Source organism: Magallana gigas, chromosome 9, assembly GCF_963853765.1.
Source record: "Magallana gigas chromosome 9, xbMagGiga1.1, whole genome shotgun sequence".
NCBI lineage: Eukaryota > Metazoa > Mollusca > Bivalvia > Ostreida > Ostreidae > Magallana > Magallana gigas.
Window position 1 is genome coordinate 7271119 of NC_088861.1, and position 60948 is coordinate 7332066.

General features: G+C 32.6%; 2 protein-coding genes and 1 pseudogene across 2 annotated transcripts; 2 read left to right on the forward strand and 1 right to left on the reverse strand.

Annotated features, from left to right (window-relative positions):
• The first annotated feature begins 1997 nt into the window (after positions 1-1997).
• LOC136269592 (uncharacterized) lies at positions 1998-10543 on the forward strand. The gene is made up of 3 exons (XM_066072305.1): positions 1998-2760; positions 3939-4067; positions 7929-10543. Exons 1-3 carry the CDS (start codon positions 2391-2393, stop codon positions 8324-8326), a joined length of 897 nt encoding a protein of 298 aa, XP_065928377.1. The 5' UTR covers positions 1998-2390; the 3' UTR covers positions 8327-10543.
• Positions 10544-24691: 14148 nt separating this feature from the next.
• Positions 24692-52451, forward strand: LOC136271792 (uncharacterized). Its single transcript, XM_066072300.1, has 3 exons — positions 24692-25452; positions 26409-26537; positions 50710-52451. The coding sequence occupies exons 1-3, from the start codon at positions 24693-24695 to the stop codon at positions 51105-51107; spliced, it is 1287 nt and encodes a 428-aa protein (XP_065928372.1). The 5' UTR covers position 24692; the 3' UTR covers positions 51108-52451.
• Positions 45662-47519, reverse strand: LOC136271367 (uncharacterized; annotated as a pseudogene).
• Positions 52452-60948: the final 8497 nt, after the last annotated feature.

A 60948-nucleotide genomic window follows, 5' to 3' on the forward strand; every position in this document is an offset into this window, starting at 1 on the left:
CTGGGAAAAACCAAAATATGAAACTAAATGGGAAAATGAACTTAACCTTGATGTAGACAGATTTTGGTGGAAATTACATAACCGTGCAATTTTTAAGATATCCACAGATGTACAAATTTAATGGTTTCAATACAGAGTTGTTCACAGAATTTTAACTACAAATGTATTTTTGAAAAAAATTGGAATTGTGCAATCTGATTTATGCTCTTTTTGTGACCTTTATCCTGAAAACTTGTCCCATATATTCTGGGAGTGTACTTATGTTGAAGAACTATGGAATTCTTTTTTTGAGTGGATTAATGATCAAACTAATACGATGATTGATGCCAATATTGTTGATATTTTGTTTGGTAAACTGTCAAAGCACAAAAATATAATCAATCTTTTGATCATCTTAGTAAAACGCCATATTTATAAGAAAAGAAATAACAAAATGTTACCTTCTTTCGAAGGCTTAAAGAGAGAAATACTGTATTATAGAAATTTAGAACATTATATGTATAAAAAAAATAACAATGAAGACAATTTTTATAAACGATGGGATATTTTCTCTTCCCTTCAATAAGTGTCCTCTGTTTTAATTTACACTTGGGATACTCTATTTTTTCCAACTTCCGCTTTCTTTTTTTCTTTTTTTAAACTTGAACAATCTTAGTATATATAGTTACTCTGTGTACACATCCATAAACACTGGATGAATGTGTGTGTATATGCAAAAAATGTCCTATGTACAGCTTTTTTCACAATAATACTGTAAATTTGATGACTTCAGGGCCTCCCAACCCTGACATCAAATAAATGTTTAAGCTGTCTGGGACAATAAAATATTTAAATAAAAAATAAGAAAAAGATTTGACAGTTTTGTGAAATAGTTTTGGTGACAAATAAAATTTTCTACATAAAACAGATCTTAGTCATACGGTAGTTTTGCATAACAGGACCATTTTTATGTCCTCTTAAAAATGAATTAAATTAAAAATTCTAAAAATCAATAAGAATGGGTCGAATGTACTTTCCAAAGATAATTTTCGTTTACGTTACGATGATATTGATGGGTGTGTCATTGAATACCTACATTTAAGACAAGTAACTTTTGATTTGAAAACATTTAAATATTATGATTAAAGGGGCATAATCACGATTTTGGTCAAATTCTATTTTTCTGTTTTTATTATTTACAATGCTTTAGATATACATTGCTAATGATCAAATGAAATTTGAGAGTCAGTCATTAGTTTATCAGCAACATACAGAGCTCACAATTCTTTGTTATGTAAACAAGGTTCGTGCCCTGGTTTTGTTTACATGGGTTTAATATACTAATAAAAAATCTTTTTATAGCTGATTTGTCTATCTTCTTATTCATCTTAAACATAAATAAACAGTTCATAACGTGTAACATACTCATTTAAGGTCTAAAATTGGACTTTTCACTTCCACATTCAAAATTTAAACAAAAGCATTGTTTACATAGTAAAGAATTGTGAGCTCTGTAACTCGCATGTTACTCAACGAATGACACTCAAATTTTGATTGCATATGAAAAATGTCTTACTTAAACACAGAAAACATTAGATTCGGAAAATTAATTTTTGACCAAAATCGTGACCATGCCCCTTTAACACTCATTAATCAAAATCAAGAAAACAGCCATGCAATTGTGTCAGTTTTCGTGCAGTTTATATTAAATTATCTTCAGATTCAGATGACACGATGATAACGGTGTTTTCCAGAAACACATCAGTGTATCTTTTATACTCTTGTTTACATTTTGACGTCATTTTACTATTTTTCAGGAGAAAATTCAAACAAGTAGACATTTCATTAAATGTTGTGATTTGATGAATTAACAAAGACTGCCTTCTTAAAAGATATATATGTCAAGGTTTGAGATACACGAACCAGTTTAGTTTAGACGTAATTCTTTATTGATACAAGTCAAGGTTGCAGTAATATGTGGACACGTGACACTGTCTTAGAAATATTTGATTACTCAGTTTACTGTCGGTTATTCTACAATATAAATCCTTAAAATGAGGTTCGTTTGTATGTTAGCCATTTTTCTACGTTTTACAAGTGCCGATACCACTTCATCGTTAACAGATGGAGAAAATAAGACTTCAACATCATTGGAAGTCAAAGACCATGAATGGAACGACTTGAGCATCCTACGACAGATGGTGAACCAAGAGACGGTTATCCGCCTCGCTTTGGTCAAGAACGTCCATGCACTTGTTAGCGACGTTAGCCTAATGAAGAAAAGTTTTGCGGCAAGTGAAGCAACAATATAAGGATTACAGCAGACGATTGAAGCCTTGAGCACTCTGGTATACTCTCTTCAAAAGAAAAACAGCGAACTTAAGAACAGTAGCATAATCAGCCAGACCAGAATGATGGAGTTTGAAACAAGAATACAAACATTAAATGAAAGTGTTTCTTCTCTACATGACAAGTTAGACATCAATCAGATGGAATCAGACGAAAAAAGACGGGAAATGTTCAACAAAACCAACAGTGTCATTGGCGATATGAAAATAGTGCTAAGATATCTCTCGGTTACCTTGTTTGACTTCAAGGAACACACAGATTTGGAAACTGAGTCGAGAGACAAAAAATATGAAAATCTTGAACATCATTTCAATACCTCAGTTAATGATTTAAAAACTGAAACCTTTAAAACCAAGAGCGGATTAAGTAATATCACAGCACAAATTCAAAGTGTAGAAGATTCTCAAACGGAGATGAAAAGAGAACTTACAGGTAAGTAGATGTACTTCTTGAATGTATATACTTGATAGCATTCCAATAAAAAAGTGGCGTCTAGAATGCGTTATAAGATCAATAAAAGCTTAGTCTTAGTAAATGATGTCAGTAATAACATAGTATATTTTTTTTGAAATTTAATTTAAAAAAATTAAGGCATTTGAAATGAAAATGATTTTTGTTGCAACAATGTTGATATATTTTAAGTAAAACATTTACTTGTACCTATTTTCGTTCGTATTTACTGTAGATTCCTAATTAAACGCGAGGAATTATTATCAGCGTAAAACCGCGAGAAGCATCCTCCGCGGATTTAAAAATCTCGCCATTATTTCCTGAGAGTTGAAAACTATTAGAAATAACGAGAAAACTTCCACGTTCGCGATTTTATATTCTCGCGATTTGATAAAAACCAGCAGCATCGCGGAATTAAGTACTCGCGTAATATAAGGAATTTACAGTATGCGCTATAAAAGCGAGGAAGGCGTCCAATATTCAATTCTCTGCGATCTCTGAACTTTTTACTTGTTCATAAAAACGTAACACCGATATTTCAAATTTCTTAGATATACTTACTTATTTGTCAATTCATAAAACTTTAATGTGCCAAAAAATGTGTAAACCTTCTTGCGGGTCAATAAGTCACATTGATTATTAGAAAAAAAAGGCGCGAGCTTGTGAAATGTCTGTCTCAAACGTTAATATATCTTTAAAAAGCAATGTCAAATGATCTAAGGATTTAAACTTAAGTATCCTCGACACCCCGTCGACTACTTTTTATGACAGTACGTCACAACATGGCGATTTTAACCCATTTTGAAACAATTTATGTATCGCCAATTATTGGTGTCCACCTCTGTAGTGCAATGGATGGAGCTCCGCTCTATTGACCCACAGGTTCGAATACTGTAGCGGTAACATTTTAAAAGTTTGTTTTTTGTTTTTCTTTTTTTTTTTTTTTTTTTACCAAAAATTGATTTTTCTGTTATTTTCAAGTCAAACACATGCTAGAAATCCATATCCTTAGTAATTTTAAAGTTCGGGCCTCTATGCAGAACTTTTCTCAGAGGTGTGGAGGATATTAATGGCGAAGAGATGAAATCTTTAAAGAAGCCCTTCCCGGTTTCACTATTTTACTGGGCAAAAGTTTACAGTCCAATATTACATATTTTCAGTAACCCTTAATAGAACAGTCACCAAGTTTGAAACACAGTTTCAAACATCAGAGTATGAGCGTCTAAAACTTTCCTCCTCTGTGTCATCTCTGGAAGTTGCCCAGATGAACATGTCAAAATCAAGATGTGGTAAGTTAGAATAATATTTTAGATTGTTTATGCACTTGTAGTTATCTAAATATCTCTGTTACATGCTTTGAAATAAATGAAATTTTTAAAGGGAATTTTATATCAAGACAGTTTGATGTAAAATATTTACATCTACTGAGAATAATTCCCTCTGTTTCTTACGGAAAATTATAGTTAAATCATAGCATTATAGAAACAGACAGACTGAAATCTGCACACCCGTTTATCGATTGGTTGAAACCTACAGCGACCTAACGAAAAATCACAGACTGCACGAAATAATTATGGTGATGTCATACTCAAATTCCCATAGGAGACGATTTGGCCATTTCTTTAAGTTAACGTGCTTATGTACATTAACAGTAATTTATTGAATTTTTCTTACTTTTTAGAATCAGTTTATTGATTTGTTAAAAGAAAGACATAAATAAAAACAATAAAATGCTTTCTTTGATTATTGATGCGGGTTATAAAGGTAGCGATCATTGCAAAGAATTTTTTTCATAACCTGCTAACACTGTTTTTATTTTTTTCTGCAATGTCGCCACCTTCATATTCAGCAGGAATTAGTCACCAATGAAACCATTTTATTGTTTAAATAAAAGAAAACCTTTTTAAAATGTCAAATTCTTAATTAACGATCATAATTAAATGAGGTGATAACCCTTTTAAAAATTAGATGTCCTTCTTTTTAGCTCACCTGAGCTGAAAGCTCAAGTGAGCTATTCTGATCACATTTTGTCCGTCTGTCCGTCCGTCCGTCCGTCCGTCTGTAAACTTTTTACATTTTGAACTTCTTCTCTAAAACCGCTAATCCAATTTCAACCAAATTTGGCACAAATTATCCTTATGGGAGGGCGAATATAAATTGCAGATATAAAAGTCCGATCTGTATTCAAAGCGGAGAAAACCTTGAAACTGTAGAAAAAGGGGGTACATTTTTAAAAATCTTCTTCTCAAGAACTACCGAGGCAAATTCAGCGTAGTTTAGCATAAATTATCCTTATGGGAAGGAAAATATAAATTGCAAAAATTAAGTGCTAATTCTGTTTCAAATCTGAGTTATTACGAAAATAATAATAAAGGAAAGGCGTGTTTCAGCTTCGCGTTCGGCATCCGGTAAAATGGGTAGGCAAGACTTGGTCTGGGCAAACAATCTCATTAAAATTTCAGGATATTTGATGGACCAGTATATTTGTATTCGCTGTAAATATTGTGCAAAATAATGCGTATTTGGAATTGACGATTGTCGATCTGTCACGGCTTTTATTTTGCCACGGCCCGGGTTTGCATACCCATTTTACCAAGACTCGTATTCCATACTTCTAAAGCGAGGTTCGTTGTTGAAAGCAGCCATGACATTATACGAAAAAGGGTCGATCTGACTATGATGAATTTGCTTGTTGTGCAACAGTTTGCGTATGAAGGGAAATTTTTAAAACATGCAAAATATATTGGTGCCGATTTTGTGAAGTAAATGAGGCTAAATATTTCAATGCGTTGACAGTTTTCACACATGACGTTGGTGTTCGCTTGTTCTGATTTTCGTTTTCATTATTTATGCTTTGTAACCTGGGAACTATCGTCTGTATTTCGTGATTTTTACGTATCAAATCAAACAGAGACTTCGGTAAATCAAACAGTTAACTGTTTACCTGCGCAAATTAAGCAAAATCTGATGTATAAAAAAAGTACTGAAATACAATTCATTCTATCGGTAATTCGGCAGTATCTTTTGCGTAATGGTAGATTAATGCAATATGTTTTGTTGAGATGCTCGGCATTTTCTCGAGTTTATTCAGTTTAAATAGAGTTTGATATCGCTGACGGAAATATGTAGGTATATACATGTATATATATGATTCATTTCGAAAAAATAAATTGTGTTCCTTATTTGTTATAGTGCATGTTTCTTGTGTTTAATTGTTTACAATTTCTATTTACTAACCATATTTGCATATAAGCAAGATACAGAGATTTGCTCACAATTCTATGTTTGTATACAGATCTTAAAAACTAAAGATTAAAAAGGTAAAAAGTTTGTCAATATTTATTAAGAAAATTTTCATAGTCTGTTCTTCCATAAACCAACTTTAACAACTAATTGTATTGTAAACTTAACCTTTTTTCGTCATTATTACTCCTACTGTACATGTGATCCTGGACTGTGTTTATGAACATTTGTATAAACTGATTTTGAACCTCAAATACGAGTGAACTGGTCTTGAGTGAATAAAAGAATTGAAAATCTTAGACCATTCTTTTTTTTCCATTTTAAATGCTTGATAGGAAATACCAAGTTTAAAATCTTAAGCTGAATGTAATAAACTCATGTGAACAAAATATGACTCAAACTTAGGCGAACTGTGAGCTCTGTATCTTGCTTATAATTCTACGATTGACGCTGAAATTTTGGTTGAACATTAGAAATTCAATATGAATTAGAGTATGTTAAATACTTGTAAAAACAAAATAAAAGAATGATATTCTGTAAATACCTACTCTCTGGGGCCCCCTCTTTATACAATAAATAATGTGAAATTTACATCAATTTTGATAGTTTTTCAAACACGAGTAAATAAAAACGACATCTTTAAAACAGTTTCCATAGTTCTGACACATTTCTGTAGCGGGGATAAAGTAATTATCGCTATTCCTAAGAAAATATCACAGCGGAAAATTATCCTGGTTTGTACGCGAGGTAAATAACAGTCATTTAATTATAATGGAGAAGACAAATTAAATTTTTGAATGTTTTAAATTTGAGGAATTGAGCACATTGAGGTACAATGTTCTTCTTCACATCTATACATGTAGTATTTTTTAAATAAAATACAATAACTATTATATATTTTTTTTAAATACAATAACTAGTAAGTAGTTGATGAAAAAAATGTACCTATATGCTCTCATATATTTTGATCGCATTACAAAGGGGGGGGGGGGGGCAAAACGAATATATATAGGGAATTGGAAGTTAACAACTTTACAGTGTACACCTACCAAATGTTTAGTTTTATATCTTGCGTAGGATTTTCTTATTCTGGTAAAAAATAGTATCTCATGAAGGTACAATGTCAAAGATTACGTGTATGCAAAAATAAGTGTAAAATTCGAATACTTGACAATATTTATTATTTGTTATTATACCGAGGGACCATATGCCACAATATCTTTTGAACGCCCATTGTTGCTCAGGTGAGCGATGTGGCCCCATGGGCCTCTTGTTTTTTTTAGGTGGCAAAAAAAATGATACGTTTTCCTTAGCGAAGTCGTTAATTTGCACAGAAGGTTTTGAACAGAATGGAATTAAATAAAATCATTGGACAAATACTCACATACCGTGTAACGCAAAGTAATAGATCTTTCACACTCACTGTTTAATATAAAAATAGCATATTAAGAATAATAAGCAAATTCACATTTAAATTCAGTTAAATTCGCTTAAGAAAATTGCATAAACAAATTTGATTTGTTACATGCAACTCGAATAATGGTAGTAAAACATTTCTATCGAACTCGTTGAGTTTTCTTATTTTGTATGAATGCATTGTGACAGCGCAATTTGAAAAAATACACACTGTGTTATTTAATTTGAAAACAAAATCAGTATCATCAACTTTTCTAGATCGTAGATAAAGATAACCCGATATAGATAACCAACCAGCTGTTATTTTATGATCTTTGAAGCATTGTGGCAGATTGTTGAATTAACAGTGCCCATTGGCCACATAAAAATAACCTTTTTGTTACATACATAGGTAATTGTTTTTTGAATAAAATATATTTCAAAGAAAATAAGAAAGAAATGTAGCTATATGATGTAATTATTCATCATTCAACATTTGAACATTTTTGTAGATGTATCAACAAGAATAGGTTTTACTGCTACAGTATCGTCTACCAGTACTTCCTGGAACAGCGGTACTCTGGTATTTGATGTGGTCATCACAAACGTCGGGAACGGATACAACCCAAGTACCGGGATATTCACCGCTCCCACAGCGGGGGAATATGTCTTCTTCGTCAACGTACAGAGTTCCAGTACCCAATCCATTTATGTAGACGTCGTGTTGAATGGAGTAACTAAGGTCCGAACAATGGCGTATAGTAGTGGAAGTAATGATTTTTACGATGCAGGACCTAACCTGGTGGTGCTAACTCTACAGAAGGGAGACAGAGTGTGGGTCAAACGTTACTCTGGTCAGGGTTATTATATTGACGGTCCTATAACCACGTTTTCCGGATTTCTTTTCTAATATATTCATTAAAAAGGTAGATAAAGAGTTATCCCAGTGAATATTGAGATATTCAACCAATTTGACACACATGTGCGAATAGTTCGTGTAATTTTTATCTGGTAGTTAAAAACTACTTTTTAAAATCAAATAATGTTTGAATTTAATTAATACAAACATTATATGATTTTAAAAAGTACATTTATAATGCAAACATCACTTTGAATACTTTTAAAGTAATTAATAAACAGTGCCACATTGTTTAAATGGAGTGTAGTTTTTGTATTAATACAATTTTAAGAACTAATATTTTAAACTAGTTATATATAATCGTAACAGTACTACTTGATGATAACTCTGTATTACCTCAAGAAATGTTTATGTGTCACTGTATGTTTGAGAGTATGTGTTAATAATGAACAAGAAATGATTGAGATATTATCTATTCTTCCTGTAAACAAAGCCATAGGTGCACACCTTATTTGTCATAAAATATTAAAGGCTACTTAATTTACCATTGCCAAACCAATATTTCTTTTGTTTAACCGCTCACTTACAGAATCTGTTTTTCCTATTATGTGGAAACAAGCTAACGTTACTCCGCTTTTCATAAAAGATGACCCTTCTGGGTTTTTTTCAACTATAGACCAATTTCGTTTTTAAGTTGTATTGGTAAAGTCATGGCCGGAACGTATTGTATTTAAGCATTTATATAACTTTATTCACAGAAATATTATGTTTTTTTAAATACCAATTAGGCCGGATTTTTACAAGGTTATTCTACTGTTTTTCAATTATTAGAAACATATGATGATATTGTTTGGAGAATTGTTGAAGGGAAATCATGTGGCATGGTGTTTCCTGATTTGTTAGGCACACAGGACTTTTATATAAATTAATAAAAGGCCCAATGGGCCACATCGCTCACCTGAGCAACACCGGCCTTATATGGGTGTTCAAAGGATATTGTGCCAAATGGCCCCTCAGTAGATTAACCAAAAATGAATATCCAAATTTTACATTAATTTTTGCATATACTTCATCTTTGACCTTTATGGAATACCATTTTTACCGAAAATAAGATTATATGCAATATAAATAGCTAAAAACATTGAAACATTGCATTGGCCTTCTCCATTATAAACGATTGTCGTTTACCAGGCATGAATTCATTTCGTATGACATTTCATATCCTTACTCACTTGACTGACGAATAAACTTAACTGAAAAATGTTGTTACATAAGTTAAAGAGCTATAATTCAAATCAATGTATTGGCAGGCAAGTCGCTCTATTATACCAAAGCCCATCCATTATTTTCATCTTCATTACAAAACAACAAATGTTTACAAAGATGATTTTCCGTTGCAATAATTTTTTAAGAACAACGCTTATGCTTTTATCCTCATTATAATAATGTGTCAGGATTATGGAAGCTGTTTAAGAGACGTGGTTTTTATTTGTGTTCTAAAAACTATCAAAAATTTGTGTAGATTTAATGCAATTCATCGTTTGAGAAGGGACACCAGAAAGTAGTTACAGCATATCATCCTTTTAGCAAGACATTTCTATTGATCAACAAAATTACAGCGTCAATCATAGAATTATAAGCAAGATACATAGCTTGTTTTGAGTCATGTTTTTGTTCATATGAGTTTATTACATTCAACTTCAGATTTTAAACTTTGTATTTCCTATTCAGCATAGCTGAATTTAAAATATAAACGAACTCAACTTGAACCTCAGCCTTGTGTACAAACATAGAGTAGCATTGTGGGCAAAGCTCTGTATCTTGCTTATAACTCGAAGCTTGACAGATTAGTGAATAGAAATTTGTAAACAATTAAAACAAGAGAGAAATGCCCTAAAACAAAGAAAAACAATTTATTTCTCATCATTTATATACTTATGTATTTCTAGCAGCGAGAATAATCTCCGTTTAGATCGAAATTGCCGAGCATTTTAATAAAACATGTTGCATTCATCAATCATTACGTAGAGATTGTACCGAATAACATGTACCAACAATCTGAATATTATTTTATATGTTCTTAGTGCATCAGATTTCGCACATATACATGTAAACAATCAGCTGTCTGATTTACCGGTCTACATGTAATAATTTTTAATTCTAAAATGAAGACGATGGTTCCTCTGAAGTCAAAACAAAAAAGAAACTATAGTCTATAAACACGCTAAACGAAAATCAAAGCAAGCTAAAATCCCCGTCACAAATGAAAATGTCAACGCATTGAAATATTTAACCTCAACTCACTTGAGCTTTCAGGTCAGGTGAGCTAAAAATATATGGTATTGATGGAAAGATGTATATTTGGCTAAAAATCTACTTAACAAATCGGACACAGAGTTATGTTTAAATATGTATTTTCTTCTACGGCACCGATTCATGCCGGTGTACCTCAAGGCTCCGTACTTGGACCACTACTATTTCTAATTCATGTAAATGCTGTAACAAGATTTTGTAGGTTGTTTACTGATGATAACTGTTTGCAGTATTCATCAAAATGTGTCAAAACTTTTGAAAAGTGTCTCAATCATATTATATTTACATTCAGTGTATTTTTCCCCTTATGTTTGCATTGGAAATATGCGACGTTCAGTTTTTTATACTTTGCTAATTCATGCGCCATGGGCACAAATACGAATGTCTTTACCTGTTTTGAATATATTTAATTTTGTAAGATTAAATGAAACTTTAAATCTTACATAACCAATTTATCATGTCCTTATGAAATCAATCATTAATATATACATGTATCTACTCCTTAATAAAAAAGATTTTTCTCCACACAGTTTCTGGTACTAAATGTTTTGTCGCGGAAGCTAACTAAATAACGTTAATATTGCTGTTGCATGTATGTTTCATATCCCTGACTTGGAGCGCAAATAATGGCTTTATAGCGGCGATACCCAATATTTCATACAAATAGACATCAGTATGAAAATATAAATATAAGCATTGGATGCTTATTTTCGGATGCCGTCGGTCGAATGTCACACAAAGTGGTGCAGACAAATTATCATACCACGCTAACGTGTAAATCTTTGTATTTTGAAACGGACTGGGAACACTTTTAAAGGTACTTCACTACACCGAGACTTATACTTTTTTAAGACAATACGTCACAAGATGGCGATTTAAATGTTTTGTTAAACTGTTTGTATCAATCAATTCAGATGTATAGCGTCATAGCTCAGTGGTTAAAGTATCAGGCTTGTAAACCGCAGGTCATGAGTTCGAATCCATGCACCTGGGGCATTTGTTTATGTTTACAGAATGAAAGTTTTGAAAAAAACAATTTTTTATCAAATTTGCACATTTTTTCGCCTATTTGATATATACTCTTCTTATCCATCATGCTTTCGATCATAATCAAGTAATTTTCTGCTGATTTGAGAAACTATTTCAAGGTGTAGTGAGGCACCTTAAGGCTAAACGCAAAAATTTAAGGTTAAATGTAATGTATAAAATCCACAATAATTTATAGTTCCTGTCTATCTGTCAGATATTGTACCGGATATGCGATGTAATGCATCTGCATATTATACGAGAAACTCACAAAACTACAATATACCCGTGTGTACACTGCAAATTTATATATCATCATTTGTTCCAACTGTGGTCAACAAATGGGATTTACTACTTCTGGATACCAGAGTTTCGAGTTCGTTATCCTAATTTTAAAAACAAAATATTAAAATTTCTAACAGAAGCTCCACCTTATTTCAGTTATGGGAAAAGACGTTATAATATTTTACACACAAGACTCCGTCAAAATAGTGCGCTTAACATAGATCTTTATAGATGCAATATTATATCAAGCCCTCTTTGTTAATGTGGAAAGATTGAAGTCTCATATCACTTCTTTTCTGTCCTAAGTATGCTACTGTTAGGGAAGGATTTCTAAATAAATTTCTTAGATTTGGCAAAATTCGTATTTTTTACTCTCGTTCCTCATTTTGGGGAGACGATTCACTCAGTGTGGATGGAAATAAATACCTTTTCTTCAATCGTTCAAGTTTATGTTCAAGGTGCTGAAAGATTTGAATAATCACAAATCACAAAAGTATTTTTGTTGATAACATCTTTATTCATCTCATTCATCATAGCATACATGTTAGACTAATGTTACATAACATTCATTTAACTTTTACTATCAAATATCTAAGTACTGGTGTAACTTATTATTATTAAAGAACAAACTAAGACGTGTCTGCAAAAATATTGTATTTGTTGTTCAACATGTAGGGAGAGGGCGTATTGAGTTTTTATAACATGTGCGGCACATGTTATAAAAACTCAATGGGATTGGGCACATGATGTGCCCAATCCCATTGTAATTTATAATACAATGAAATACATATTATGTGCAAATCAACAGGATTACATGTGTACGTACAGCGGCAGTCGTATGATACAATAGGAATTTTGTAGCTTCTAAATGCATGTTCATTCCAAATAAGTCGGACAAGATGACTTAGTCTGTTTATTGAAATATATCAAGATAATGATGTAAAGCAACGGCTACATCGTATATGTATGTTTGCAAATAAGAGTGTATAATTCAACACCAAACATTAGTTATCTTAGGTTGAACATTGTTTTTGAATTATTAAACTGATGTAATTTATAATCTACTTAAACGTGCCATGCTCTTTGGTTTACATATTGATGTCGGAAGTTATAATTTTCTGTAGTATACTGTAGATTTTTACACAAGACAAGCCCTGCTCTTGCATGGGGTTGTTAACATTATAACGCAAGAATAAAAAAATCCTATCCCATTTAAACACTTGACAAACTGTATCAACAGAATTTAAAAACGGTTTTATTTCATTATGGTAAGCACAATAGAAAAACTTTCTAGCGTGCATTAATCTGTATACTTTCATAAACATTAGTGCAATATATTAATGAAATTGGGACTAAATTTTATTATACCAAAATAATATTTTGATTAAGATAAGATCAAATTTATACCCAAATATTATCATCATTTATTAAATATTTATTTTAAAAAAATTCCAAAACACAAAAATAAGCAAATCATTTTTTATCTGTTTGAAAACAAGTTTATTCAACATCTTTACTGCAAAAAAGGCATGCTTATGAATTATTATACTAAGCATTCAGCATAATAATTCAAAATAGATAACATAACAGATACACTATTGATACACGAGAAAACGCATTTTCTGTAATTTTTGTTAAAAGATGATCATACAAATTTTTTTACATTGAATGAGCAGGAATACGAAATGCCAATCAACATGTACAGCTATCAAATTTACAACAGAATTATAAAAGAATTATAAGAGTTAAATTAAATATCGGTGTTTATGTATCTCAACTGTACCTTAAGCTTTGCATATGGTTGTCTGAATTCAACTATCCAACGTTATTGGTGCCATTCATAAAACATGAATTTAATAGTTTGTGAAATTGTTATTTGTTTGAATAATCAGTATTTCTCACATTCGTGTAGCTATATATGACAAGTATATGTTGTCGAGGAAACTTTCAGAAGGTCACATAGCACTATTCATTGGACGTAATTATCACAACAATATATAATTTGTCGTATTCATAATCTGAATTCTATCATCTAGGGTTACATAACTCATGCAATTACCGTAACTAAAAAAAATGTCAAATTCAACAAATATCAAATCCTTCATGTGTTTGGTAAATGCCCTACTATATAAAATGAGTTTTATTTGAGATCAAATGAAGGATTTAAACTTTAAAAAGACTGGATGCTACAAAAATATCTTCCCAGTAATTATTGCTCTATACATGTAGATCCATGAGTTGAAACATCAACTTGAAATACAAGTGTCTAAGGGAGGTTAGATAATGAGGTAGAAATTATATGCACGCTTAATTTATGTACGTGTATAACATAATTACTTGTAGCAATGATCTGAACAATTTGATACTTGAATCTATCCTACCAAATTTGTCAATGCTTTGATATCATTCATTTTCTGGTAATTCTAGAAAAAATTATTTAAAATTCAAGTGGTGCCGAGACTAAGACATTTTGCAAGCATGTCTATACAAAAAATATAAATTTCAGTCACAACATAAGACATATTCTGTAAAAGTACATATATGTACTAGTAAAAAAGAGAACATACTTGAGTTGTTCTATCTTAAAAAAATGAAATAAAATTTCTAAGCATTTAGCACCAGCAGGTATCATCTGTTAAATTTCATATCTAAATGTTTTATTATGCTTATAAATAAAAATTGATGCCCATTATTTATAAGTGAGCATTTTAAATAAAATTGCCCAATAATTTGCTTTTTCTTGTCAAAGTTAAGGAGCTTCATGGTAATAAGTTAATGAAACTGAGAGAAATTAAATATAAATTCTTTTAGATCAAACTTAGCCCAGTACTGAGCAGAATGTAACAAATATGCTTTTTTAAAATTCTAATAACTGAATTCAAATTACTGCAAGAAAATAAACCATCATCACTCATTAATAAATATTCAATTAAAATCTTTAGCTTTATGATTAAAAGGATATTACATATATTTATCAATAGACAATACATAATAGCACTGCAATCAAATTGAAATAAAAAATCAGAAGTGTTGACAAAATACTAATATTCTGAATATGTTTAATCTGTTTAAATTTCTTTTAGGCAAAAAAAGTTAAATCACTTGGTTTTCAGACCAATGTTTCAGAATATTATATGGCAGGAAGGTATTTTTATTTTATCATAAGATTTGCAAAGGTGAAATGACTTCATTTCCACATCTTAACTAAGAATTAAAAAGTTTGAATTATTTCACATTTCAATATGGCAATAAAATCATCACCGGCAGAATTTGACCTGATGTTGCAGTGCCTGAAAATTACCACTTTCATTTTTAATCTATTTCTTTATCTATTTCATTATTTATTTTTTAAAGTAATCAATGAATTCATTCACACAAAAGCAACTTGTACCTAAAAAAATATACAGTTAAATACTTAACTGAATATATTAAGGGTGTAATCAAATTTCAAACATTTCAAGTCAACTGTAGAATGCATACAAATAAGAGTTTGGAGTGGAAATCTCATGAAGTTGGAAAACAATACTTATGTCTTAGACATTCAATAAACAACACTTAAACTCATAGTGGCCACAAGTGTACAGAAATGTAGAAATGTGGTCATATTTAAAAAATTCAGCTGTCTTTGAGAAAATGAAAATAAAGATCGTTTTTAAGGAAGAACCCGATTAGAAAAAATGAGACATTTAAGATTAATTTCTTTATCATCTGTAGTGATGGTTTTCACAATTATAAAGTTGTCAATCTTAATCAAAATTCAACTTGGTTTGTAGTTTTTCATTATGAAGCTACATGGAAAGCTTCAAATCAATTCTCCAAACCAAAACCAAAAAAAAGTCTGGAAAACCAAGCTGGGGTGGAATAACTGAAAAAAGGCTATAGACCAATTAACACTTAAGAAAAGATATGTCCCTTGCCTGCCATCTTTGGGGAAAACCTTATAGTGTTTAGGGGAAAACCCACAGATTTTTTTACAGTAGTCTATGTAGTTCAGAGGTTAGTAACTTTGAAATTTAACATGAAAAATGTGGCAACCCACACATTAAAGTGATAATTCAAACTCAAACAGATTTCATCACATGGTGTCCAAATATTTGGTTGCATAAAGAAGGGGAAATTAGATTTTTCCATTCTGACCTTTGGGTTGACCCCACAAAGGGAAACAACTTTTGCAAAGTGTGGATTGGACTATAGTCCCCCTGGTTTTACCACTAGGGGATTAGTAAGCAATAACTGTATGTTAATATCTATCAAGAAGAAAAGAAACATTTTGCTTAGTGTACATTATTATGCACAATGCAATAGTAAATTGATCTGAATTTTACAGATATCGATGTAGTCTCAGAGCAAACAATAGTCTACAGCTACGAATAAATTTGTATACAGATGAAGGTGCCATTTTAAACAAGACAAAATAATCTTTGTAAACCATATGTAATAATATGTCCTTAATTAGCGAGCAAAAATGAACAAAAAGAGAGAAAATCATAGTGTGAGATTTAGACGCTTATCTGTAGCTTTTAAAACTGTGATGATAAACATTACTGTTTACTCCTATGACATAAAACTTTCAGTGAAAATACATCCACAAATTACGGCCCGAAGTGTATTACTAAATGGCAGACGTCATCTCAAAATAAATACAAGAACATCATGTTTGACATAATGAAAGCAGTAACAAATGGGCAGCACACAAAGTTTAACCTTCACAAATACCTCAGAATAATCAATGCCTCTCTTCTCTCACTGTACAAGCTTGATATCTTCTTAGTTCTAAGAGTTGTTTGATGTGTAATTATCAAAGATTCTCTTCAAGGTGATATTGTTCACATACATACACAATGGCATTTTTACCCTGGTATTTTAATGTCATTTTCAAACCTATTATCAAGAACAACAGAAGATTCAGAAGAGAAAGAGATTCCTAATGTACATAGAGACTTCACAGACACATCAAGTCCTCCATAGACGATGTCTTTGAACTAGACAGTTGAGAACTGTTACCATTCATGTACTGGTTGACGCCATCGTCTATATCTTCCTGTCTGAGGTCAGTTCTGAATCCCTGCAGGCCCTTGCTCCTCCCCACTGCTAGCCTGGTTGTTAAGTAGATAGTGAAATATCAGTCCATTAGTTCTCTTAAAGATTGGATACAAGTGCTTATAATATATACATGTACTATATATTGTGTTGTTTAGGTCAAAACACAAATCCAAGGCTCAAATGTTTATCTAAACCACTTTTGCTCTCGGGCCTCATCAGTAGATTTAAACAAAATATTTTAAAAGTTTAGATCTACTGACAAAGCTGCAGCATGAAAACACTTTGCAATAATTGTTGAGTATTTGATTTGCTTTTTATTAATCCCCTACCGGTTTTCACCGGAGGGGACTAAAGCTTTCCTCTGCGTCCGTCAGTCCGTCCGTCTGTCTGTCCGTCCGTCTGTCTGTCCCACTTCAGTTTTCCACACTTTTTCTCTTTATGCGTTTGAGGAATAATATGAAATTTGCTGAACAGCTTCAAAATGTCAAAATACAGACCAAGTTTACATTTTTGTAGCGTCTGGTTGACATATTTAATTTATCTTTTATATTCCAATGTTTTAATGTTCGGGTTCGATATTCTGCATAACAGTGCATTGTTTTCACAATTTCCACAAACCCGGTAGGGGACGTGTATTGCTTATGCAATACTCAGAATGCTTGTTTTAATCTACCCTGCTGCCAAAAAAAGATATTTTTTGAGTTTTTATATGCTTTAAATGTGAAATGAAATAGTTGGTCTTTTAAATCCTGATTAAGGGGACTGTTTGACCAAGGGGAAATAATAACAAAATTTTGCCAAAATCATTTAAGAAAATTCCTTTACACTCTTATTCTTATATTTACATAAGTAAATTCATAAACTGTCCATTTTAGTTTTACCATGATAGAAGTAAACACAATATAATTTTACTGTTTTTTTTCAAATTTTATTTATTTGTGATATCTGATCTGATCAGTGAATGACCTAAAAATACAAGGATTTCTTTATCTTATAAAACTTGATTTATATGGGTTTTTTTTTAATCAGTTTTTTTCTTCAGAAATGATAACCTTCAGACTAAATTGAACAAATTGAACTATGTTAAACAAAATGATAATTAAAAAAAAAAGGACAAAAAGGATATGTCCAGTTCTTTGAAATCTGAATCAAATCCAAAAATTTGCTGTTTACTTTGTAGCGGCTAATTTATTTGACTTTTGAATATTTAGAAACAATTCTATTAAATTATGAATCATAATCTGTACTTTTTGAAATATGTTCACAATTTCACAATAGTAAACCACTTGATGTGAAAGGGATAAGATGAATATTTGTGTTTGTTGCTACTGAAAGAGAAGAAAAAGTTCTGGTCATGAATTCATAAATACTTACATAGAAAAAACAATCATCTTCATCCAGATTCTCATCTTTAAAACGTTGCTACCAAATTTAAAAATATATATATATAGTACATTACATACCAAACCCTTCTTGATGCGGCTCATATAAAATTTTTTTTATTAATGAACATATATTAGATTATTGAAGTTGAAAAGAAGGTACATTCCATAGTTGATAAAAATGTTTCATTAACAAACTTTGAGGTTAAAGAAACATTTTTTTGGCATATAACATATATATATTAAATATTGTTATTGAATAAACATACTGACAAGTCATAATAAAGGATTTCTTTGTTAAATCTTTCACAGAATGGAAAAATTGGTCATAAGGGTTTGTTGATCATCAAAAAATTTAGTTACGATGTAGTTAAATATTATTGTATTCTTAAAACAATTAGATCATCTATACATTGTAGGTGCATATTAACCATTCTCTGTCGTGGAAGTTAAACAATCATCGGATGGGACATGCTAACTAAATTTTTTGATTGTACAACAAAATGCACTGGTTCTTAGGTCAACAATTTTAAAATGCAAAGCAGCAGGCATGAAGTTCAGTATTTTTTCATCACAAAATTGAAATGTGGAAAAACTCAATTTTGGTTTGCAGTTTCTTTCATGAAAGTAATTGAGTTATTCCCTTTTTAGAATGACAATTAATAATAACGTGGCAACATTTGAATTCATGCAGCAGTGCCCAAGAACCAATACGATTATTTTGAGGGCCTAACGGCTTTATGTTTTTTTAAGTGTCTTACCCATTTTGAAGTATGATGTGATTTGCTACTAATGAAATCTTGACTGGCTTTGGGACAAGAGAGTCGAGGGATTGGTTGATTTGCTTTAAATGAATATTGTAAAAAGTATTAGATTTATTGATACTTTCATTTTTCAGCAGCTTGTCCGAACGTGTATGGACATTTTACACGCCTTATCCACCCATCTTCTTTTTCAATAGTTTGTATACATATAAATACTTCTTTGACCGTGCTCGAGTTTAAGACTTCAATGCAAAATCACACCCTCACCCCTTATCTCCTGACGCTTTCTTTTCCACGTCCTCTGTCTGCTTCTTCCGAGCATTCGCGACAGAGGCATTTTGCATTGAAACTAAAACATCTTTATTACTTTCAACCGCGTCTGTTAAATTGGACCAATCGCATCGTAGACATTTTCACATGGATGTTTCTGATCGCACAGATTTTCAAGTCCAAACCCGTTTTATGATTACAACTGAATGCATTTAAACAATATCTGTTGTTTGAGCAAACGCAAATGCAGCGGTAAATAAAATAAAGTAATTCTAGGACTACAATATACGTTATAAAAATACCTTTTATTACATTAGTAATACGTATAATTTTTTTATATATATACGAGGTACATGTATTAAATTTATATCAATGTTTCAATAACCTTTATCATATTTTAGACAGCTCAGTTTAGCAATAATTACCCCCTTCAATGGACTTAGACTTCAATGCAAAATCACACCCTCACCCCTTATCTCCTGACGCTTTCTTTTCCACGTCCTCTGTCTCCTTCTTCCGAGCATTCGCGACAGACCTACCGTTGCCCTTTAATGTAAAAAATATTCAATTGATGCAAATTTCAGGGCATAAAACTCACTAGAATTAGTAAGATACGCTATCTTAAAAGTAAAAATATAAGCAAATAGAAAACACACTCTACGCAAGTATGATACATGCGTTTCTGTATAATTCACAATAAAATTTTAAGTATATGCAAGAATAACGTGTGTCTTAAGAATTGTCTTAAGATTTCTAACACTGAAGATAGTTTTGTGAAACGGAACTGATAGATCTTATGATTGGCATAAGTCAGATCTTATGACAATCTTACGATATGTCTTATAATAAATCTTATGATAGTTTTGTGAATCCAGCCCTGTGTTGTATTCAATTAAGGAATAAGAAATCATTATTTGAGTATTATGAGATGACAATTTTGGTCGGGGCGTGATCAAAGGCCAAAGGGCATTATGATACATTTGATCACGCCCCTACCGAAATTATCACCTCACAATATTCAAATAATGATTCTTTATTACTTATTTTTATATAATTTTCAGCAATTGTACGATTAAATATTTAAATATAAATAAGCAAACACCGCTTGCGCTCCAGTTATACGTCATTTGAATTTATTGGACTGTGTAGTACAAAATCGATACATAGTGTTATCACAGGCAAAGACACTATAGAGTCAAAGTCAATGCCAAAGCCCTTTATTATGTCATCATTCCTTTGCTATTTGGTTTCACTGTCATATACCAATTCTTAATTCGAAGTTTTGGCATTTTTGATGTTTATATGATTTTAATATCAAGCATTGTATTCGTTTAAAATAAATTCTTTTTAAACCTGTTGTAACAAGAAAGAATTTATTTTTTAAAATACCCAAATGGGATGGCGCATGCAATCGATCGTGGATCTTAGGGATAGGGGAATTCAAACTTATTAAGGTCATTTATTAAATTTACCAACAATAGGCCTCGATCCCCCCCCCCTTTTGGCAAACATAAATATCCCTCGGAACCCCCCCCCCCCCCCCGGATAAAATTTTCTAAATTCACGCATGTGATGAGATGTGCCTATTTCAGACACGTGGTTAAAAAATCCCTCATTGCGATAAATACCATGATGAATAATGTTCTTTTCCCCTGTAAATTTACTGGTTTCACTTTCTATAGACAATTTGTGCGAGCAATTTAATCCCCCTATTGCCAGCACCCCTGTATCCACCCTCAGGAAAAAGAATGGACCTAAATAAAACAAGTAAACATAGAATATGTAATAAATCAGTCAATTTACTACGGGGTCGTTTTTCTACAACCCACACGGAGAAAAATGACCCTAAGGCCATAATTTCTACGATGAAATGCAAGTATTCTACAACTGAGTTTTCTACGTAGAAAAATGACCCCCGGTCAATATTCTACGGGGGTAACTTTTCGTCGTTACACCGGCGACAACATGGTTGCTAAACGAGCATCACTTACACAGGTACTTGTAGCAGATAAAAAGTCAGTAATGCTCGGAAACAAAAACAACAACGTTAACCAAGAATGTATCTACATGTACAATGTGCTTAAGAGCTTGAACGATGAGCTCACATGTCATAAAAGACTTGCATTATATTAAGTCACTTCTCAAAAGAAAGGCTGGTCTAGCTTCCCGTAGTCGTCGTACGATACAGTTTTATCATCATGTATAATCCGTCATACCCTGATATATGAACACATTTTCGGTTATGTACACTGTACTGGCACTGTACCAGTTATCGGCTAAAATTTAACGTTTTCTTTTCGTAATTCCTTATTTAATGATATTTTTGGATAAAAATTGACATACTTTAAAAAGTGAACTCCTTTTTTATGTATCTGTTAGTTTATATCATTATTTAGAACCCAAAACATCTTGTTTTGTGCTTTTAAGCACGCCCCGAATTTGCCGAGTTTTTACGATTTACTGTACCAGTTATCGGCTTCGTGATAATAACTTAGTGAAAATCCGTGTTCATGTTGATTTTATACTCTGCTAAATGTAGTTTGAATTATGCCCCTTGTGAGGTCAGACTTAAGTATTTGGGGTCATGATACATTATAAACAAAACTCATAAAATAATTTGTTTATTATCATACGGTAATACACCAAATCGTATACTATTCAATACAAAATTGTGCAATCAGGCGTTCAATTGCGCTACGAATCTCTCGGAAATTCGTGAATTCCTTTTGTTCATACATGTTAAATGTATTGATTTTATATTTCAAATCAAAGCAGGGATATAATAACGTATCACAAAGAGGTAATATTCTATTTTTAACTTATTACGTCACTTCCCCCACTGCTGAAAGTGCAGAGATGTAAAATCAGCGGTAAACAATGATCGTTTAAGCTCATTTATAAAACATATTCAAGAAAGTTTTCAAGCAAACTTACTTTTCTTTATTCGAAAAGGACGACTGAATTAAAAAATCTTAGATTGTCGCGAGCTATAAACCCAAACTCTCAGTTTAGCCGATAACTGGTCTTAGCCGATAACTGGTACAGTACCAGTAAAGAAACTAGATGATGGAAAAGGAAACTTCTTATAAATAAACCAGGCTGAAGCTAGCAGCCACTAACAGCAGCCACGAAGCCCGTAAAAGCTAGCAGTTAATAAGGAAAGTCATCAAAGTACTGAGAGTACTCGAAGAGAAAATCATATTTTACTTAATTATCGACATATTTTAATTAATATCAAAATGATGAATGGTCAATAATTTGTACGAGCATTGACGACTTCCGAAGCAGTACAGCTCGCCTGGATAAGAGTTATAAATGCGTCTTGGTTGGATAGAAACGAAAAACGCCTATACGGGTCTTAAGTTATTAAATAATGTTATGACGTTTGTGACGTCATAATAAAACTCGTCAATTTGACCTTTGACTATTTGTTGCATTTAGAGGCATTTGAAGATCACAGAATATAATGGAAAAACACAGTAGAATGTAAGTATAATGATATACAAACGTATTATGATATATAACACAGTAGAATGTAAATATAATGATATACAAACGTATTATGATATATAAAACATGATAAATTATAGTAAATTAAAAGGCATACAACGGTATTCGTTGTATATTTTTACCAAAACACATACAAACGTTGTCAATTGAAAGCGAACGATTGGAAAAAAATCTTCTGATAAAACATACGAAACTTACTCTACATTTTTTTGGCTCCCAAACACATAAAGCCCAAACAAACAAACAATCTTACAAACACAACACAAGACACATACAATAAAAACCCCAAGACAATCATGTGTGGCAAGATAATTTGTTAACATCGAAGTTGAACATGTGCATGTTTAAAAATTTATCCTCGGGCCTTTTCACTCCCCGGGAAACAACATCAATTGAAAATTAAAAAGACGTGTTATTACGAATATGAGACAATAAAGCACCTAGCATTGTTTTTTTATTTTCATAAAAAAATATCATACGTCGCAGTCAAAAACAGCAAAAATCCTCAGGTGAAATTGGGATTATTTTGTCTCAGCCATGTTTTGACCTGAAACTTCGAAGAAAACATCAATGGGGTGAAAAGTGGTGCACTATCTTCCTTATCTTTGAAGTGTGCATCAAACAAATAACAGGGCAGTGTAGGGGGCATATGGAACTACTATTTACCGATCTCAAATTTAAGCTGCAGGGGTTCTGGCTCATTTCAGGGGTTTATATCTAACTTGAGATTGACCACAAGAACTATGAAACACTAGGATTAGGTAGAGGACCTCAGGAGTTATTATCATTTACATAGATATTGATTGAATTCATGTAAGTTAGAGAGACAGAGTATCAAGAATTTACCAAACCTTAAAAACATCGTGTCTTAAAGTCTTAAAACACACATAAGTCCGTGCCGATGGACTGCATGGTCTGGATTGAGCTAAGTGTAAACGTCACCTCGATAAGGTGGAAATACAAGTAGCACTGCGTGAAATTTTAACATATACAACAAATTAAATAACAAAATCAAAAAAATTTAATTCTATAATGGCTAAGCTTCAGTTGGACAATACATACCATACAATGTAATCAATCTTTATGCATAACTCGTGCCTAGGTAGGTGTGTTTGGGGTATTTCTTAAAAGAGTTTCATAAAGTAAACAAATAGAGTTTAAAGCGTCTTCATATGGAACCATATCGTTATTATTGATAATCTTATGTTTAAACAGTTGTAATGACGCGTTAAAAAATGATTGACCTATTTAGACCTTCATTAAAAAGATTACCGATATCTTTAAAATTCCCCCTTTTTATACAAAGGATTGTAAATAAATAAGATATCATGCTTATTTTTTTTTCAGGATAAAGATGGGTGTGTTTGAAAGAAGATTTGTATACTTGATAAATGAATTTTTATGTGAACTTTTATCTTTGAATTCTTTCAGGTTCATGAAAACTGAAGAAGACTAATCACAAAGAGATGTGGTAAAGAGATATAAATTATCACAAGATGCAAAATCTCCAGCTTTTTTATAGCTACAAAAGAAGATATACCGGTCTAGTCTTCCAAAATGTTTCTAGCTAAAAAATTTCTAACGTACTCTAAAAACTGAAATCTCACAGAAGTCTTGGAATGCGAGTGGTATAAAAGATAGATAATCGCAATATTCAAGTTTTTTTTTTGGGGGGGGGGGAGATTAAACACGATGAAAAAATAAATATTTAGTTTCACATTCGTAGTTAGAATGAGATTAAATTCGGTATCGCATCATGATAATTTTGCAGGTTGAAGTGGAAAAGTCACGTTCCCTGATATAAAAATGGTTTTTCAGACTAGTATGGATCATTTTTCTCTACAAAGCATAATGATGATGTTGGTTTGTATAATAGCGATTTTTCTAAGTTTTGCGCGTGCAGATACCATTTCGTCGTTCTTAACAGATGGGGAAAATAAGACTTCAACATCATTGGAGGTAAAAGACCAGGAATGGAACGACTTGAGCATCCTCCGACAGATGATTAACCAAGAGACCGTCATCCGCCTTGCTTTGGTCAAGAACGTCCATGCACTTGTTAGCGACGTTTACCTAATGAAGAAAAGTTTTGCGGCAAGTGAAACAACAATATCAGGATTACAGCAGACGATTGAAGCCTTGAACACTCTGGTATACTCTCTTCAAAAGGAAAATAGCGAACTTAAGAGCAGTAGCATAATCAGCCAGACCAGAATGATGGAGTTTGAGACAAGAATACAGACATTAAACGAAAGTGTTTCTTCTTTACATGACAAATTAGACATCAATCAGATGGAATCAGACGAAAAAAGACAGGAAATGTTTAATAAAACCAACAGTGTCATTGCCGATATCAAACTAGAACTAAGATATCTTTCGGTTACCTTGTTCGACTTCAAAGAACATACGGATATGGAAACTGAGTCGAGAGATAATAAATACGGAGAACTTGAACATTATTTCAACTCTTCACTTAAAGAGTTGAAATCTGAAAATTTTCAAACCAAGAACGATGTAACTAATCTCACAGCAAAAGTTCAAAATGTAGAAGATTCTCAAAGTGAGGTGAAAGGAGAACTTACAGGTAAGTAGATGTACTTGTTATGTATATATTTAAAAGCATTTCAATAAAATGGTAACGTCAATGCGTTATAAAAGCAATAAAATGTTATTCTGATTCATTTTTGTCAGTGACGCTATAATTGTAACTTTATTCCTCATTAATAACCAAAAAAGTGAAGGCATTTAAAATAAAATGTTTTTTATTTGTTACAACATTTTTGATACATTTCAAGTACTACATTAATTCGTACATGTATGTATTTGTAGATTTTTATTTGCCAATTTAGCTATAATTTAGGCTTTTTGCAAGCTCCGAACTTGAAACTTGTAAATAAAAATGTAACACCAATTATTCAAAATTTCTTGAATTTACTTCTTATTTAAAAAAAACCTAATATGAAGTAAAATTATAGTTCATTTCTGTGTAAACTTTCTTAACGTGTCAGTCGGTCACATTAATTAGAATAAGAGGAAAATGATCATCGCAGGAGCTTATGGTTTGACCTTTGCCTTAGTTCCTGTTTATGATTTCAGCGAAATTTCTGTCTCAAAATAAACAAAAAAGTATTGTCAAAGGGTTTTGCCATTTGAACTGAGTAGAAGAGACGAAATATTTATAGAAGCCCTTTCAAGGTTCATCATTTTCACTAGCCAAGGGTTTAGGATCCAATGCGCTTCTCCAGAATTGGAGCGGATCATAAAACCTTGGATAGCAAAAATATAATTTACATGATCTGTGACTAAACAAGTTGATATTTAATTTTTTTTAACTATAGTCTGTCTTTCATTGTACCGTGAAAAAAAAAATTTCGGTGCTGATTTTATCACAAAATATTTCTCCGTCACGAATCATAATGATTAAACAGTAATTAAACCAGTAAGTTTGTTACAGGGGTCAGTGAAAATCATTGATTATAATACAAATAAGAATATATTATTATTTGTATGAATTAACTGACGAATATTATATATCTTCAGAAAACCTTAATAGAACAGTCACCAAGTTTGAAACCCAGTTCAAAACGTCAGAGTATGAGCGTCTTAAACTGTCCTCTACTGTGTCCTCCTTGGAAGTTGCTCATCTGAACTTGTCTAAATCAAAATGTGGTAAGTTTGTTTTAAGAATTAAATTAAAATAAAATATAATTTTTTAAGATTATTTATGTTCTTGTATTCGTTAAGCATATTTGTTGCAAAATGATATTTAAAGGGAATTATATACTTAGACAGACTAATGTTAAGTAAAAAATAAAGAAGAGGCCCAATGGGCCACATCGCCAACCTAAGCAACACTGGTTTTATATGGGCGTTCAAAGGATGTTGTGCCATGTGGCCCCTCGGTAGATAAACCAAAAATGAATATCCGAATTTTACACTTATTTTTGCATATACTTAATCTTTGGCATATTTACCTTTATATAATACCATTTTTACCGAAAATAAGATCATATGCAATATAAAGAAGTAAATTTTCAGTTGGCGTTCACGGTTAACTTCCAGTTTCCTTTATTATAACCACCCTATCACTTTATAAAACGATTAAAATACATGAGAGCATAAAGGTACATATTCTACCTCCACTACTTACTAGTTATTGTATTTTATTTTTAAAAATCCTAATATATGTGAAAAAAGAAAAGTGTACCACGATCAATGCAACAGAATGAATGCGCTCATAAAGATGTCCTACTTTCATATTTTTGGTGACAAATACAAATAATGACATCAGTTTCACGCAGTTAAGTCATTAATTTGAGCAGATTGTTTCGTATTGTATGAAAACAATATTCTATTAAAATGGCTAATTTACCGGTCTACACATAAACAATATAAATTTCAAAATAAAGACGATGGTTCCTCTCAAGTAAAGATAAACAGAAACTCAACATGCTAAACGAAAATCAAAACAAGCTAAAACCACCGTCACTAATGAAAATGTCAACGCATTAAAATATTTAACGTCAGTTTACTTCACATAAACGGCACAAATATATTTTAAATGTTTTAAATATTCCCTTTCCACGTTAACTATTGCACAACAATCAAATTCATCTTCGTTCAACTTCAAGATGGTTGCTTCTAACATAGACTGGTCCTCTAAACTGGTTTTTGATACATGAAATATCGAACTCGAATTTAAACTGATTGACCCCCATTCTCACTGTCTTATTTTCGTAAAGTACTCAAATTTGAATAATAATAAGCCCTTAATTTTTGCAAATTATATTTATCACAAATTTTTTCCTTGCCATAAGGATGATTTATGGTAAAAATACGTTGAATTTGACTCAGCAGTTTTTGAGCAGAAGATTTTTAAAAATGCATACCCTTTTTCTACAGTTTCGAGGTTTTCTCCGCTTTGAATGAAAATCGGTCTTCCATATCTGCAATTTATATTTGCCTTCCTATAAGTATGCTTTGTGCCAAATTTGGTTAAAATTGGCGAAGCGGTTTTAGAGAAGAAGTTCAAAACGTTAAAAGTTTACAGACGGACGGACAGACAGACGGACGACGGATAAAATGTGATCAGAATAGCTCACGTGAGCTTTCATCTCAGCTGAGCTAAAAATACCGTTCAAAACATGTCAAAACATGTCACGATCATAAATAGAGGTGGAACTCTTTAAAAATTAGATGTCCTACTTTTATAATTTTGGTGACAAATATAAATAATGATATCAGTTTCACGCAGCTAAGTCATTAATTTGAGCAGAATGTTGACCACATTGAGGAAGTTTTCCCGTCAATTTTTTCTTTGACACGTCAATCAATACAAAAATTATCTTCATTTCTTAAATCCTTATATCCGTTATGATAGCAAACCGTCGCATTGCGCCTCCGTTGTTTACTTGCCCTGACTGACTGTCTATTTTGAAATCAGAAGCAATTAATTGAAATAGAGGAAATATTCTCTAGATATTATTCCTAGCCGGTCAATATCAAAAAAATATTGATCGGTCAATATTTTTCGGACGAGCTAATATTACAATAATTGACTAATCGTCTATATAGAGTTATAGAGTGAAAATATACTACTAAATATAACAATAGTTAATATTCACTGAATATTGAGAACGACTCGTGATAAATCAATTATCGTTATAAGTTTAACTAATGATACACACCAATTGTGTTTTGTATGTGTATTACATGTAAGAAATGCATGATCATATATTTTTATATAATGCAGTATTTTTTATTGAATATGTAGACATCATATGTATACATATGTAGACAAAATCAGAGGGTTTGTTCCCGATTTGCACATATTTCAAAATTTGGTAAAAAAAATGTGTGCGAAAAAGAAATTTGTTCAAGTTAAATAATTACTTTATTACTATAGTCTGTATCATAGTAATGCAGAGATTGAATAGGTATGGAGGGTTAATCGTGTTCAAAAATCCAGACATGTAAATCTAAATATGCAATCGTGTTGGTGTGTGAGCCTGAGTATAAATGTGTATAATTCTGATTGTGTAACTCGGGCATAAACAATTTAAGATTTGACTCATTTCCTTCGTATGGTGCACATTTTGCATCTTGATTTTTTTTAATCAATTTAACTTTCAACTTTGCACATTTTCAATACATAGTCTCTGCATTTGTACCCGCATGCTCGGAAATAACACAACCGACATGTTACAAATCGCTACAAGTTTGTGACCTGATATGGCAAATGTTTGCTGCAGGAAAATGCATGCCAAAATAGATCAAAATAAACATAATATTCAGTTAAACTGTTTTAATGAACAACGCTATTTCTCTGAATCGAAAATATCATTTTTAGAAATAAATATTCAAGTATGATTGAAACTGGAATCATGCAATTGCAAACTACAATGACAACATAGATTCTCATCTTAAGGATACTGGCTTAAACAATCAAGAATTATACTTGAAATTATATTGAAAGACTGTTTCCACACTAAACTAACACACGATATTCCACCTAGTATATGGTAAACATGGACAATGATAAGGAGGGTTATTCATTTTCAGACCCTTATAAGATTGACCTTCTTAACAATTACTTATCCTCTATTACCTTCTTAGATGACAGCAACCATGAACTTCCCATTGTAGGATGTAGATGTAATAACTCTTTTTCAGAAATAAAAATACAAGAGCATTATATTACAGATTACATATCTATCATTCCAGTTAACAAGGCAGTTGGGCCTGATTGCATCAGACACAAATTGTTTAAATCATGTAAATATACTATCTCAAAACCCCTATGCATATTATTAAATGAATCATTATCACTTAAAAAAATTTCAAGACTTTGGAAATTAGCACCATTCTTTTATTGTTTAAGAAAGATGACCCTTCTATAACTTCAAGTTATAGACCAGTTTCCTAATCTGTTCTGTTTTAGCAAAATATTTGAAATAATTATTTTTAAACATGTATACAATAATTATATGCCTGGTCATTCAAACATGTATCAACTATTAGAAATATACCACCCTGTTGTATAAAGTATCGATGAAGGCAAATGTTGTTGCATGGTGTTTTGCGATCTTTCAAAAGCGTTTGATCGAGTGTGGAATATTTGTATAACTTACAAATTAAAAATGTATGACATTATTATTGTTATTGTATGTGTTTGGTGTGGCTGGAAATATGTTTTCTGTATGTAAATTTTATGCTGATGATAACTCTTTACAACAATGCTCAGTTTAAATTAATCTTTTTGAGCAAAATCTTAATCATGATCTCAAAATATTAGTTGATTGGTAAAAAAAGGGTTGTTAAAATTTAATCCAAAAAACCCCAAAACTGTAAATTTTTCATTTGAAAAAATGTATATCTTTTTCCTAAATTATTTTTAGAAAATTATCAACTAGACTATGTTACTGAACACAAACATTTTGGTATACAGTTATCTTCAAACTTACATTGGTCAGCATTTTTAAAAAGGCTTACAAAAAACTGGAGTTACTTTTTGTAAAAAGCTAAAATGGTCTGTTTTAAGGGATATTCATTCTATCGCAAATGTATATATCTTTCATCAGACCACAATTAAAATTAAAATATGCAGCTGAAATTTTGGGCTGATTGTACAAAAATTGGCATAAAAAACTGGAAAATGTTTTAATTATATGCTTCAAGAATAGTAACGGGGCTCACAAGTATTGTTTTAAAAAACTCAATATATTTTGAAACAGGTTGGGAGCCTTTGAAACATAAAAGAAATGGAGCTAACAATGCACAATAACTTAGTACCTACTTATATGCAAAATATTGTACTTGATACAAGAGGCAATGTTTTGAGTTAACAAATACAACTGGGAACTCTCTTGATTATTCTGTTCCAAAATTTAGATTATAAATATTTAATAAATAATTTATACCTGATAAGGTCTGAAGATGGAATGCTCTTAGTCTTAACAAAAGGGATGCAACCTCAATTAAAATATTTTTCAAATGTTTAAACAATGATAGGTCCTCCCTGTCATCGGCATTGAGTGATAACTATTGTTTATATTTACAAGTTTATTTACATTTTTACAACGAACACGAATTACACAAAATATAAGAAACACAGGTAATATAATATCAAATGCGTCCTCACTCTTTAACATCCAAACTAGTTTCTTGTCTCCCACGTGTTCCCTGGGCAAGGGCCTACCAATTATCTCTCATTCCGCATACTCACCCATAACTAAATCAACTGCTCACTTTCGTCACTTATACCTCTATCAGGCACAATAAACAAATTACAACTACAGAAATTATTTTACAAATGATAAACTTATGTTAGTTTAAACAATATTTATTCATTATAGATTCAAGTACATTTACATGATGATAATTACAATTGTAAGATCGGGAAACAAGCCATAGGGCTTATATTAATCCCTCTCTTGCATACACTGCAGAAATGAGAGGTGTGAAATGAAATGTAAGTACAAGGAACAAAATAGGAAAATGTGTCAAAAGTCAAAGTTGGAAACACGTTTTATAAGGTAATGAAAAAAGTCTACAAAATAAAATATCATGAAAAGAATATTACAATATATTCGTTGGTTGAACACCAGAACAGAAATATAGTATACATAATCACGTGTTAATGTTCAAACACATCCATACAAAAAAGAAAAAGTAGCTTTATTTCTTACACCAGTTATGTGTACGTTTTCAGTAAAAAAAATTAACTCAATACATGCTAACACATCGTAGAGATACCGTAGGATTTTTGCCGATTTCCATTAATTATTGTCATAAATATAAATATAAGTGGTGGGAATAAGATAAACAGGCAACCGAAAAAAAGTATTATTATTGTACAACATTCTACGTGATATTATGATTGCTGAATCTTTTACTCTCAAGTATAAATCTTTGTACGGTGTGAACAATTTGTTCATTTTCTACAATATTTAGATAATTAGATCCGTAGAGTAGTAAGTTATGGTCTGTAGAATTTGCAAGTGTGTTTATTGTTGTATTTCGTATTGTAGCATATTTTAGACAATGCAAAAGGTAATGATCAGTGTTTTCTACTGACCCACACGAAAAAAAAGGGGATGGACAAAGGTTTCTGTTAAACATATAAAGATTTAAAACGTAGTTGAGAGTGGAGTATTTGACCTATGCGAGACCCTTTATGATAGTATTCGGGAACGGTTATCTTGTTTTTGTTTAGATATTTTTTGAAGCTTAGTATGGAAGAATTGTTCTGTACATTGCTTGGTATTGTGTTCCAAAGTCGTATGGTATTGGGAAGAAAAGAGTCATAATATAGCTTAGTTCATGCGTAGATTTCTCGTATTGAGTTAGTGCTTCGTGTATTATGTGATTCATTGGAGAGTAGCTGAGTCTGCAAAAGGTTAAATAGATAATTGGGAACTTTGCCGTGAAACATTTTAAACAAAAGAATAAGCCGATGGTCTTCCCGACGCTTAGATAAAGGAATCCAGCCTGTTTCTTTGTATAAGAGAGTTTTGGAGGCTAGTCTATTACCCCCTGTCACAATTCGCGCCGCTTCAAGCTGAATGTTCTCGATTTTTAAACTAAGATATTCTGGTATATTATCCCAAATATTATCGGCATATTCCATGACTGGTCTAATAAAGGAGAAGTACAATTTTTGAAGACTATTTCTATCTAGTATATATTTTACCTTACGCATTAGACCCAATTTCGCGTATGCTTTAGATAGAATTTCATTGATATGCAAGTTCCACGATAGATTGCTACTTATAGTTACTCCGAGGTGTTTTTGCGATTCTACATCTTTGAGATGGACATCGTCGATTATTAATGAGGGATGAAAAGGTTTCTTTAGTTTAAGGGAAATAGTCATACATTCCGTTTTGTTAGGATAGAAGGATACCAGCCATTTTTTCGACCACTCGTTTATTTTTTCAAGGTCAGAGTTTAGTAAAGTTCCGGACGTAAATGGATTTTCAACAGTTATGTAAACTGAAGTGTCGTCGGCAAAAAGTTTGATGTTGCATTCGATATCAACCACTAGGTCGTTTATGAAAATAAGGAAGAGGAGTGGACCTAGAATGCTGCCTTGTGGAACTCCTGCTTTGACATTCATAAATTCTGATCGAGATCCGTTAATAACAAGACATTGTTTTCTATCATGGAGATAACTGCGGAACCAAAGTAATAAGTTTCCTCGTATACCTTTTTTTTCAAGTTTATACAATAGACCTTTATGCCAAACCTTATCAAAAGCTTTACTGATATCAAAGAATACCACTCTGATCTCTTTGCCTTGATCAATAGCCCGATAAAAGTCGTTTGTTATACATAGTAATTGATTTATTGTGGAATCATTTGGACGGAATCCAGATTGTTGTGGAATTAATATGTTATTTGAATGAAGATAATTATATATGTGCTTAAAGATGCATCTTTCCATACACATTCCAAGTACACTTAACAATTAGATGGGTCTGTAATTACTCGCAATATTAGCTGATCCTTTTTTAAATACTGGGACAACATTTGAAGTTTTCCATAGACTCGGGAAGGATGAGTTTTGAAGGGAAAGGTTGAAGAGTTTAGTAAGAGGATATGTAAGTTCTGATGAAGCTTGTTTGAGAAGCATTGGATTTAGGTTATCAGGGCCGGTAGCTTTGCTAGTGTTTAACATTTGTAAAGTGTCCTTAACATCTTGAGAAGAAATAACGATTCTATCGATAATGCTCTGCGAAGTAATATTTGGGCTATCTGGTAGATCAGTATTTTCGTCATTGACCTGTGACTGTAAACAAAAATATGTATTGAATATAGTTGATTTTTCAAAATCGTCGCTTGTCGGTGTACTATTTTCATTTAATTTGATAGGAGGATAAGAAGATTTGTTAAGTTTTTTAATATTACTCTTTTCAGTAATGACCACCATTCTTTTTGAGACAGGTTTTTTGATTTGATTTGGTTTGCTAGTTTTAAATAGAATGTTTGTCTTGCATTCCTTACTTTGTTTACACATTCATTTCTAGCTTTTCTGTACTTAGCTCAGTCTGCTGGAGATTTCGGTTTTTTTGCTTTTTTGTGCAATCGTTTGCGTTGCCTTATTGCTTTGCGGACTGCATTGTGCAGCCACGGGGGTCGCTAGGGCGATAAGTGATTACCTTATTTGGTATATATTCTGACGCAGAATCTAGTATTTTATTTGTAATTTCATTACAGACTTGATTTATATCATCCAAAATTATACTATCCCAATCTTGATTTTGCAAGCTGGTTTTATAATCATTAAAATTTGTTTCAGCAAACGACCAAGTTTTTCTTGTGAATGTCCTTGTGTTTGATTTGGGAAGTTTTAAAACACAATATACAGGACAGTGGTAGCGTGTAGTGCTAGGAAGTACATTTTTACACCCACCTCAAAGAAATCAATCTTTTCCGTATCGTTTACGATTAACAAATCCAATATGGTTTCGGAATTTTTTGTAAAATGTGTTGAATTTGAGATTAATTGAGTCATTCCTATGTCTTTAATAATGCCACTAATTTTGCAATTTTTTGAGTTGCGGAGATTGTCATTAAAATCGCCCGTGATAAGTACATTTTCTATGTTTGTGTTTTTGGCTTTTTCCATAGAATATGCAATTAGATTCCATTTTTCCCTATCGGCATTCGGTGGACGGTAAAAAGTTCCAATAAGAATTTTTTTCTTGTAAATTAAGCATTCGACCCAGATGCATTCGATTTGGTTAACTTCTAGATCTGTTCGGCGTTTACATATTATATTACTATTTACATATATCATCACACCACCATATCTATCGTCTCGTCTATCGCGCCTAAATGGCTCTTGGAAGCCTTGGATCATTAAAGTTTCAGAAGTTGTATTATTGTCTAACCAAGTTTCGTTTAGCGTAATAATGTTGAATCCCCCAAATTCTGATTGAAATATATCAAGCTTGTTACATATACTTTGAACATTGAGGTGTATTAGAGTAACTGATTTCTCTATGTATGCATCAAGAGAGTCTAGAGAGCTGTTTATCATGTTAATCACTGGGGGGCCTGGATTTTGTTCAATGTCGCCGCAAAGTAAAAGTAAAATATAGATAATTATTGATATTATTGTCATTGTCCATGTGAGTGATGATGTATATTTATGTGGGGGCATGTTAAGGCGGGAGGCGTAGTATTTCGATTCGTTGTTTGATTTTGGTGAGTTTTGGTTATTACGTAGCATTATGGTCGTGTATGTAGGTAATATGCATAATATTAATATGATTAGTGATATTGATTTTGGTCCAAACTTAAGTAGTAGGTTGACCATCAAAATAGTAAGCAAATTAAGAAACTCATTATTCTTTTAAGCACCGGTGTATAACCCTGTCCGGATCCTGTGTGTGACACTATTTACTGGCATGGTTTAGGTAATTGGCGTGAAAAATGCATACATGTATAACAATAAAAAAGGGGGGTTACACAGGATCCAGAGCTGACAAAAACGGAAAAGTAATACAAATTTGATATGTAGAACAGTGACTTCACTTAAGGTTGATACTCTAGGTTTCTTTTGTGTTTCCAACTCAATATATAACCAAAGGAAAAATAAAATAAGGAAAATATGTACATTCAAATCTAAGTAAACAATTGTTTTCGTTTGAGTGCTGTAATGAAGGGTTTGACTATAGACAAAGGATTTTGTTTGTAATAACTGTAACAAACTTATGAAAAACTTAGAATTTGTCAAGATTTAGTGATGAATACGATTTGAACAAATACATAAATGCTTTTCACAATATAATATAATGAGTGGATCTTAGGATCCGAAAATACCAAGATTTTTACAACGATCATGTGCGTGGCAGTTCATGTGCGTTAGTTCACCATGAGAAGGATTTAACCGTCCGCTGTTTGTCGTCCTCCAATGTGAGCAAGGAAATTGCTCATGTCTTTCGGGTTAAGGATCTTGTGTTTGCGGTCGTGAAAATCGATAACGAAGATTTTTCCGTCCCAAACGAATGTTGATTTGGCTTGTCTGGTTTTAACGAGTTGCCTAGCCTCTTAGGCTAGCTTATTTCGGGTTTTAGTAAGGTCTTGGTTTATGGCGACCTTGTCCATGCCCATAACGTTTCTGAGGTCTTTGCTCGTAATTTTTGATACGGGCAATGATTTGCCTTGGTTTTGTTGGATTTTTTGGTCCCACCCGGTGGGACACCTCAATGTCCGTCTGCTTTAGGGGAACGTCGAGTTTCTGGGCGATGTCCAACAATACTTGGTCGGTATCCTCACACTCCTCGGATACGCCGGAGACCCTGACACAACTGCGTCTGCTGTACATGTCTAGGTTGTCAATCTCGTGCTTGAGAGCTTCATTTTCGTTTTGTAATGAAATAATTTGATCTTTTAACGGTTCTATAGCGTTGTTTAGCTCTGTAACCAAGAGACCCTTGACAGCTACTGCTATTCGTTGTACATCGATGTCTGTTAGTACCGATTGTTGGGACTGCTGCTGAGGCACACCCACCCCCACCCCGTTTGTGTTTGGTGGAGAGGACAGAAATGTCCCGGGATGTACCATGTGTGCGAGGTGTGGATGATAGGGTGACATTGGTGTAAAGGAGCCCTGAGGAACTTGGTTGGGGTCCTGCATGGATCCGTGCAGTGACATGGCTGGGGTTATGTTCATATGTTCTTTCGTTTTTTGTGCAAGTGAGTTGTGCTTGGTGACGGTTCAGAGTCAGAGGAGCGGAATTCCGATCGTTTTCGCTTGGTTGTTGCTCGAGTTTATACATACATATGATACACAAAAACTACACAAAGAAGGTTCACAGTACACTTTTGTTTTGTTTTGGTTCGCTATACGCTTTGCTGGGCACTGTTGTTCGAGTTTATCTTCACCCAAAAACCATGTTATACATACTACACTTGGACATATAAATTTACATTCGGAACGTCCAGAGGATTAGTAATAATATACATGTATATCTTTCTTCAATTATGTCTTCATCTTAAGACATAATCAAAACAAGTTAAGGACAGCGACCAAGGGTATAAACAATGAAACAGTGAAAAGCGTGCGTGCGGGGGTGAGCGTAGACTCACCTGGCTAAGAAAGTATTACAGGTGTTCGGGTAGAATACACTATAAATTCCATGCGAATCTTTAAATGTATGTCCATTAAACACAGTCAATGCAACATTCACCCTTCACTATTAGGCACAAATAAGTAAAACTTACATATTTCTAATTTTCTCAGTCCGTTGAATATCCCACTCTCACCTTTCTAGCGCATGCGCATCAGATGCGCATCAGAAACTTATGTTCTCTCCCTCCCCCTTCTCTCTCTCTCTCTCTCTCTCTCTCTCTCTCTCTCTCTCTCTCTCTCTCCAACAATCTGTAATGATACTCTTGGGAAGCAGGGCTACAACGCCTGCGTCGCGCACCTGCACCCTTATCAAACCTTTCATACCACATCTTTCACTCAACTTTTATTAATGATAATTAATCCAAGGGGAAAGTCCTGTATCATGTTAAAGCCTCAGAAATATCTTTCATTTGTAAAAAGATTTTCAAACATAAATCAGACACGATGGGGACACAACTGTATTAAACGAGGCCGGGTCTAATTTGTTTCTGTCCTAGATTTTTTAATAAAAATTTTAATATGAATTTATACTGATATAATTATTTTTTTTAGAACAAAAAAATATCAGACATTTACCACATCGTTTGTATAACTTCTGCCCTAGGGATTTCTTTTCTTTGTTCCACGTATGAAAGTTATTGCTAAAAGACATCAAATGATCTTTTAAGGAAAAACCTTTTACCTCCTGGTTTGTTCCAGGGGTCTTATCAAAGTTTTTATTTGCATGCTCAATTTCCCTCATTTGCCGGATGACGGCTTTTTCCCATTTGATAAAGGCGGAAATGGTGATCTTTATAGTATTATTAAAATAAGTAATAAAAAGATATACAACATCACATATTAATCAAGGGTCATAAATATTTCATACATGGTTACTGTCTTAAAATACATGTATTAAGCTATATTTAGACGGGGTAAGAAAACGTGACAGAGGGCTAGGTTTGCTGAACCCTCATCACGTTTTCGATCCGAACCCAAATATAGGTTATACTTCAAGGCATTTATATCTGTTCTTTAATATAATATCAATTTTACGCCTCGGACGAGCTATTTCTGACAGAGTTCGCTGAATATCTGCAGTTGAAATTATAACGCCAATGCGTTAACCAAGCTTGATTTTTTTAAAAACATTTCTGTTACATCATCATTTGTTAAACCCGGTCCAATAAATCTCTTATTGTCTTCCACCCCGTCCAATAAGTACGGAAGCCCATTTAGGACCTATCCAAAAATATTTTTGAATTTGATATAACGAATTATTGAATTTGTTAATACGAATTTAAATCGTTATAACGAATTGTTGAATCCGTTATAACGAATTAAATTTGTTATAACAAATTTTAGGAATTCGTTATAACGAATTTAATCTGTTATAACAAATTCGCTGAATTCTTTATTTCAAATTTTTAAATCTGTTTTAACAAATTAAATTTAAAACAACGAATTCTTGAATTCGTTATTTCAAAGCTTTAATTCGTAATTTCGGTTTTTTTAAATCGGTTATAACATATTTTCACCCAATTTGTAATAACAAATTTCATGTTTTCGGGAACAAATTTAACGGGGCGGACTTCATTTGTCCCATATCGGCGTACGACGAAACGGAGAAATGTTAAATGAAGTAAACTGGCGTAAGAAGAAAAGTGGAGGAATATATTGTCCCAGCTGTCGCTGTAACCATGGCAACAGATGTAACAATTCCAAAAGACACCTTACTTTATCGGCTTTGCTAGATTTCCTACATAGATAGATACAACATATTTAAGAACTGCTATAAATGTAGCAACGCATTTTCACCAAAATATTGTGCAGGATATACAGATACACGGGTTCTTGCCCAAAATTCCAAAATAATTGTTTAGTCAATGCTATTAATTATTGAGTATGCTGATTTAGAAAAGGGTACATGCAGACCAGCCATTGTCGAACTTATGTCATAGAATTTATTTACCAGAATTTAATGCAAAAACCGCATCGAAATCGATGCAAAAAAAATGGAGTTACGCCTCTTCAAAGTGCCTTTTTTTTACCTCTTTTAGAAATCTAATCAAGAGAAAATGAAATTAGGCGATAACAAGGCTTCAGTGACGTCACGAGGTCAACACTAGGGAAATTTCCTTACAAAGCTATACAAAATATATTCAATTTTACAGCAAAAATGATTGATATATGTCTGATGTTTTGACGTATCTAGTTATTTAAAGTGATGTAAATTTAGAAAGTTGTATCCGTAATTATTTTGTTACAGTCAGATTTCTTTTTAAACGATTTCAAAATTTGCTATTCTAATCGCCTTTTACCGATGAATAGGATATCTTTAAACGCTTGCATGGGCAGATTTATGTTTGTTCATTATTCATATTTATTTTGGTCGGAGCGTGTTCAAATCCAATAAAGCTTGAAGGAAGTTATGATAGATTTGATATGCACGCTCCGACCGAAATTATCACCTCATAATATTCAAAGAATGGTGTCTTTTTGCTTTTAATTATATTATTTCAAATTTCTACACTTCAAAACAACATTTCAAAAACACTGGGGTTTTTTTTCAAGCGTAGCACATGTTGTGTATTATTGCAGAAAATACCGTTTTTCGGTTATGCTGTACATGTAGGACACGCCTTTTTTGTGTCGCTCATTTTTTATTAAATAATTGGGCCATAGGTTTCAAAATTGATTTGTAATGTTATCACAGTAAAGGACACTTGAAAAATATAAATATGATATTTTATATGACATAGCCAGGCATTATAACCAGGATGTGCGCATGCGTGAACCAACTTTCCATCGGGATTGGTAAACGTTTGGGAGGAAATTCGATAGCTTCTTGGAGAAACTTCGAACTGATGATAGGTGCCAAAAAACAAAAAACCGCGACTTTTAAATCATATAGTCATTAAAAGTGATAGGAATGATATGTACCTTTGGTTTACACTAAAAAAAGTTAATTTAATATTTGCGAAGACAATAAAGGCAATGTTACAGAAAAACAATAGACACGTAGCTTCAAACGAGTGGGTTGGTGGGGGTGGCAGGGAGAGGCCTGTCCCCATGCAGTTGTCCCCCCCCCCCCTTTCCTAGCATTTTCGAAGCATGTAAAAAATTGAAAGTGACTGGGAGGAAATAAACAGTGAAATTTAAGTTTGAGGTAAACTTAGCATTTCTATAGCTACCCCCACGGTGTACGATTTTCGAATTTTTTAAAGACTTTTTTTTGCATGTCCAAAATTGTTTGGCGATTCTCCCATACCACCCCCCTCTTTTCACTTGTTTACGATGCCACCTGCCTGAACTAAATATCACGGTTTCCTTACATATACCAGTAAAAAAGAATTGGGTTTATATAAAAACCAATATTACTGTATTTCATGCAATATACCATTCACCAGGTTCTATAAACACCTACGCTTAAATTCAATAAAAAAAAAATCAGGGTTAGAAAGGGAGGGATAATTTATTTATTTTTATTTTTTTCAGGGGGGGGGGTGTTTGGGGAGGGGTAGGGGTGGTCAGAACACCGACCCCATGTAGCTCTATCCATAACCCCTCACCAAGGTCTGTGTGTCCATCACCAGGGTCTGTATACCCATCACCAGGGTCAGAGTACATATTACCAGGGTCAGAGTAAGTACTACCAGAGTCGGTGTACGTATCAACAGGGTCTGTATAGTTACGCATAACCAGATTCAGTATACCCATCACCAGGACACCAGGGTCTCAATACTTATCGCGAGGGCCAATGTGTCTTTGAAATCCACGTACCATCACCAGGGTCTCAATGCCTATCACCAGGGTCAGTGTACGTTTCACCAGGGTCTATATGCCTATCACCGGGGTCTGTATACTAGTATTAATAGGGCCAGAGTGCACATCACTAGCGTCTGTATACCCAAATCCAGAATCAGTATACCCATCACCAGGGTAAGTTTACCTATAACCAAGGTTAATGTACCCAATTACGAGAGTGTGTACATGTATACACGTTACCAGAGTCAGTATACCCATCACTTGGGTCTCAATAGCTATAACAATATAGGTTTTGAGACCCTGGTAATAGGCAGACCCTGGTGATACGAACACTGACCTTGGTGATATGCATTAAGACCCTGATGATGGGTTTCAATGACTTGGTGATGGGCACACAGACGCTGGTGATACGTACACTGACCCTGGTAATAGATATAGACATCCTGATAATGGTAATACTGACCCTGGTTATGGGTATACAGACCCTGGTGATACGAACACTGACCCTAGTGATACATACACTATGCTATTAAAACATTTAAAAATCCTAATCCGTGGGGGTATGGGGAAAAGCGTACCTTTAACTTCAATTCTACAGTTTATTTCCTCCCTTTCATTTCAGTTTTTACCTGGTCCCAAAAACATTAGGGGGGGGGACTCCTTGTTAATTTACTTTTTATATGTAAATTAAAAAAAAATGTTTGCTGCAAGAAAGCGTGTGCTGAAGGGGGTATTCTAGCTCTTTCCCCTGTCCCTGCTCCACTCCACACCCCCTCCCCCCTCTGATGCTAAGTGCCTGTTGTTTTCCTGTAACATTGCTCTTTTTTGTTCTCTCAAATACTAATATTTATACAACATTTTGGTGTAAATCTAATGTACACAAAATTCCTATCTCTTTTAATGAACATTTATAATGTAAAGAATCTGAGGGAATAAGCCGTTGCAAATGCCCACGACCCTCTCATACGTCTTATAAGAAGTAATAAACGTACGAGTTAACTGGGCATTTAAACGGTGGACAGTATTGTCCAAATGAAAATGTCCAAAAATGCGAGAAAGGGGCAATCGACATATGAAAGGCGCAAATGCGCTTAAATTTTGTAGTATTTACATATACTAGTATTTTAAATTTAGAATAACAATCACATACTCATTTAAAGAGTTAAAATACAAAAATGTTGATTACTTTCTAACAATATTTAATTTACTAATTTACCTCAGTCATCGTATACAACCCCTAACGCAGGGGAGTCGACAAAGAGTATGCGGGAGTCGATTTTTCCGCTTCGGAGACAGAAGAATTTAGTTAACTCTTTTTGTAGGTATTCAAAACAAGTATTTAAAAAAAATATATACAGTGGCGCCGGAAGCAAATTGAAAGTGGGGGGGGGGGGGGGGCTAGATTTATAAAAAAAAATCTTGACAAGCAATAAAAAGGTCTTTACTATGTATAAATTTGCAAAAAAGTGGGTGGAGGGGCTAAGGAAGACAGCAATAGTCAAACCAGTAACGTATAACAAGGGGGCTTGTTATAGGTCACTGGTCAAACTTTGTGTTGGTCATTGGTCCTAGTGGTCTTTGTGTCTTTTGGTAGAACTACTATGCTTTTTCTTTCACAACAAAACCATTTGTAATGTGATTTTCCTGCCGATACAATTGAAGTGAAATACATGCCTAGTTAATCGTTGAATTTTCTTTAGGCGCATACTGTTCATTTGACTTAGCTTGTATTCTGCATTTTGTGAACAATTACATGCTTTTGTCCAGCGTATGTCCTTGTTATGTTAACAAGACTCTCAAGGATTAAAAGATGGAACGTTTTATCTTGCCATTTAATTGTTTCTTGCACGCACAACAACGATTTGTTTACAATTTGAAATCGTGCAATCTCAAAGAGAATAACATACATTTTATATTTTATAAAAGTAGTAGAAAACGCAAATCAAATATTTCAAGTTATTATAAGCACATTTTTATTATTAAGAAAAAAAAAGGAAAATTACATTTTAACAATGTATATTATTAAGTAAAAAAAAGAAAATTACATTCTAAGGATGTAAACAAAAATATAAAAAAAAAAACCATAACGCGTACGATTCAAACACCCACTTTTACAGTTACATTTGTTTAAAGAACTCCTCGCTTACCACAACACCACCGATTCGCTTGTTTAGAGGATATAATATAGCTGATTCTATTGTTATCAGTTTTACGCAAACGACTGGACTTAGTCATTTAAAGACCAAGCTTAAAAATTAAAAGAAGAAAACTTACTTTTTACCATAGAGTGGGTTTCGTACCATTTTTTGGAAAATTGAAAAAGATAGACGTTAATATGTGTTAACAATATTCGTTCTTTAAAAAATGGTACGATCATCCACTATAGGAAAAAATATAATTTGAACATCCGATTTCTATATCATTTTGTTGCCAAATTAGCATATAACTATTTTGTTGTCTTAATATCAATTAAATGTAAAGTTACTTTTTGTGTTATGGCAGCTCTGAATGTATTTGATCACATATGTTAAATAAATGTAAAGAAATTGAAATTTGCTAGAAATAAAATATTATTTTTTTTCAATGAACCTATGTGGTTTTTTGCCTCGGCTTATTCCCCCACATTCTTTCGAATTTTCCTATACGTTTTTAAATTGCGCAAATATCTGTTCGAAGTTCCTCCAAACAGCTTTCGAATTTCCTCCCAAACGTTTACCGAAAAGTCGGTACACGCATGCGTACATCCTGGTTATAGTGCCTGGTTGTACTATATAAAATCAAAGTGCTAAAGAACTGATGGAAGTTGATTTTATCGATTATTATTTATTTTAAAATCAATGATATGTTATTTTGCATGGCAAGTACTTTCCCATATGTATTTGAATAACGCACATTTTTTATAATATGAATTCTTCCACATGAATTTCGTGAAAACCGAATATAAATCATGTTGTATAACATTTAAAGATCTATTCTATCAAACTACGTATCAGTAATCGGAATAGTTATGAGAAATTTTATGGATCCAAGCAAAATTGAACTCTAGTCTCGTTTAACAAGACTCTCAGCTGTATCCGTTAATCACCGACAAGCAAGAGAGACTATCTGCTTGTCGGATATTTACGGAGACAGCCGACCGTCTGGTTGAACGAGCTCTGGCGTAGGAATATATAAGATGTACGACTTCAAAAATTATCTAAATTGTTCGTACCATTTAAAATCTTACTATTTACAAGGTATCTATAAACAAGTTTCCTTGAAAAACAATGCTAAAGAACTCATTACATCGAATTTATCGATTAGAACTAAATGTTGTAAGCAATGTAATTAGGTCCAAACACTGTTTCACTTTCGGTTTGCCTGAGTAACTGCATACATGTAGGAGAGTTGATTAAAATCAACCCCCCAAAATAGCCTATTCTATACATCGTTCTGATGGAAAGTTGGTTCACGCATGCGCACATCCTGGTTATAATGCCTATCTACATCAAATAAAATATTATATTCATATTTTTAAGTGTCCTTTACTGTGATAACCCAGCCCAATAATTTCATAAAAAACGAACGACACAAAATGGGCGTGTCATACAGCATAACCGAAAAACAGTATTGGCTGCGCTGCGTAATAATACATATTAGCATGTGTTATTCATTAAAAAACAGTGGTTTTAGAATGTTGTTTTAATGTGTAGAAATTGGAAATAATATAAATATAAGTATTAAAGTAATAAGGAATCATTCTTTGAATATTATGAGTTGATAATTTCGGTCAGAGCGTGGTCATTTCTATCATAAATCCCGTCGAGCTTTATTTGATTTGAACACGTCCCGGCCAAAATCACCTGAGACTAGTAATACCCAAAGAATGATTCCTTATTCTTAAATCAATTTTATTCCAGACCGGTATTTTTTTAAGTATGGCGTAATCTCACGGTTTGGTGATGTAATGAGATGAAAAATGCAGTTATATGTTAATAAATCAGCATGCTCATTGATTGATAGCATTAATTAAACACATTTTTGGAATTTTGCACAGAAACCCGTCAAAACAAATCTGTATAGATTGTATTTTTGGTAAAAATGCATTGCTACATATAGTTCTTAAAAAATTTGTTTCTATCTATGTAGGAATTCTAGCAAAGCTGATAAAGTAATGTGTCTTTTGGAATCGTTACATCTGTTACCATGGTTTCATTTACTTCATTTAATACCAATTCGCCATTTAACGCCGATCAATTGATCGGCGCATTTCGTCGTACGCCGATATGGGAGAAATGAAGTCCGCCCCGTTTAATTTGTTCCCCAAAACATGAAATATGTTACTACAAATTGGGTGAAAATATGTTATAACCGAGTTTAAAAAACCGAAATTACGAAATAAAACTTTGAAATAACGAATTTGAAATTCGTTATTTCAAATTTAATTTGTTATAACGAATTCAAGAATTCGTTAATTCAAATTTAATTTGTTAAAACAGATTTTGAAATTTGAAATAACGAATTCAGTGAATTTGTTATAACAGATTTAATTCGTTATAACGAATTCCTAAAATTTGTTATAACAAATTTAATTCGTTATAACGGATTCAACAATTCGTTATAACGATTTAAATTCGTTTTAACAAATTCAAGAATTCGTTGTATCAAATTCAAAAATATTTTTTGATAGGTCCTAAATGGGCTTCCGTAAATAAGTCACCTTTAGCTCTCAAAAAAGTTTTAACTTATTGGACAGCTACAGGTAAATTTAAGACCCAAAGAAATAATGACACAAGATTTGCTTGAATAGGTTAAATTCAATCCTCAAAAGTTATGAGAAACACAGAAGTTCACCATGAGCGTATGCACAGTAAATTTACGAGCATTCCGAATTGAATTTCACATTTATGGTAACATGTGCGTCTTTTTAAACGCATGCGGATACTGCCGGACATTTACAAGTATGCGACACTAAGGGTTGATCGGAATCTCTTTGTTTCTTGGTTGGTGGACTTCCTAATTTTTGTCCTTGTACAATGTCGCTCACGCGCTTTTTTTGGTCCTCAGATGTTCGTTTATAATTTCTCACTGACAGTGATCTGTGACCGGTTTTCTCAGCGACTAATTGTTCATCCACACCTGCCAAATACAGCCGAGTAGCGGCCGTAGCACGCAAGGAATGGTTAGAGAAAAAACCTTCAAATCCCGCCATCTTGGCGACGGTTTGTAGAAGCGGATGGACACCGACTGGGGCGTCGTCATACCATTTGTCTGGACTGGAAAATTTGCTCGGGCGCAAATAAAAGGCCGATGACTTTCCGTTATTGGGTCTGCAAAAGGATGAAGCTATGTTATTATGTGTTGTCTAATTATATTAAGGTTTACAAGAGAACTTTAAATGTATAGAATAGTGTATTAATTTAAGATTACCTGAGGCTGATATACTTTTCGTACAGGGATACAATACATCTCTCAGGGTATGACGGGTTTTCATAAGCACTTACAATTTTTGGAACCGTTTTTCGACTTTTTAATCCTCCAGTTATATATTTGAAAATGTCTTCTCTGTGCTGCAGGTATCGCCTTCCGTCTACACGAGAAGTTTTCAAGATCAATTGAGAATGTTCTATGATTTCTATGTTCTTGGCCAGCTCGCAAAGCAAAATTTAGTCCAACCAAATAAACCATCGTATCAAGAAGTTGATGTGCGTTAGCGCTACCACAAATATTCCTTCCCAAAGTATGTTTTCTTGTTCTTCTGTGATAATGAGAGCCTGTTTTTTGTTGATCCCTAAACCAAGTTTGGACAGCTCTTTCATTTTTGCGTATAGAACAACACACAGGTCGGAAAAATCGGCGTCATCAAGAAGGAAAATGAATTTGCTATTTGTGCGTAAATGGTGTTGTATTGAAACAATTATTTTATAAAGTGTATTTGGTTTGTAATTTGTACCTTTCAATGTTTTCAACTCAGTAACAAATGAAGACAGTCGGCGATTAAGTTCTTTGTCATTTCCAAGACCGGTTTTTGTATTCTTCTTCCAGCTTCCCTTGACTCAAAGAGCCGCATAGCCCATTTAGCTTTATTTCTTGTATTGACCGGAATTGCACTTTCCTTGAGATTCTTTAATTCCACATCGGACAAAGGGGCCAAAAATCTAGGTGTTTTCTGCTCACCTGACTCGGCTGTATTTGTCTCAGCATCTTGTGAAGCTTTCACGAGCATTTCGTCAGAGTCGTCAAAATCTGATATATCCGAGTATTCTTTGGACTTCACTGTCAAAAATTTTAAATCAAAAATTCCCATTTTCTTGGTTTTCTTTCTCTCCTGTAATGATTTCGTCCAGTATATCGTTAGAATCACTCAAGTTTTGTTCACAAAATGAACTCTGTGTTACGAACTCATACGCGCTTATCGAAATGCAACACTCTATGGCCAAGCAAGTGGATCTATATGTTTAATATTTATAACAAAAGAAATTCCATTTCAACTATACGTACATTTTGCACGATAAACAAAAAACAACACACAATAGGCGAACATATTGGACAGTGCCAGGTAAGGTCAGTAAGACGTAACATTTGGTCGGATTCGAATACAGTGAAATGTTTAAAGTAAGTTATTAGCCTCAAACTGCCAATTATGCTAGATATTAGACGATCCTCGGCGCTTCGCACCTCTGACCGTCTAATATCTAGCATAATAGACAGTTTTCGGCTTAAAACCATTACTTACATATAACCTCTAACTATCGAACTCTGACCTGACTTTGACTAGGATTCATATTATTAGTATATAAAAAAGATTTTAGAGCGTAACCCTCTAAATAACATGCATGAATCATCCAATCAGAGAATATTTATTTATCCCTAAACTGACCATCGCCCAGGTAAACGCCCAATTATTCACCTGCGTTAATCCACCAATTGTTATGCTAGTAATTACATTAAATCTTTTCGTGTCAAACACACTTGTGAGCTGAAACCATGGACCTTAAATCTTGTCTTTCTAATAAGTATATCTCATAAAGCTACACTTGATGGTTATTTTTGATGTCCTATTTCTTTGTTACAGTAAATGCGTTTGATAAACATTAATTGACATTCTATCACATCACAGTCAGGAGGAATTTTATAAGAATTAAGAAGAGTAAATAACGTTATTTACCAAGAGGCAAAAAAAATTAAAATAGAAAATGTTCAAAACCTGTAAAAAAAAAATACATATTACATGATGGTAATATTTTCTTTATTGGGCCGAGCTCTATACTTTAACACTTTGTTGCATTTACTTCAAGATAATAAAAATGCGTGTATTGTTATATATTTAAACAGAGTCTTTTGTGGAATGTTCTAGATCTAAAAAAGATATCTGATGCCGATCAATTTCTTAACTCGCATCTTTTGTAAACATTCTTTTGATATAATGTACACCGAGCTCACAGTTTATATTTCCGAAAAATCATACTTCCTAAAATATGTTGTTATCAAGAGATGATATGATGTAATGATACCTAATATGTTTAAAGCGCTGAGCATAACTAAGCGCTTTATTGTCGTTAGATTTCTACTTCCGATGCATCAAATAACCGCCCCTTATGAGCAGAAATATACATCATTTAAACTGGTTAGGGAACCAGTTTTAGGGGTTTACGCACATAGTTCCTCGGACTATTGTAAATATAAAGTACGTGGGCTAGTGCGGGGCTTACGTGCATCATTGCAGGGGCTGCCACGCAATATAGTGCCTAAACAGAAGTTAAAATATAAAAAAAATCAAATCAATTCTTTCTAACTAAGCTTGCACAAAGTAAATTTTCTTTAGAACGAAGCTAGGTAATTGTTTTTCAGTATTATCAGTACTTTAATTTTGTTTATTCCGTTCCCATTCCGGCGAATACGGCATGCCTTTTTTAGAGTGTTTATGCCGAATTAGTCTTCCTAAGACGGTTAAAGAGTTAATATAATTCAAAGTCTCCGGTTCATGCACTTCCTCTCCTTTGTGATTGGTAGAAAATACATGCAGCATAATAAAATAGCGTAGCAAAATAATCAAACAAGTATCGTATTCCCGTAATATTTCCTCACAATGTCTTTTAGATTGTATAAATTGTGAGCCTTAATAGAAAAGAGCCTAGTTGAGAATTATATTTCCTAGTAAATAGTTTACTAACAACTTGACTCCTTTAATTACGTCATCATTAAAAAAAGTTATGATTTAAAAAAATACTACATCGTGATACAAGTATACTTAAACATGACTTGTAAGATTCCATATTAATATGATTAACAAATGTTCGTGATTAGTTCTTGGTGTATACATGTATCAGTCGCTTAATTTTTTAACAATAACACCATGTTTTCTAATTAAAATTATAAAAATATATATAAGAATATGAAAAAAAAAAACCAAATCGGTTCTAACTGAAATAATATTTATATCTATTGATTCAGTTTATGTAAATATTCATTAAATATTTGAAATCATATTAAAATGCTCTACCAAGGTATATAATACTCTATTGATGAGGCTACATGATGTTGCAAAAATTTTGATCAACCTTTGCATTAAAATTGACCGAATTCTGCTTCTAAAATGCATCAGAAAAAGGTAAATCTTGTATAAGAAGCAGACTTTAGTCATGATCAAAACACTATTCACACCTATTGTTCTGTACCTTATTACCAATGTGTGCAAAACGGAAACACATCAATCAGAGGCAAGCAGTGTTTGAAAATTAAATCCCCTCTTTAAACAGAAAAAAATTGGACGGTGTTTAGGGTTAAGATATTTCATTTTGTAAAAATGTATACAATTTTTTTAACATAGTATGAATGCTACAATTTGTAGGATTCAAATCTGAGGAGACAGTACGACTTGAAACAATTTTCCGATCGGGTTCGGTATTTTTGCACTACTCATGAATAAATAAACTTTCGGAACATTACAAATTTCTCAATCAAATAAATCTAATCATTTCATTGGAAATAATAATTACGTATAACCCATACATATTTACATCACAACGTGTTGCAGGGTTCAGCTTTCTATACTATTGCGCATGCGTATTTACTGTAAACAAGACACATGCAGGGCTCGCGACGGATTCTCCTGGACATGTTTGTTGATAGAAATATGTCTTTTCTACTTCTTTGAGGTATTAATTGTTCAAAGTTTTTGTTTTTAAAATAACCACAATTATTATTTTGTAAGCAGGTATTTTGTGTGTTTATCACAGGAGTTGCTACAACCTAAATTCATTTTTGTATGTGAGGCCCCGTGAGGGGTCATTTGACATATTTATGTCTTGTCATTCTAAAATGATCCGAAATTGGTAAACCATTAATAAATAATCGAGAAAGTGATGATATGTTTCATTTAGAGAGCCCCTTTTACCTCGTATACAATGATGACCGTAGTGGAACAAAGATCTTGTAGTTTTCAGCATGTGTCAATTACTGTCAATGGATTTCACATGGTACAAATAAACGATAAAAGATTATTCCGGTTTGTACGACCTTAAGATTTTCAGAAACTCATATTTTCGTTAATTAGGTATGTGGAAGGAATTTTTATGTATTTCAACTATTACAATCAACTTTATTTCTTATTTCCTAACGATACAAAAGGTAAATCTGAAGTTATTCAAACATGTGTTTTCAGCTGTACTGTCCCTTTGAAAGACAACGGAATAGGATATTATAGATAAACATTACTTGCTTATCATTATTATACAAATATATATATTTTGATGAAAGGTAAGTGAATTTAGCAAGAAAGACGTCAAGATTGCAATAAGAAATTTATAAATGAGTGATGCGGCTCACTGGATATTAACTTGATTTAGCTATCAACTAACGACGTGAATACATGTAGTTAGGTATTTTAAATTGTGATAATTTATTTTGTATGTAACAAAAAAATTATGAGTTTAAACAATGTACATGTATTCTTATTGTTTAATGCTTTTGTAGATGTATCCAAAAGAATAGGATTTACTGCCACAGTATCGTCTGCCAGTTCTACCTGGAACAGCGGTACTCTGGTATTTGATGTGGTCGTCACAAACGTCGGGAACGGATACAACCCAAGTACCGGGGTATTTACCGCTCCCATGGCGGGAGAATATGCATTCTTCGTCAATGTGCAGAGTTACAGTAATAAAATCATATATGCGGAAGTCGTGCTGAATGGAGTAACTAAGGTCCGAACAATGGCGTATAGTTATGCAGGTAATGAGTATTACGAAGCAGGACCTAACCTAGTGGTGTTAACTCTACAGAAGGGAGACAGAGTGTGGGTCAAGCGTTACTCTGGTCAGGGTTATTATATTGACGGTCCTTTAACCACATTTTCCGGATTTCTTCTCTAATATGTTCATTAAAAAGGTAGATAAAGAGTTATTCCAGTGAATATTGAGATATTCAACCAATTAGCCATACACTGTGTGAATAGTCGCATAAGCTTTTATCTGGTGGTTAAAAACTACTTTAATACCAACATGATTTGAATTCAAAAAGAGTACATTTATAAAGCGAACATCCCTTTAAATACTTTTTATTAAGTTATAAAAAAACACAGTGTCAAATTGCTTAAATGAAATATAATTTTTGTATTTATGTAGTACAATTTTTAAAACTTATATTTATAACAAGTTACATACAATCGGAACAGTACTACTTGATGATGATAACTCTGTATTACCTCAAGAAATATTTATGTGTCACTGTATGTTTGAGAGTATATGTATTACTGAACAAGAAGTAATTGATATATTATCTATCTTTCCTGTTAACAAAGTCATAGGTGCACACCTTATTTGTCATAAAATGTTGAAAGCTACTAAATTTACCATTGGCAAACCAATACATGTATTTCTATTGTTTAACCGCTCACTTACAGAATCTGTTTTTTCCTATTATGTGGAAACAAGCTAACGTTACTCCACTTTTCAAAAAAGACGACCCGTCTGTTTTTTCCAACTATGGACAAGTTTCGTTTTTAAGTTGCATTGGTAAAGTCATAGCCAGAACGTATTGTATTTAAGCATTTATATAACTTTATTCACAGAAATATTATGTTTTGTAAATACCAAGCCGGATTTTTACAAGGTCATTCTACTGTTTTTCAATTATTAGAAACATATGATCATATTGTTTGGAGAATTGTGGAAGGGAAATCATGTTGCACGGTGTTTCCTGATTTGATCGGCACAAAGGACTTTTATATAAATTAAAAATATATGGTATTGGTGGAAAGGTGTATATTTGATTGAAAAGCTACTTAGCGAATCGGGCACAACGAGTTATGTATAAAAATATAATTTCTTCTACTGCACCAATTCATGCCGGTGTACCTCAAGGCTCCGAACTTGGACCACTGCTATTTCTAATTCATGTAAATGCTGTAAAAAGATTTTGTATATTGTTTACTGATGATAACTGTTTGCAGTATTCATCAAAATGTGTCAAACCTATTCAATATTGTCTGAATCATAATAAATTTACATTCAGTGTATATTTCCCTTTATGTTTGCATTGGAAATCTGCAACGTTCAATTTTCTATACTTGGCTAATTCATGCGCCAGGAGCACAAATACGACCGTTTTCATGTGTTTTGAGTATATTTATTTTTGTAAGATTAAATGAAACTTCAAATCTTACATTATCAATTTGTCATGTACTTAGGAAAAGCTATCATTAATATATATATCTACTCCTTAATAAAAAAGATTTTTCTCCACAAAGTGTTTGGCACTAAATGTTTTGTCGCGAAAGCTAACAAAATAACGTTAATATAACTGTTCCATGTATGTTTCATATCCCTGACTAAGAGCGCAAATAATGGCTTTATAGCGGCGATACTCATTTTTTTTATTCAAATAGACATCAGTATGTTAATAGAAATATAAGCATTGATTGCTTATTTTCAAATATCGTCGGTCGAATGTCACACAAAGCGGTGCAGACAAATTATCATACCACGCTAACGCGTAAATCTTTGTTTTTTTTTAACGGGCTTGGAACCACTTAACGCAATACGCAAAAATTTAAGGCTAAATGTAATGTATAAAATCCACAATGATTTATAGTTCCTGCCTATCTGTCAGATATTGTACCGGATATGCGATGTAATGCATCAACATACAGTGGCGTAGCGCCCTTTACGCAAAAACGCAAATGAATACACAAAATTTTGCAAAGCATAGGTCTTATGATTTGAGTTTCCTATTGTTTGCACGTAAACAGATCGTATTGAGACTCCACTGAGTTATAATCTGCATATTTAGCATTCAGTTCTCGTCGTAAACCATGCAATGAGTACGATTCCGGAAAATACCGTCATTCCATAATTTACATTAATTCATACTTTTTATGCATCCGGTTTTGAGTTTACTACGTAAGTATCTAAATATAAAAAGTATGTCTGTACAAAGCAAGTTAAAATCTTTTTAAAAGCACAACAGTTACACAATGAAGGCAAAGACGATCACGAGTCTTTCATGTTATTGGCTTAAAGAATGATCTACAATAAACTTATTAAAATGAGATAAACAACTTTTAACTCATTTCAAGTTTAATTATTCATACTAAAATCTGAAAACACATCAAGTTTTGAGTGTATGTCCGTAATTGTATTCTGTCAGTCTATACTTACATGTAATTTAAAGTCGGCGGTCGGGTGATTAAAATTTTGACAAAGTCACAATTTTATTGTGATAAACTTGATCAAAAATTTGTCATTTAAGTAAGTATGTTACGGTTTGAATAATAGATCTGTTTTAAAACGCCTATTATCTTTAGTCATATGCAGTTGGTTTCCGCTGGGGTATCAGTGTTTCATATATAATTACACATTCTTTTAAAATTCAACATTTCACTTACACATACAGTATGTAAAATTGTCACATTTTGAGACAATATCTCATCATCAAAAGCCTGTAAATCTAAAAGCTAAAACCAAAAATCCAAGAGCATCGGGGGTATTGAAATTTTAAAGAAAATGTTCGAAGAGTACCAGGTAAATAATGTTTGTCTCGGAATTTAGCAACTTTTGTTCATATTTATTGGAATCATAATACTTAAAAAATGTCATATTTTTAAGGCTGTTTTGTCATTCAAATAACAAAATCCAAGAGCTTCCGCTCTGCCCTGGACCTGCTGGGGCTCGGAATTTAGCAACTTTTGTTCATATTTATTGGAATCATAATACTTAAAAAATGTCATATTTTTAAGGCTGTTTTGTCATTCAAATAACATAAAATCCAAGAGCTTCCGCTCTGCCCTGGACCTGCTGGGGCTCGGAATTTAGCAACTTTTGTTCATATTTATTGGAATCATAATACTTAAAAAATGTCATAATTTTAAGGCTGTTTTGTCATTCAAATAACATAAAATCCAAGAGCTTCCGCTCTGCCCTGGACCCGCTGGGGGCCTCAAGGCGGCCCCCAGACCCCCTACCTTTTTTTGAATACAGAAAATTAAAAGGTAGCTACGCCACTGGCATATTATACGAGAAATTCGCAATACCACAATATACCCGTGTGTACACTGCAAATCTATATATCATCATTTGTTCCAACTGTGGTCAACGAATGGGATTCCCTACTTCTGGATACCAGAGTTTCGAGTTCGTTATCCTAATTTAAAAACAAAATTTTTAAATTTCTAACAGTAGCTCCACCTTATTTCAGTTATGGGAAAAGACATACTAACATTTTACACACAAGACTCCGTCAATATAGTGCGCTAAACATAGATCTTTATAGATGCAATATTATATCAAGCCCTCTTTGCTAATGTGGTCAGATTGAACATTGACATCACTTCTTTTTCTCTTGTCCTAAGTATGCTACTGTTAAGGAAGAATTTTTCAATAAATTTCTTAGATTTGGCAAAAATGATATTCTTGACTCTCGTTCCTTACTTTGGGGCGACGACTCACTCAGTGTGGATGAAAATAAATACTGTTTTTTAAACGTTCAAATTTATATTCAAGGTAATGGCAAATTTGAATAATCTCAAATCACAAAAGTATTTTTGTTGATAACATCTTGCTTATTTATCTTTATTCATCTTATTCATCTTTGCATACATGTTAGACTAATATTAAATAACATTAACTTTTACTATAAAATATCTAACTACTGGTGTAAGTTATTATTAAAAAAGTACAAACTGAGACGTATCTGCAATCATATTGTATTTGTTGTTCATCATGTAGGGAGAGGGCGAAATAAGTTTCTATTACATGTGCCAAACCCCATTGCAATATATAATACAATAAAATATGTGCAATCCAACAGTATTACATGTGTATGTACAACGGCCGTCGTATGATACAATAACAATTTTGTAGCTTCTAAATCCATGCTCATTCCAAATAAGTCGGACAAGAGGACTTAGTCTGTTTATTGCAAAATATCAAGATGATGATGTAAAGCAATGACTACATCGTATGTTTTGCAAGTAAGAGTGTATAATTAAACACCCATAAATTAGTTCTCTTAGGTTGAACATTGTTTTTAGATTATTAAACTGATGTAATTTATAATCAACTTTTACGCATCATGCTATTTGGTTTACATATTGATGTCTGAAGTTATAAATTTCTGTAGTATATCGTAGATTTGTAGACAGGACAAGCCCTGCTCTACTATGGGTTGTTAACATTATAATGCAAGAATAAAAATCCTACCCATTTAAACACATGACAACTTTTAAAATGAATTTAAAAACGGTTTTATTTCGTTATATTAATCACAAAAAAGAAACTATCTAGCGTGCATTAATCTGAAAATATTATACCAAAATAATATTTTATATTAAGATTTTAATACGGTCAAATTTATACCCAAGTATCATCATCATTTAATAAATATTTATAAAAAAAATTCCAAAATAAAGATAAGTAAATCATCTTTATCTGTTTGAAAACAAGTTAATTCAAGACCTTTTCTGCCAAAAAGCTTATGCTTATGAAGTATAATACTAAGCATTTATAATAATAATTCAAAATAGATAACATTATAGCTACAGTATTGATACACGGGAAAATGCCTTTTCTGTAATTTTGTTTCTAAAAGATGATCATACAAAAACTTATACATTGAATGAGCATGAAGCAAAGTGCCAATCAACATAGACATCTATCAAATCTACATTAGAATTAGGAAAGAATTATAGGAGTTAATTAAAAAACATAGGTGTTCATGTTTCTCAACTGTACCTCAAGCTTTGCACATGGTTGTCTGAATTCAACTATCAGAAGTTATTGGTGCCATTCATAAAACATGAATTTAATAGTTTGTAAAAATGTCATTTGTTTGAATAATCAGTATTTCTCACATTCGTGTAGCTATAAATGACAAGTACTAGAATATGTTGTCGAGGAAACTTCCAGAAGGTCACATAGCACAATTCATTGGACGTAATTATCACAACAATATATAATTTGTCGTATTCATAATCTGAATTCTATCATCTAGGGTTACATTACTCATGCAATTACCGTAACTAAAACAATATGTCAAATTCAACAAAAATCAAATCCTTCATGCATTTGGTAAATGCCCTACTATATAAAATGAGTTTTGTTTGAGATCAAACGAAGGATTTAAGCTTTAAAAAGACTGGATGCTACAAAAATGAAAATAAAGATCGTTTTTTAAGGAAGAGCCCGATTAAAATTTTAAAAAAAATGATTTCTTTATTACCTGTTTGTCAATCTAAATAAAACCTAAACTTGGTTTGTAGTTTCTCATTATGAAGCTACATTGAAAATTTCAAATCAATTCTATTAACCAAAATGAAAAAAAATCTGGAAAACCAATCTCAGATGGAATTACCAGCAGAAGGACAACAATAACGACTATAGACCAATTCACACTTAAGAATAGGTATGTCCCTTGGCCGCCGTCTTTGGGGGAAACCTCATAGATTTTGGGGGAAAACCCATAGATTTCTCACAGGATGTCCAAATATTTGGTTGCATTAAGAAGGGAAAATTGATTTTTCCCTTTTGACCTTTGGGTTGACCCAACAAAGGGAAACATCTTTTGCAAAGTGTGGATTGGACTATAGTCCCCGTGGTTTTACCAGTAGGGGACTAATAAGGAATACCTGTATGTTAATATCTCTCAAGAAGAAAAGAAACATTTTGCTTGGTGTACAATATTTTACACAATGCAGTAGCAAATTGATATGGATTTTACAGATATCGATGTAGTCTCGGACCAAACAATAGCCTTGCTCTACGAATAAATCTGTATACAGATAAAGGTGCCTTTTTAAACATGACAAAACAATCTTTGTTAACCATATGTGATAGTATGTCCTTCATTAGCCACCATTGGCGAGCAAAGATGTACAAAAAAGAGAAAAAATCCTAGTGTGAGATTTTGACGCTTATAATGTAGCTTTTAAATTGTGATGATCAACATTACTGTTTACTCCTATGACATAAAACTATCAGTGAAATTACATCTACAAATTATGGGCCGAAGTGTAATACTAAATAGCAGACGTAATCTCAAAATATATCCAAGAATATTATGTTTGACACAATGAAAGCAGTAGCAGATGGGCATCAGACAAAAGTTAACCTTCACAGATACCGCAGACTAGTCAATGCCTCTCTTCTCTCACTGAATAAAGACACTTTACATGCCTGCTATCTTCTTAGTTCTAAGAGTTGTTTGATGTGTTATTATGTCAAATATTCTCTTCAAGGTGATATCAGACGTCATTGTTCACATACACACATAAAGGCATTTTGACCCTTGTATTTTGATGTCATTTTCAAACCCATTATCAAGAACAACAGAAGATTCAGAAGAGGAAGAGATTCCTAATGTACATAGGTACATCACAGACACATCTGGTCTTCAATAGACGATGTCTTTGAACTAGACAGTTAAGAGCTGTTACCATTCATGTACTGGTTAACACCAAGATCTTTATCTTCCTGTGTGAGGTCAGTTCTGAATCCCTGCAGGCCCTTGCTCCTCCCCACTACTAGCCTGGTTTGTTAAGAAGAAAAAATATGAAAATTAAGCCTTTCAGTTCATAAGCACATAAGATTTATAAATATTATACACAGTAGATTGCAGCTTATATTTTTAAATATACAGCATTTTAGATGCTATAACAGTTTAAACTTCAACCTGAAAGCGGTTATTACAAATTCTCTCATTTTATAAAAAGAGGACGGTTATTTAAAAGCCTGATTTTTTCAAAAGAAAATTCATGACGTGTACCATCTTATTTATGTCGATAGATTTGTTAAAGTTACTCCTATATGAATTCGATTTAAATTAAAAAGTGACATCATATTTGAAAGATGATGTAAAAATTACTATTTCATAGAAAAAAGATGCATTAGATATTTTATCAATTTACAGTTTTAGTTAATATAATCGTTAGACTTAATAAAAACAATTAGGTACAAAATTGATAATGTATATAAGAGATTTAATGAAACATATACAAGATAAAATCACTTCCTCGAATTCTGAATCCAGGCAAACTATTGTCATACACGTCGTACTTTATTGTTGTAAAAAAGATTTGACAATCTAAATTTAGGGGGAAAAAACAACAACAAATAATGAATTTTAACTTTTTAATTTCCAACAGCAACAGAATATAAAAAAGATAATAGTCTTACCCATATGATAAACATTCCAAGATATCATTTTTTCACATATTCCTACGATGTATCATTTCTTAAAGGAACTTATTTATTTGGAAGTTTTCGAATTATCTTCGACAATTTTGGAGATTGGAATGGATAACCATGGAAAATGGTTATGTTCTTTCGACTAAACAACTATTTTAATGAATATCGAAATATTAAGCTAAGGTGATAGAAGTGGCACTTGTGGAAAACTTGAATAACATGTGATTTTTTAACTGCCGTGAATTTTTACGACTTAAAGGCAAAACGACTGATTTAATTATTTACTACGTGTTTGATTTTTTACTAACTTGAATATGCTTAAAAATCATATAATTATGTTTGATACATGTTCTTGACACAATTTTATTTGACATATCATTTTGCATGCAATTGTTTCAATAAGTTCATATATATTACAAAATAAAATTTTAAAGATTTAATGAAATGATTCAATTTAAAAAGATATTGCATAATATGATGAGATCAAAGGTTATATCGTTTCATTTTGTATTGCGTCATACTAATTAATTTTTTATTCATGGATACTTAATAAATGTTTTACCTATCATAATGTAAAACAAAATCACTTATATAGTTCATGATATTATCAAATATCAAATGATACAGTTTTAATTCATATCATATTATGTTGCATCATACAATAAATAAATGTTTTAAATAATATCATTTAACCTTAAATCATATGATGTATTGGTTAATTCGAAACAATTTTCATGCTACTATCTCAATGCTACATATTTAAATAAGAATTTATAATTCAACTTTGGTTTGTATTGGTTTTAATCACACTTGATATTCGAAATGATCTTGCTCCGTATCTGAAGCAATCTTTCAAGAATTAAGAATTATCGCTGAGTGATAAAAACATCTGTTGGAAAACAACTCTTCTATAAAACAAAATTAAACCAATTATGTTACATTTTTGCTGAACTATTTACAAAAATAACAAGAAGCAAGAGATTATGAATACAAGTTGTGTGAAAGATAAGATAATCGCACGCTTAAAGGAAAACCTATTTCAAAAATAACAATTTAAAGAAACACGATACAATAGATCTTCAGTTTGATATTTGGAATTAGAATCATTAAATTTGGTTTAAATGGAATTCGGTATCCAAGATACTGTAGATGTATTTTTTTCCACGGGGTCATAATTCCGCGGAATCACAATATCAATTTAATCCGCGGGTAAAAATTAACGCGGATTCTTTGAATGAAAAAAAAAATCATTTGAATAATTATTATTAAATCTAGTTCTGAGCAATTTTCATTACCTAGAATTTGTCCAACTTTGGACTTAAATTGTAAGAACTGTTCACAGTGAACAGTAATTATCGGTTGTGCACTGGTCGGTAGTCATTAGTTAGCCGTCAAGATGTTACGACACTGGCTAAAATCGTCTTGTGAAACACCACATCGTTTAAATTATGAGTTGATCAGTTTTATCAATTAAAAGTCAGAGCACTAAGGGATCTAAAAATTGCAGTAAAATCATTGGTCTTAGCGTGTAGTGGGTCATTGAATGACAGACCCGTCTGACACGTGCCGTTATCTCAAGCTGGGAGAAGTTTAAATTTCATGCAAGTAAATTTACAGAAAATTCAAATCCTTAGGAGATTAAATTATCTATTATGTGAATTCTCAATACAAATTTGTTTGACAGTTTGCATAGATAAAAATGATTTACATTGGGTACACGTATATGCAAGTGTTATATAATGTAGTAACTTCCGATTATCCTTAGTCATTTAATGCCATTTCAAAATTTCATTCCAAAATGCACTTTAAGTACACTGGGAAAAAATTCCGTGGAAAATTTGTGCCCGCGTTCATAGCGTAAATTAATACCACGCGGACAAAAGTACGTCTACAGTATGTTAATGATGCAGTTTAAAGCGGACACATTATGTACTCGTATAAAAAAACTATTTTTCGGTCTAGTTTGAGAAATTCTATGCTAAAAATCCTAACAAAGAGGTTGGTTTGTATATTAGCGATTTTTCTATGTTCTGCAAGAGTCGATACCATTTCGTCGTTCTCAACAGATGGAGAAAATAAGACTTCAACATCATTAGAAGTCAAAGACCAGGATGGAACGATTTGAGCATCCTACGACAGATGATAAGCCAAGAGACCGTTATTCGTCTCGCTTTGGTCAAGAACGTCCATGCACTGGTTAATGATGTCACCCTTTTGAAACAAAGTCTCGCGACAAGTGAAACAAAAATATCAGAACTACAGCGGACAATAGTCTCTCTTCAACAGGAAAATAGAGAACTTAAGAGCAACAGCAGAATGAGTGAAGCCAATATAACAGAGCTGGAATTAAAATTACGAACAGTTAATGAAAACGTCAGTACTCTGAACGAACAATTGAACGTCATTCAGAAAGATTCAGACGACAAAAGGCGAGAAATGTTCAACAAAACGATTGGTGTTCTCGAAGATATCAAAATAGAGGTACGCTATCTTTCGGTCACGCTGTTAGATTTCAAGGAAATCACGGAGAATG

Excerpts from the sequence above, each read along its gene's own strand:
- LOC136269592 (XM_066072305.1), top strand. The coding sequence starts at position 2,391 with ATGATGGAGTTTGAAACAAGAATACAAACATTAAATGAAAGTGTTTCT. Across the intron at positions 2,761-3,938 it reads GATGAAAAGAGAACTTACAG|TAACCCTTAATAGAACAGTC; the intron begins GTAAGTAGATGT and ends ACATATTTTCAG. Across the intron at positions 4,068-7,928 it reads CATGTCAAAATCAAGATGTG|ATGTATCAACAAGAATAGGT; the intron begins GTAAGTTAGAAT and ends ACATTTTTGTAG.
- LOC136271792 (XM_066072300.1), top strand. The coding sequence starts at position 24,693 with ATGGATCATTTTTCTCTACAAAGCATAATGATGATGTTGGTTTGTATA. Across the intron at positions 25,453-26,408 it reads GGTGAAAGGAGAACTTACAG|AAAACCTTAATAGAACAGTC; the intron begins GTAAGTAGATGT and ends ATATATCTTCAG. Across the intron at positions 26,538-50,709 it reads CTTGTCTAAATCAAAATGTG|ATGTATCCAAAAGAATAGGA; the intron begins GTAAGTTTGTTT and ends ATGCTTTTGTAG.